The sequence below is a fragment of the Xenopus laevis genome, chromosome 5L (assembly GCF_017654675.1).
Source record: "Xenopus laevis strain J_2021 chromosome 5L, Xenopus_laevis_v10.1, whole genome shotgun sequence".
NCBI classification, from domain to species: Eukaryota; Metazoa; Chordata; class Amphibia; order Anura; family Pipidae; genus Xenopus; species Xenopus laevis.
In genome coordinates this window covers 90,291,477-90,363,565 of record NC_054379.1, presented here as the reverse complement: position 1 = coordinate 90,363,565, position 72,089 = coordinate 90,291,477, and the positions used below count along the sequence as shown (strand labels likewise).

Sequence of the window (72,089 nt, the reverse complement as noted above, 5' to 3'; positions counted from 1 at the left end):
CGGAGTGACTTTTTTCAAGCAGCCATAATATATTTTACGTAATCCGTATCCACCGCTGTAGTAGTGTATACGTTGACCTTGTAGGCATTATTTGCACACTGTTTTCTTCAACCCGCCATCTAGCTGTGTGACCTTGTTCACATTCTGTCTAAATATCCATAATATTACCGTCTCCAGAAAAAACACCGGAGTGACTTTTTTCAAGCAGCCATAATATATTTTACGTAATCCGTATCCACCGCTGTAGTAGTGATACGTTGACCTTGTAGGCATTATTTGCACACTGTTTTCTTCAACCCGCCATCTAGCTGTGTGACCTTGTTCACATTCTGTCTAAATATCCATAATATTACCGTCTCCAGAAAAAACACCGGAGTGACTTTTTCAAGCAGCCATAATATATTTTACGTAATCCGTATCCACCGCTGTAGTAGTGTATACGTTGACCTTGTAGGCATTATTTGCACACTGTTTCTTCAACCCGCCATCTAGCTGTGTGACCTTGTTCACATTCTGTCTAAATATCCATAATATTACCGTCTCCAGAAAAAAACACCGGAGTGACTTTTTTCAAGCAGCCATAATATATTTTACGTAATCCGTATCCACCGCTGTAGTAGTGTATACGTTGACCTTGTAGGCATTATTTGCACACTGTTTTCTTCAACCCGCCATCTAGCTGTGTGACCTTGTTCACATTCTGTCTAAATATCCATAATATTACCGTCTCCAGAAAAAACACCGGAGTGACTTTTTCAAGCAGCCATAATATATTTTACGTAATCCGTATCCACCGCTGTAGTAGTGTATACGTTGACCTTGTAGGCATTATTTGCACAGTGTTTTCTTCAACCCGCCATCTAGCTGTGTGACCTTGTTCACATTTTGTCTAAATATTGATAATATTATCGTCTCTAGAAAAAACCACTTGAGTTACTTTTTTTCAAGCAGCATTCATATATTTTACGTAATCCGTATCCACCGCTGTAGTAGTGTATACGTTGACCTTGTAGGCATTATTTGCACAGTGTTTTCTTCAACCCGCCATCTAGCTGTGTGACCTTGTTCACATTTTGTCTAAATATTGATAATATTATCGTCTCTAGAAAAACCACTTGAGTTACTTTTTTCAAGCAGCATTCATATATTTTACGTAATCCGTATCCACCGCTGTAGTAGTGTATACGTTGACCTTGTAGGCATTATTTGCACACTGTTTTCTTCAACCCGCCATCTAGCTGTGTGTATTATCGTTTCCAGAAAAACCAACTGAGTTTTTGTTGTTGTTGTTGTTTTTTTAAAAATAATGCCAGGCAAAGGCAGGCCGCCACGCAGAGGCCGTGCTAGGGGCCGTGCTGCTATGCAATCCTGTGGCCCTAGCAAATTGCCCAGTTTTAAAAAGCCAATGACCCTGAACTCCCAAAATGCTGAAGAGGTAGTTGACTGGCTTACACAGCACACCCCATCCTCTACCGTTTCTAACTTTACCACAACATCCTCCTCATCCTCCACTGCTATGGCCACCCCACGTAACACTTCCTCCACCACCGGTGCCCCTTCTTCACTGGGTCAGAGGAGTTATTTTCCCATGAGTTTCTTGAACTGAGTAATGCGCAACCATTATTGCCAGAAGAAGATGAAGGAGATGAGGACCTTACACCAGATTTAATTCTGGCAGAGAACACGATAGAGATGGACATAATGAGTGATGAGGAGGAGGTCCCCGCTGCTGCTTCCTTCTGTGATGTGTCAGAAGAAATTGATGCATCTGAGGAGAATGATGATGAGGAGATTGATGTTTTGTGGGTGCCTAGTAGAAGAGAGCAAGAGGAGGGTAGTTCAGATGGAGAGACGGAGAGTCAGAGAGGCAGTAGGAGAATAAGACTTAGAAGAAGCAGGGAGGACAGCCCGCAGGATCAGTAGGGCAACAACATGTATCGGCACCTGTGTTCAGCCGGCCAACGCACCCGCCATTGCCGCCAATGCCGCCAACTTCTACTGTTACCGCCAGATCGCACACTTCCAAAAAGTCAGCAGTGTGGGATTTTTTTAATGTGTGTGCCTCTGACAAAAGCATTGTAATTTGCAATGAGTGCAGTCAGAAACTGAGCCTTGGTAAGCCCAACAGCCACATAGGTACAACTTCTATGCGAAGGCACATGAGCGGCAAGCACAAAGCACTTTGGGAGCAACACCTCAAAGGCAAACAGGCAAACTAAAAGCCACACTCCTTCTGGTCCAGCATCTTACTGCTCTACCTCTGCTCTCCTTGACCCGTCTGAACCACCCTCCACTCCGCCTTCCACCTTGACCACCTGTTCCCATTCCCAGTCATCTGCCACCAGCCAAGTTTCTGTGAAGGCCATGTTTGAGCGTAAGAAGCCAATGTCTGACTGTCACCCCCTTGCCCGGCGTCTGACAGCTGGCTTGTCTGCACTCTTAGCCCGCCAGCTTTTACCATACCAGCTGGTGGACTCTGAGGCCTTCCGCAAATTTGTAGCAATTGGGACACCGCAGTGGAAGGTACCCAGCCGCAATTTTTTTTCTAAAAAGGGAATACCACACCTGTACCAACATGTGCAGAGCCAAGTTACCGCATCTCTGTCACTTAGTGTTGGGCCAAAGGTCCATATGACTACTGACGCATGGTCCTCCAAGCATGGTCAGGGCAGGTATGTCACCTACACTGCCCACTGGGTGAACTTGGTAATGGCTGGGAAGCAGGGAATGGGTAGCTCAACAACAACAGTGGAGTTGGTGTCACCGCCACGGATTGCACGCGGTTCTGCCACACCTCTACTCCTCCATCGCTCTCTACCTCGTCTTCTTCTTCTTCTTACTCTGCTGCTGGGTCCTCCTTCTCCTCCTCCACACCTGTGCACCCCCAGCTCCCCCTAGGCTATTCGACGTGCCAGGTACGCCGTTGTCACGCTGTCTTGGGGATGACGTGCCTGGAAAGCAAAAACCATACCGGATCTGTACTCCTGTCATCTCTGCAGTCACAGGCCGATCGGTGGCTGACCCCACACCAACTGCAGATCGGAAAAGTGGTGTGTGACAATGGAAGCAATCTGTTGGCAGCGTTGAGACTAGGCAATTTAACACATGTGCCCTGCATGGCACATGTGTTAAATTTAATAGTCCAACGTTTTGTCTCCAAGTACCAGGATTCCAGGACGTTCTCACCCAGTCCAGAAAGGTGTCGGCCCATTTCAGACGTTCCTACACAGCCATGGCACGCCTTGCTGACATTCAGCAGCGCTACAACATGCCAGTCAGGCGTTTGATTTCTGACAGCCAGACTCGCTGGAATTCAACGCTCCTTATGTTGGAACGTCTGCTGCAACAACAAAGGGCCGTCAACGAGTACCTTTTTGAACTGGGTGGTAGGACTGGATCTGCACAGCTGGGGATTTTTTTCCCCCGATACTGGGTGCTTATGCGCGATGCCTGCAGGCTCATGCGACCTTTTGAAGAGGTGACAAATATGGTCAGTCGCACCGAAGGCACCATCAGCGACCTAATACCCTTCGCTTTCTTCCTGGAGCGTGCCGTGCGACGAGTGACAGATGAGGCTGTAGACCAGCGTGACGAGGAGCTGGAAGCGCACGATTTCTGGTCGGAATCACCAGAACGAACCCAGGCACCTGCTGCAACGCAGGGAGAGGTGCCAGAAGTGGAGTCAGAGGAGGAAGGTGGCTTTGTGGAGGAGGAGGAGGAGGACCAACAGGAGCAGGCTTCCCAGGGGGCTAGTGGTGACCTTTTGGGACCCCTGGTCTTGTACGTGGCTGGGGGGAGGAGACCGTGGATGATGCAGTCCTTGATAATGAGGAAGCGGAGATGGATAGCTCTGCATCCAACCTTGTGAGAATGGGGTCTTTCATGCTGTCATGCCTGTTGAAGGACCCCCGTATCAAGAGGCTTAAGGAGAAGGACCTGTACTGGGTCGCAACGCTACTAGACCCTCGGTACAAGCATAAAGTGTCAGAAATGTTACCAACATACCACAAGTCCGAAAAGATGCGGCATTTACAAACCAGCCTGCAAAACATGTTGTACAATGCTTTTAAGGGTGATGTCACTTCAGGAACTCATCAACATTCCAGGGGCAGAGGTGCCAGTAATCCTGCCACGAGCACACCTGCAAGGACAAAGCCCTTTGGCCAGTCTGTAACGTCAGACATGCAAATGTTTTTCTGTCCAAGGCAGCGCCACAACCCTTCTGGATCCACCCTCAAAGAACGCCTCGACCGGCAGGTAGCGGACTACCTGGCATTAACTGCAGATATCGACACTCTGAGGAGCGATGAACCCCTGGACTACTGGGTGTGCAGGCTTGATCTGTGGCCAGAGCTGTCACAATTTGCCATGAACCTCTTGTCTTGCCCAGCCTCAAGTGTGCTCTCAGAAAGGACCTTCAGTGCAGCAGGAGGGATTGTAACTGAGAAGAGAACTCGCCTAGGTCACAAAAGTGTCGATTACCTGACCTTTATTAAAATGAATGAGGGGTGGATCTCGGAGGGTTACTGCACGCCGGAAGACTTGTTCTGACTTCTATGCAGCTGTCCTTCTCTTCAAGCCTCATGACTCCACACACAGCTGTCCTTTAGCGTCCTCCTCCTCCCTCCGCCACCGTTACAAACTAGGGTGCAAACCCTACTGGTTTAATTTTTCTGGCCTCTGTGCTTCAGTGGCTGCAACCAAAAAAACTGGGCAAACAATGTCTACAAGGTCAACGTATGGCAAAAAATGACTATTTTCAGCATTTATATGGCATATTTTTTCTGGCAACTGTGCTTCAGTGGCTGCGTCCAAAAAAATGCATATTTTCTGCATTTATATGGCATAATTTTTCTGGCCTCTGTGCTTCAGTGGCTGCAACCAAAAAATGCATATTTTCAGCATTTATATGGCATAATTTTTTCTGGCCTCTGTGCTTCAGTGGCTGCAACCAAAAAAATTTATATTTTCAGCATTTATATGGCATAATTTTTCTGGCAACTGTGCTTCAGTGGCTGCGACCAAAAAAATGCATATTTTCAGCATTTATATGGCATAATTTTTCTGGCCTCTGTGCTTCAGTGGCTGCAACCAAAAAAATTTATATTTTCAGCATTTATATGGCATAATTTTTCTGGCCTCTGTGCTTCAGTGGCTGCAACCAAAAAAATGCATATTTTCAGCATTTATATGGCATAATTTTCTGGCAACTGTGCTTCAGTGGCTGCGACCAAAAAATGACTATTTTCAGCATTTATATGGCATATTTTTTCTGGCCTCTGTGCTTCAGTGGCTGCGGCCAAAAAAACTGGGCAAACAATGCCTACAAGGTCAACGACGTTGACCTTGTAGGCATTGTTTGCCCAGTTTTTTTGGCCGCAGCCACTGAAGCACAGAGGCCAGAAAAAATATGCCATATAAATGCTGAAAATAGTAATTTTTTGCCATACGTTGACTCAACGTATATGGCAAAAAATGACTATTTTCAGCATTTATATGGCATATTTTTTCTGGCAACTGTGCTTCAGTGGCTGCGACCAAAAAAACTGGGCAAACAATGCCTACAAGGTCAACGTATGGCAAAAAATGACTATTTTCAGCATTTATATGGCATATTTTTTCTGGCAACTGTGCTTCAGTGGCTGCAACCAAAAAAACTGGGCAAACAATGTCTACAAGGTCAACGTATGGCGAAAAATGACTATTTTCAGCATTTATATGGCATATTTTTTCTGGCAACTGTGCTTCAGTGGCTGCAACCAAAAAAACTGGGCAAACAATGTCTACAAGGTCAACGTTATGGCGAAAAATGACTATTTTCAGCATTTATATGGCATATTTTTTATGGCAACTGTGCTTCAGTGGCTGCGTCCAAAAAAACTGGGCAAACAATGCCTACAAGGTCAACGTATGGCAGTTGTTTAAAGAGAACAGTAGATTACTAGCCAGCAAAGCTACCTAAGCTAAAATGTCCCTCAAATCCCTGCAGACTTCTGTCCCTCCAATACAGAGCAGTATCAAGCAGATTACTAGCCAGCAAACTTACTATCATCTGTCCCTGAAATCACTAACAGCTCTCCCCCTACACTATCTCTTCCAAGCACACACAGGCAGATTTTTCAGATACATTTTTGCCCTTGATCCCCCTCTGGCATGCCACTGTCCAGGTCGTTGCACCCTTTAAACAACTTTAAAATCATTTTTCTGGCCAGAAATGTCTTTTCTAGATGTTAAAGTTCGCCTTCCCATTGAAGTCTATGGGGTTCGCGAACCGTTCGCGAACCGCTCGCATTTTTGCGCAAGTTCGCGAATATGTTCGCGAACTTTTTTTCCGACGTTCGCTACATCCCTAGTTCCTACACAGCCATGGCACGCCTTGCTGACATTCAGCAGCGCTACAACATGCCAGTCAGGCGTTTGATTTCTGACAGCCAGACTCGCTGGAATTCAACGCTCCTTATGTTGGAACGTCTGCTGCAACAACAAAGGGCCGTCAACGAGTACCTTTTTGAACTGGGTGGTAGGACTGGATCTGCAGAGCTGGGGATTTTTTTCCCCCGTTACTGGGTGCTTATGCGCGATGCCTGCAGGCTCATGCGACCTTTTGAAGAGGTGACAAATATGGTCAGTCGCACCGAAGGCACCATCAGCGACCTAATACCCTTCGCTTTCTTCCTGGAGCGTGCCGTGCGACGAGTGACAGATGAGGCTGTAGACCAGCGTGACGAGGAGCTGGAAGCGCGCGATTTCTGGTCGGAATCACCAGAACGAACCCAGGCACCTGCTGCAACGCAGGGAGAGGTGCCAGAAGTGGAGTCAGAGGAGGAAGGTGGCTTTGTGGAGGAGGAGGAGGAGGACCAACAGGAGCAGGCTTCCCAGGGGGCTAGTGGTGACCTTTTGGGGACCCCTGGTCTTGTACGTGGCTGGGGGAGGAGACCGTGGATGATGCAGTCCTTGATAATGAGGAAGCGGAGATGGATAGCTCTGCATCCAACCTTGTGAGAATGGGGTCTTTCATGCTGTCATGCCTGTTGAAGGACCCCCGTATCAAGAGGCTTAAGGAGAAGGACCTGTACTGGGTCGCAACGCTACTAGACCCTCGGTACAAGCATAAAGTGTCAGAAATGTTACCAACATACCACAAGTCCGAAAAGATGCGGCATTTACAAACCAGCCTGCAAAACATGTTGTACAATGCTTTTAAGGGTGATGTCACTTCAGGAACTCATCAACATTCCAGGGGCAGAGGTGCCAGTAATCCTGCCACGAGCGCACCTGCAAGGACAAAGCCTTTGGCCAGTCTGTAACGTCAGACATGCAAATGTTTTTCTGTCCAAGGCAGCGCCACAACCCTTCTGGATCCACCCTCAAAGAACGCCTCGACCGGCAGGTAGCGGACTACCTGGCATTAACTGCAGATATCGACACTCTGAGGAGCGATGAACCCCTGGACTACTGGGTGTGCAGGCTTGATCTGTGGCCAGAGCTGTCACAATTTGCCATGAACCTCTTGTCTTGCCCAGCCTCAAGTGTGCTCTCAGAAAGGACCTTCAGTGCAGCAGGAGGGATTGTAACTGAGAAGAGAACTCGCCTAGGTCACAAAAGTGTCGATTACCTGACCTTTATTAAAATGAATGAGGGTGGATCTCGGAGGGTTACTGCACGCCGGAAGACTTGTTCTGACTTCTATGCAGCTGTCCTTCTCTTCAAGCCTCATGACTCCACACACAGCTGTCCTTTAGCGTCCTCCTCCCTCCGCCACCGTTACAAACTAGGGTGCAAACCCTACTGGTTTAATTTTTTCTGGCCTCTGTGCTTCAGTGGCTGCAACCAAAAAAACTGGGCAAACAATGTCTACAAGGTCAACGTATGGCAAAAAATGACTATTTTCAGCATTTATATGGCATATTTTTTCTGGCAACTGTGCTTCAGTGGCTGCGACCAAAAAAATGCATATTTTCAGCATTTATATGGCATAATTTTTCTGGCCTCTGTGCTTCAGTGGCTGCAACCAAAAAAATTTATATTTTCAGCATTTATATGGCATAATTTTTCTGGCCTCTGTGCTTCAGTGGCTGCAACCAAAAAAATTTATATTTTCAGCATTTATATGGCATAATTTTTCTGGCAACTGTGCTTCAGTGGCTGCGACCAAAAAAATGACTATTTTCAGCATTTATATGGCATATTTTTTCTGGCCTCTGTGCTTCAGTGGCTGCGGCCAAAAAAACTGGGCAAACAATGCCTACAAGGTCAACGACGTTGACCTTGTAGGCATTGTTTGCCCAGTTTTTTTGGCCGCAGCCACTGAAGCACAGAGGCCAGAAAAAATATGCCATATAAATGCTGAAAATAGTCATTTTTTGCCATACGTTGACTCAACGTATATGGCAAAAAATGACTATTTTCAGCATTTATATGGCATATTTTTTCTGGCAACTGTGCTTCAGTGGCTGCGACCAAAAAAACTGGGCAAACAATGCCTACAAGGTCAACGTATGGCAAAAAAATGACTATTTTCAGCATTTATATGGCATATTTTTTCTGGCAACTGTGCTTCAGTGGCTGCAACCAAAAAAACTGGGCAAACAATGTCTACAAGGTCAACGTATGGCGAAAAATTACTATTTTCAGCATTTATATGGCATATTTTTTCTGGCAACTGTGCTTCAGTGGCTGCGTCCAAAAAAACTGGGCAAACAATGCCTACAAGGTCAACGTATGGCAGTTGTTTAAAGAGAACAGTAGATTACTAGCCAGCAAAGCTACCTAAGCTAAAATGTCCCTCAAATCCCTGCAGACTTCTGTCCCTCCAATACAGAGCAGTATCAAGCAGATTACTAGCCAGCAAACTTACTATTATCTGTCCCTGAAATCACTAACAGCTCTCCCCCTACACTATCTCTTCCAAGCACACACAGGCAGATTTTTCAGATACATTTTTGCCCTTGATCCCCCTCTGGCATGCCACTGTCCAGGTCGTTGCACCCTTTAAACAACTTTAAAATCATTTTTCTGGCCAGAAATTTTTTTTTTAGATGTTAAAGTTCGCCTTCCCATTGAAGTCTATGGGGTTCGCGAACCGTTCGCGAACCGCTCGCATTTTTGCGCAAGTTCGCGAATATGTTCGCGAACTTTTTTTCCGACGTTCGCTACATCCCTAGTCCTCTGTTGAAAAAGTGTACTCCCCTGTAGTATCAACTTCAGTTTGCGTCAAAGCTGCATCCATTTCCAGTCAGCAAATTAATCCAAATGTATGGTGTATTGTTGTGGAGTAATCCTCATGCTCAAATCAATATATTGGTAAATAAGAGTTCAAAAATTATAGAAAGGCTCCGGGTGCTACCAGTAAGAGCCGACCCCTAGCCAGGGGGACTCACTTATTTCCAAAATCGCAATCTGGAGCACTCCCAAGTGATCGTCACTGCCTAGGTGCTGGTTAAATTATAAATAGTCAAATTGGTAAATAAACCGCACAACCAGGACTTCAGTAAAGTGTGAAAAAACAAAGATTATTTTATTTTCAACGTTTCGGCTCCCAATTTAAGCCGTCTTCAGGAGGTGAAAAACTACACACACAACACACATATTTAAATGCTAAAATGGCGCCAACCATGAGGTGATGACGTCATCACACCACAGTGTTTTCATTGGTGATCGTGAATACAACGTGTATGGCCCCATAATGGCTGGGATAAAGGAAAACAATGCTATAAAATACATAGTGAAGTCCAATCCAGGGCTTTGTATGGAACATTATTAAAATATATACAAAGTAACACAAGTGAACTATCGTGCTCATATCCGGTGTACCTGTGTAAATTAAAAAACTTATCATAGCGCATATTTAATGTGCTATTAGTCTCATACCCCCAAGGAAATTAATAACAGCGCTCCAGTTTACCTTATCGCCGTATCTGTGGTGCACACACCTCCGATAATTGCAATCGTAAGCCCTGTGCTGCCGCAGCATGTAGATAGAATCCAAAGACAATCAGTCTGTGTCTAGAGCAAGTTACTCCCAGTTCCCCGAGAATCACAGCGTGTGCGCGCGCCCATCCGTCAACATTATGGCTCACTGTGTACTCGTCTTTCTGCAGCGGTTCTGAAGCGCCGGCCTCTCTCAATTGCGCCGATCCGCGCGTGACACAGGCTGCCAATAGGCGCCAGTGTTCACGCAAATCTGCGCATCCTGCCGACATCCATCTGGCTGACATCTGGCTTTCCAATTGCCCTATGGCACACTGTGTATTCATCATTCTGTGACGATGTGTAGCGCCGACCTGTCCCACTAGCACCGATCCGCGTGTGTCAAGAGCTGTCCGAAAGTATCAATGGACCTGCATCTCTGTGCGTCGCTCAAGCACTCATCCGAGTTCATTTATGTCGAGGGCCTTCTCCTTATGACTGAAGCGATCAGCGTGGGGCACAGGTTGTCCAAAGGACGCCAGTGTTCACGCCGATCAGTCAGTCAGAGGGGAGCCTAGTAAAAAACGTCCAATCCCATTGGAACATTATGTTTTAATATTGCTGGATTTGGGCCCTGGAGAGTCACTTTGCTATGAATCTTCCACAATATCACATCCTTGGGCTCGTACTTCTAGTGGGTAGGGCAGTCAGGGTTTGCTTACTTATGCACAGAGGCCACAAATGCCACAAATGCTAGCAGCTGGGGAGGCTTTGGCCTTTTTATTACCAACGCCTGTGAGACACCCATTATATTTGCTGCACTTATCACTAGGCAACACTTGCACAGATCCACACACATTACACTTATTACACTCCACATTTAGCTTTTCCTTTTTCATCTCCCTCTAAATCTATACTTACACCTGTACTTATACTCACACACATACACAGACAAGTGTGCACTTATATATACAACTTTACTTTTCCTTCATTATAGTCTCTTTACAATCACATTTTTTTTTTTTTTAATGGGCGTTGGTCTGGGCAGTGTCCCCTACAAAAGCCGCATATGCAGGTGGTGGGGGAGGATCTAGTCCAGATTGAAACCAAGGTTTTAAATTTTGATCACAGGTAAACAGGTTAGGCACCGCCGTATGGGGTTTACCTTCACGTGGTATGGCGGCTTACCAATTTTATGATCATAATTTTGTAACAAAAAACCCTGTTTTTCTTTTTTTAGACAGGGGATCATTGTATTTATATATATTTTTATATGGCCTTAGGAGTGCACCCACAACCCCCCTCTTGTACCTGAAATGTAGCCAGAAGCTGTGGCTAAGCTTCATGTGGTTACTGCACCCTCATACCCACCCCTTTAAATTAACGGTGGCCCTATGTCCTTGTTGTTTTTTATTAATCCTTGGTTTGGGCAATTTCTCTCCCTCAAAAGCCACAAATGCTAGCGGCTGGGGAGGCTTTGGCCTTTTTATTACCAACGCCTGTGAGACACCCATTATATTTGCTGCACTTATCACTAGGCAACACTTGCACAGACCCACACACATTACACTTATTACACTCCACATTTAGCTTTTCCTTTTTCATCTCCCTCTAAATCTATACTTACACCTTATACTTATACTCACACACATACACAGACAAGTGTGCACTTATATATACAACTTTACTTTTCCTTCATTATAGTCTCTTTACAATCACATTTTTTTTTTTTTTAATGGGCGTTGGTCTGGGCAGTGTCCCCTACAAAAGCCGCATATGCAGGTGGTGGGGGAGGATCTAGTCCAGATTGAAACCAAGGTTTTAAATTTTGATCACACGTAAACAGGTTAGGGACCGCCGTATGGGGTTTACCTTGACGTGGTATGGCGGCTTACCAATTTTATGATCATAATTTTGTCACAAAAAACCCTGTTTTTCTTTTTTTAGACAGGGGATCATTGTATTTATATATATTTTTATATGGCCTTAGGAGTGCACCCACAACCCCCCTCTTGTACCTGGAGTGAGTGGATGTCTAACATAATAGCCAGAACAATACTTCCTGCTTTTCAGCTCTCTTGGTTTACGCTGACTGGTTACCCTGGTTACCAGGCAGTAACCAATCAGTGACTTGAGGGGGAGCCACATGGGTCATATCTGTTGCTTTTGAATCTGAGCTGAATGCTGAGTATCAATTGCAAACTCATTGAAACCGATATGTACCATGTGGCTCCCCTTCAAGTCGCTGACTTAAAGTGGCCATACACGGGCTGATAAAAGCTGCCGACAGACAGAGTCGGCAGCTTATTGGCCCATGTATGGGGCCCCCAGACGGGCTTCCCCGATCGAGATCTGGCCGAAAGTTGGCCAGATCTCGATCGGATGGGACTAAAAATCCGACCGCCTGTTACCATTTGTTAGGGTCCGATCGCTGGGCCCTAGGGCCCACGATCGGATCAACCCGATATTGCCCACCTCAAGGTTGGCGACATCGCCAAACGAGCGGATCTCGTGTATGGCCACCTTAACTCAGAGTTATAGAGCTGAAAAGCAGGAAGAAGTCTTCTGGCTATTATGTTAGACATCCAGTCACTCCAGCCTTTATACATTACATTTTTGGCTAACTAACAATATTAGAAATATTTTTTTATTTTGCACAGCCTGTCTATTTACCCAGTTTGTTTTGTCACACTGAACTGTTCCTTTAAGCCGTCCTCAGGAAGTACATAAAACACAAACACATAAAACAATATCCCTTAATAAAGCCCCTAGTGGTGCCAAATTCAAATTGTGATGTCATGAAGGGGTGTTACATATAATTAGTGACAGTGTATCCTAATCTCAGGGCAAACGTGTTACATGTGTGTGTGTAAATTAGGGATGCACCAAATCCAATATTTTGGATTCAGCTGAACCCCCGAATCCTTTGAGAAGGATTCGGCCGAATACCGAACCGAATCCTAATTTGCATATGCAAATTAGGAGTGGGAAGGGAAAAACATTTTTTACTTCCTTGTTTGTGACAAAAAGTCAAAGTCATGTGATTTCCCTCTCTGCCCTCATTTGCATATGCAAATTAGGGTTCGGATTCGGTTCGGCCTGGCAGAAGGATTCGTCCAAATCCGAATCCTGCTGAAAAATCCGAATCCTGGCCAAATCCCGAACTGAATCCTGGATTCGGTGCATCCCTAGTGTAAATAGTGTCAACAGGCGACCGCCCTGGTTTAGAGCGGCCCACAGTAATGTTTAGCATATCTATGTGATTGGAAAGCCCCGATCCATGTACCGTGCCTGTGATGTTAATGTAAAGCAAGTGTGCAATCATAAAAATTTAATTTTGGTTATCACTACCCAGGGCCGCCATTAGAAATCACGAGGTCCCACCCACTCCACATCACAGTTAAAAGATCACACAGACATCAGCACTAAAAAAGTAACCCCCCACACACACAAGTTATGAAAATGATGGTCAGGGCCCCCTTATAAATTAAAAAAGAAAAACATTGGCGCCAGGGCCCCCGTAAAAGTTTTTTTTAAAGCATTGGTGCTAGGGCCCCCCTTACAAGTAGAAAAAAAATTGGGGCCCCAAAGATTTTTTTTTAAAAAAAAAAACATTGGTGCCAGGGGCCTATAGAATATCAAAATAATAAATTGGTGGCCAGGGGATTAAAAAAAACACACACAATTTGATGTTCAGTAGAATTGAACTCATGGCTTCAGGACATCAACTTCGCCTCCTTTCGTGACTTTGGGTCTTTTCGCTGCTTCAGAACTTCAATTTCAGCTGTTTTCGTGACTTCAAGTCTTTTCGTGGCTTCGGGTCCTTCCACCACTTCATGTCGCAACAGTAACTGACCACGCCTCCCGTTGTCATAGTGAGCCGGATCCCTGCTCTGCTAAGGTAGTAACACCTCACTGCTCACCACATTACATCTCATCCGATTGGGTCCCCCGCTGCTCTCCTCATATATTCCATAGGGTATGTAGTACAAGATACCGAATGGCACTTGCCCTCATCCCACAGTCAAAGGCATACAGCAGCTCATTTAGGGAACTAAGTGGGCTACTCCTGGCCATTTTGTGGTCGATGAGGAGAGGTGTGATTCCAGTCCAGACCAACGTAAAAATCCTTGGTTGGGTATTTGCCCAATCCTTTAGTATTTTACCTCCCAATGGATGTCCTGCCCATTGGTACGTATACCTGTTCCAGGCCTGCCTCCATCTGCCACAGTTAACACTCCGTTCCAGTGTAAATAAATTCTGAGAAAAGAAAAAATCAGAAGATACAAAAGTACCGCTTATAATCATCAAAATTGTATAGAAAAAATACAAAGATTCCACCAGTTGCTGTAATGTAACAGATAACAAATAACCAAGAATTACATTCTAATTGTCACATTCAATAATATGTATCCATTGCCACAATGTGAATCATTCAGTCTTTGGAAACAATAAAATCCCTTCGCAAAATTTGTGTGGCTTGTCGAATCTATTGCTGATCACCCATAAATCAATTCAGAGTTCATTAATAAAAAGGTGACTTAGGTAATGTTTCATTTAACCCTCTAGGGGCTAGGGCATCCAGTTTAAAGATCCACATTGATTCTCTACATAGAAGAAATAGGTCCCTATTGCCTCCTTTCTGTAGGACCGGGATATGGTCAATAATCATGTGCCAAAACTGGGGTAGCGTGTGTTCCCAGTAAGTTGTAGAGGCTTTGTCCACATAGTAAAGTCCGCATGGGCACCAGGCCATATAAACCACATGATCAGTAGTGCATGTGACTCTATGTTCAATTCTGTATTTAATTCCCGTTCTCAGGTGAGTGAAGTGGGAACCCCCACAACATTCCACTGCATGTGAGACAGTTTACACATTTATAGCATACTTTTTTAAGGGGTTTATCTAACCTGGTCTTCAGAACCTCAGACACATCTTTAGTCTCTAGGAGAACACTTACATTGGGCCCTATCCTATATGCTACCAGTGGATTCTTTTTCCCAAAGAAAGGAAGACTAGTGTACGAGTTCAGAATTTCCCATCTGTTTTTAACCTGTAAACTGGTGTCTGTCCAGTCTGTGACAAAAGTCAGCTCCAGGGTAATCCGTGGGCTATGTCCATGTGTTTGCAAGAGTTCCTTCTGAGTCCTTGTTTTGGCTTGTTATAATTGTTCATTGATCAATTTGTTGGAATAACCTCTAGAAGTGAATTGTATTGCAAGGGAAGAGAGTTGTAGTTCAGCCATAGCCGGACCGAATTGTTTCTGATGACTCTCAGAAATTGGAAATAAAGGACCTCTCAGGACATGTGTGGAGGGCGATGGGACTGTGCATGTATGAGACTATTGCGATCTGTAGTTTTTTTTTATAAAGAGTGGTTCTTACCTTATCCCCCTACTTGTAATCATGACATCTAAAAAATGTATCTGTTGTTGATCACATTCCAAGGTTAATTTAATAGGTGAGTTCAAATTGTTCAAAGTTTGATGGAACTCTCTGAGCTCATCCTCTGTCCCTTTCCCTATTAATAATAGATCATCTATTTAGCGTTTAAAGAAGTGGATGTTATCTTTGCCCATTGGTAGCAACCAATTTACCTCAAATTGTTCCATGAACAGATTTGCAAAAGAGGGGGCAACTTTCGAACCCATGGCAGTCCCTACTACTTGCAGAAAAAAGGCATCTTTAAAGGTAAAGTAATTGTGTGACAAAATCAAATCCAATAATGAAATCATAAATTCTGTAGGTGGTGTTTCCTTTACATGCCAAAATCCTACTCCGCCGCCGGTGAATAAATTCACGAAACTGCCACGAAAATTCGCCAGCGTCAAAAAAAATGCGTCAATAACGGACGCCGGCATCAAAAACGAGACGCCGGTGCCGTTTTGCACATTTTTCCCCATTTCACAAATTTCACACATTTTTCAGTGAAGCAAAATGCCCCAAATTTGCCCATCACTAAATGGTATATAAGTATCTGTACATTTTAACAATCAGTTTTTCTCACAAATGTATAACCTGTATCAGACACACTTACGTATGTGTAAAGTTACTTACAGTATGAATTATGTAAAAAAAAAAACGAAATGTATTATAAAAATCAAATTTTTTAAAATCAGGTGAATAGGATCAACCTGAAAACTCGAAAACTCAAATCGAATTATACCAAAAAAAACTCGAATGTCAGGAAGGCAGCAAACAATTCCAAATTGATCCCTGGATGGCGCCCATTAACTTAAAGGGATACTGTCATGGGGAAAAAAATGTTTTCAAAATGAATCAGTTGATAGTGCTGCTCCAGCAGAATTCTGCACTGAAATCCATTTCTCAAAAGAGCAAACAGATCTTTTTATATTCAATTTTGAAATTTGACATGGAGCTAGACATATTGTCAATTTCCCAGCTGCCCCAAGTCATGTGACTTGTGCTCTGATAAACTTCAATCACTCTTTACTGCTGTACTGCAAATTGGAATGATATCAACATAAAATAGGAAGGGGAAAAACAAAAGGCAAAAAGGTTAGTCTAGGGGACTGGGGAATCTTTTTACTCTTCATAGCGAAAAAATAAACATATATAGATACATACATAGGTATGACAATTTTCATAGGTTCTTTTATTACAACATTTAACGTTATGTAGCACAACATGATTATAATTCCGTACCTTAGTACCAGTACTAATATTGTATATGAAGAAGGTTTTAAACCATATCACATAAATAACTGCTGCCAAACCTACTATTTGTTAAGCATACCCTTTCATTGTGGGTAGACTATTTTAGGTAGGATATCCAGGGTCCCCAGATTTCCCAGTAGTGGTCACTGCGTTTTATGAGTGATCTCATATAACTTCCTATTCTCCTCTACCAAGGTCCGCCAATCATTATGTGTTGGAGGCAGTGTTTTTTTCCAATTCCTTGGAATCAAAGTTTTTGCTGCATTAATCAATTGTGTAGTAAGTATGTTTGTCAATAGGCTGTCCTTCTCTAGTATTATATTCAGCAGAATTAACGGTGAATCAGATTCTTTAACCGTTATCTCTGTAACTAGCATAGCAGTTAAAACCCTTTGCCAAAATGTTTTTAACTTTGGACAAGTGAGCCAGATGTGGGTATGTGTGCCTCTGTCCTGATCGCATCTCCAACACATATTTGAACTGTTTGGATACATTTTCTTTAATTTTACAGATGTGTAATGCCATCTAGTGATTCATTTGTAGTTAATTTCTCTCATCACGCAAGAAGTTTTGTGAATTGAGTTCAAAGCTGTCTCCCAAAGTGGAATTGGAATTATGCAATTGAGTTCTCTTTCCCATTCCCTATGTGCTCATTGCTTTGGAGATACGCTGTTATTTGAGAATAATTTATAAAACCTCAAGATCGGTTTAATAATAGCATCTGCTTGTTCAAAAATTTTTTCCACTCTGTTAACGGTCTACTCCAGTCCACATCTTTGATCTTTTGAGGATAACAGGTTATTTGAGTGTAGTTCCACCTATCTAAAGGGTGAGCTCCCCACCTTAATTGTAGATCGGCAAGCGGGATCACTTTATTACAACTTATAAAATCAGATATTTTTGTAGGTCTGCCCATATTAAATGGCCATCTCTTAAATAACCCAATTTCTAGACTGGGCTTAAATAGTAGGTAATTAACCAGCAGCTGGAGTATATAGGGAAATTTGATAAGAAAGCTTTTATTTAGACCATAAATAATTGATTAATGGTATATCCACTGTAGTACTTTCTAGATCTATCCAATCCCTTCTTTTCGTTTGATATGCCTATGCATTTATATGTGTTAGATGTATTGACAAATAGTACCTATGGGCAACTGGAGGAGCTAGTCCGCCTCTATCACTTGGTAAAACCAACACCTTGTGCTGTAATCTGGGGGGTTTATCTGCCCAGACAAATTTATTTAGCATAGTTTTATATTGCAAAAGAAAGATGGTGGAAGTAATATTGGTATTATCTGCATGTAATATACCAGTTTCGGTATCAGTACCATTTTTATAGCCTGGATTCTACCCATCCAAGATAAATTTATTTTACTTCACGTCTCTATTGTTTGTTGCATAGAATTGAGTAAGGGAGCATAATTGGTTTGATACATTTCACTGAATTGGGGCGTAATCTTTATACCCAAGTAGTTGATATATTCTATTGACCATCTAAAGGGAAATCTCTGTTCCAGTGCTTTCTTAATAGTGTTGTTAATGTTAATATTTAAAATTTCTGATTTAGTGTAATTCACCTTGAAATTTGACATTCCACGGAAAGTCTCATTCAGTCGGAGAATAAACATTAACAAGTCATCTGCAAAAGCAGCAATTTTATATTCCTTATTTTTCACCTTTATCCCTGAGATATTAGAATCCAGCCTTAAATGGGATAACAAAATTTCCATCACCATAACAAACAATAGAGGGGACAGAGGACATCCTTGTCTAATTCCATTGTGTATGTTAATTGGGGAAGAAAGAGATCTATTTACTCTAACTTTTGCATAAGGATCTTAGTATAATGCTAGTGTACGTTCTATTATTCTATCTCCGAGGCCAAACCCTTTCAATACCCCTTCCAGGAAGGCCCAAGAAACCCTGTCAAATGCCTTTTCCACATCTATGGTGAGTATTAATGCCGGAAGCTTGTCTTTCTTAGCTAGATGGATTAATGAGATTATTTTATATACATTATCTTTTCCTTCTCTTTCAGGTATGAAACCTGTTTGGTCTTCGTGGATTAGTTCTGGTAAATATTTTTTCAATCTATTTGCCAGTATCTTAGCATATATTAAGTCTATATTTATTAATGATATTGGTCTATAGCTGGAGCATCATTGTGGATCTTTCTCTGATAATATTTGTGAAAGGTAGATACTATACTTTGAGTATCGCGATGTACCTGTTGGTCCTTATCTATTATTGCAGTTACGTGTGTTAATGGATTTAACTTTTTTAGGTTTTGGGAGAAGTGCTTATCGCACTTGTCTCCAAATTCATAAAACCTCTGTTTGCTATACATGTGGGCCTTATACATTCTAAGGTCTAGCAAAGCCTTTAATTTCAATCTTTTGTTATCTAACTGTTGTTGGGTATCTATGTCTAAATTACCTTTGTGTAATCTTTCTAATATGTGTATTTAATTTAGTATAGCACTCATTTCTTTTTCTTTCTCTTTCTTTAGGTTGCTACATAAAGATATCAGATGACCTCTCAATACACATTTTATTGTTTCCCATAGTGTTGATGGTGAGATATCAGGAGAACTATTATCTGTTATTATTTGTAACTTTTATTTAATCTTGTTCTTTGTGTCATTATTATGTAATATAAAATCATTTATTCTCCAAGTGTGTTCTATTTTAATTGTCTGAGGTATAGTGAATGAGAAGGTTATTGGGGAGTGGTCCGAATGTAACCTGTATTCTATTGTAGCTTTATTTACCAAGTGCAACCAATTTTGAGTTATAAATAGGGATGCACCGAATCCACTATTTTGGATTCGGCCAAACCCCCGAATCCTTTGTGAAAGATTCGGCCGACTACCGAACCGAACCGTAATTTCCATATGCAAATTAGGGATAGGAAGGGAAAAAAATTTACTTCCTTGTTTTGTGACAAAAATTCACGCAATTTCGGATTCGGTTCGACCGGGCAGAAGTTTTCGGCGGAATCCGAATCCTGCTGCAAAAGGCCGAATCCTGGCCAAATCCCGAACCGAATCCTGGATTCGGTGCATCCCTAGTTATAAATATATAATCTATGCGTGAGTACATATAGTGTTTTTGAGAAATGAATGTAATCTCTATCTTTAGGGTATAATGTTCTCCAACTGTCAACCAAATGCAGCTCATGTAATCCCTGTTTGACCTTTTTTAACCCCTTAAAGGATATATGACTCGTGCCATTCGAGGCATCTAAACGGGGATTACGTGTTAGATTTAAATCACCACCCAAGATAAGCATCCCCTCTCTGAAAGAATCCAATTCACTTAAAAATTTACTTATAAAACTTGGTTGACCCGGATTAGGTATATACACATTAGCGAGTCACTTTCAGATTCACTATCATCCCTTTCAATAGAACAGTGATCCCCAACCAGTAGCTCGCGAGCAACATGTTGCTCACCAACCCCTTGGATGTTGCTCCCAGTGGCCTCAAAGCAGGTGATTATTTTTGAATTCCTGGCTTGGAGGCAGGTTTTGGTTGTTTAAAAACCAGGTGTTCTGCCAAATAGAGCTTCCTGTATGATACCAGTCCATATAGGGGCTACCAAACAGCCAATAACAGCCCTTATTTGACATCCCCATGGAGTTTTTTATGCTTGTGTTGCTCCCCAACTCTTTTTTACATTAAAATGTTGCTCACAAGTAAAAAAGGTTGGGGACCCCTGCAATAGAATATACGTTCCCTCTGCATCAACTTTCTTTTCCTGTTGTTGGAATGGTAGGTCTTTATGAATCAATATCATTACTCCCGTTGCTTTTTTCAATGGGTTGTTGCCGTAGTATAATTGAGTATACTGTTTTAGTGCTATCACTGGGGTTCGCCCACTTTTAAAATGTGTTTCCTGTATTAAAATGATGCTAGCATGGAGTTTCTTACAGAACTGAAATATTTGGTTTCTTTTTAATGGTTTGTTTAGTCCGTTTACATTATAGCTAACTACCTTAAATTGCATTGGAGTTTTTTCGATTAGCTCTTACTGGTAACCACTTTACAAATGTCATACAGGGATGGGGAGGGGAATATGAATGGGACAGCAAAGTTGACAAACTAAATTTAATTGCCACCACAAAGTTAGAGGGAAATTTACCTCTGCCTGTGCAACCTTGGTGGCGAGATGTGCCATTGCAGTTACTATAGGGGTAATATTATTACTTGGCCAGTGTTGTCCTATACTTGCAACTATTATGTGCCCACCCGTGGATGCCCCCTATCTCCGGAGCAGAGTTAATTACATGGGGCATTCATGGGTAACTACAAGCTAACCAACACTAGGCAATTCCTAAGTATAAAGGCCTATAATCAGCATTCATATTAATAGCTAATACCTAAAGCTAGCTACTGTAATTATGTGAAACCCAACTCTTTATTAACACATTCATGAGTCATATATAGGGTATCGGAAAAAAAAAAAGAAGGAAAAAAAAAAACCTCCCCTCCTGGGAGTTGCATTAAGGAGACCAACCCTTTGTAGGCGTTGGTGTCTGTGTCCTCATGATCTTGGCGTGCTTGTTATTTTGCTTGGTGTAACAACTCGTTTCCATTCTTCTTGTTGTGTAAAGTCCATATCCGTATCCGTCGGGCAAGGATCCGTAGTGAGCCATGCTGGGACATCCAGATGTGGGATTTGCATCCTCATCATGAAGTTCTTTGTATCCTTTGGGAATCTAATTGTGGCTTGTTGACCTTCTCTTGTGGCCGTAAGAGAAAAAGGGAACCCCCATCTATATTGAATGTTTTTCTCCCTCAGAGCATCAGTTAACGGTTTAAGAAGTTTTCTTTAAGTGGTGCTTGAAATGTCCTGAAATAATTTTATTGGAGATTCTTCAAAGGTTAAATAACTTGCCTCTCTTGTCTTGAGAATGATTTCTTCTTTCAGCGCATAGCTATTCAAGCAGCAGATTGTATCTCGTGGGGTGTCCTGAGGTGCCGTTTTGGGCTTAAATACTCTATGTGCCCTTTCAACTTCAATCAATGTATTCAAGTCTCTGCCCAAAATGTGGTTAAATATCTGCATTAGAGTATTCTTTATCTCTTCGTTTTAAATGGTCTTGGGTACCCCTCTAAACCTAATATTATTCCGCCTTCCTCTATTCTACAGGTCTTCCTGTTGTCTCTGAATCTCATTAATTTGTGTATTAAGAGCCAGTAGGGCGATATGAATCTGTCTTTGATTTGCAAACAGCTTACTTTGATTCATTTCTAGGTCCACCGTTCTGCCAGCCACAGATGCAATATCTCTCCTTATCTCTCTGAGCTCTTCCTTCAGTGTCGAGGTTACTTCCTTTAACATGTCCTTTATATCGGATTTAGTTGGTAGGTTTGCAATGTATGTTGAGATGTTAGCTACTTCATCTTGCTCGATCCCCTGCTGGTTCCACACCACTTCCCTGTGCTGGCACCATCTTGTAACTCCCACACTCTGTTTTCTTTCTTAGGAATAAAGGGCCCAGCTCAGCTTCTGAAAGCGGTTGTCTTTTCTCCTGTGCCTTCTCCTTCTCTGATTTTAATTTCTGCGGTTTTCCCATCTTTGGTGTACCGGAGTATCAGGTTTGACCACCCTATGTATAAGCGGCACAAAGTTCTCTTTTCTTTATCAGACAGACCTTCAGTGCACAGTTAAGCAGGCAAGCTTTGCCCCTCTCTCACCACATATATTGTGAATATTATAAATGTTGCTTTTTTTCTATCCCTGCTCCATACTCAGGAATTAAGAGATGGTTCAGGAATTAATCCTCTATTAGTCTTTGATGCTGGTAGAGTATTCTTTTATTTCGGCCTGGGTTTACAGCGGGCTATGCCGCCACAGGGCCTTTATTTGGCAGATTAATTACCCCCCTTCACGGAGCGCTCCAGCTAAGCGTCCATGATCGATGACATAATTTATTAATTTAATTCACACTTGAGACACCCTTTGTGACTATACCACAGAGGCCTTTGTAAATGTGATGTTTTACTCCAATTTGATTCCAATCATATTTCTTAATGCAATTTCAGTTTATTTCACTTTTGTGAATGACCTCCCTGCTGAACAAAAAAGTAAATGACTCAAAAGTCACAAATAAAAAAACAGGAGACCAAGTTGCATTTGGTCTTAGGGGCAAATTCACTAAAGGGCGAATTTTTGCCAGCGAAGCATTAGCCACACTTCGTTCCACTTTGCCAGCCGTTAATTCGCTACCACAATGTTAATGCACTAAAATGCAAAGTTGCGTCTTGGCAGCTGAACACTGGCGAAGTTTCACAATCATAAATTTGTCAGCACAAGCATTTCATAGTGAACTTTTGCTAGCACTCGTTTCTGTCTAGCGAAAATTCGTTAGTACACTTAAGCTTATGTCAATTTGAATAGGGCGGGTACATATAGGGCATATATATGTCTTTATTAGAGATGCTGAGGAAATTTAAAGTGGCCACTTCAAAATGTTCATGGAAGCAAAATAAAGAAAAGAGATCCTCTTTGTCCTAAAAGTGAGCCCTCCCTAAAACAAACGTGGCATGCCCCTCAAATGGTTAAATTGTAACAAACATTTTTAACAGTTACAACTTTTAACTACAATCTCACTTTAAAACATGAAAAAACGCCAGCGTTGCTTAATCATTTTTATAGCTTTCCGGCATACAGGATATGATGTCACTGACTAAGATTGAGGAGGATGTAGATTCATCTTATCAGTTCGCCTGGTCTAAGCTGGCGAAGGAAACTCTGTTGAAAGGGGTAACGTAATGGTACGTTTGCATTTTTGTGAATTTGCAGAGTAACGATCATTCGCCTGAGCAAAAATTCGCCTGGCGAAAGGGCGAGAAACTTCGTAAATGCTGTAATCTTACTAACACCTGTTAGTAAATTGGCAATCTCCCTGTGGATTGGATTTCTGGAGAATTTTCACTGACAAAGGCCTTTAGTAAATCTGCCCCCTAGAGAGAGAGAGGGCATGCCAAATGTTTTGGTTGATGAATACAGTTTGTTTGCTTAACCAACTATGACTACATTATGAAACCAAATATGGCTGTGCACTAATATTTTGAAAGAAGGCCAGTTTTATTGTCAACAGATTAGTCATTCTTTTGCAATGTTTAAAGCAATTTTGGGTGTGGTAACCTGCTATGAATCTAAATCAATGTAAATGTTGGACAAATTTGAGGGAGTATATTTTTTTAAGAAAAGAAAATGCAGATGTAAGTCACCAACAAAATAAAATAGAGATAGGACTTCACTTCAGAATGGCTAAGTTACTTTAAAATTACTGCATCATTGTGTTCATTTACAAGGGGTGTTATAATGAGCATAATAGATACGTAAAGCACATGTTTTTACACACTTTAGGTAAACTACCTAAAACCTGACAGGAATTTTTGCCATCATTTATGAGAATCACAGCAAAACACAATCCTAAAAATTAGTAAATCAGCCCCCGTGTAAAACCCTTTTTCCTGCAGTTTTTCAAAATACCAGCAGGTTTTTGGTATTGAAATTTAGATTTTTTATAATTTGCTTCGGATTAAAAACTTCAAATGACAAAAAATCCACAAGCAGGGTAAAAAAAAACCAAGATATACACAAATAGTGGCAAAACGTAATCCCAAAAATGTTTGTCACCCAAATTGTTTTTAAAGCAGAATGTGATGTGACTGGTGTACCCAGAGCCCACCAGTTACCCCAGTCTAGAGCCCACCACCTGGTCAGCACTGCATAGAAATCCCCCACCACTGCCATCCCTATCTGTACTGTTATGCACCCTTTCAATCTCTTTGCATCAGACCCCTGACCTCTGTTACTTACTCCCCGATCTGGCTGAATCTCCTTTAAAAAATGTAAAGATGACTCTATGTTCAAAGTGGAACAAGCTGCCATCTTTTGGACGTTTTGTGTTGCAGGCTGGCTTGTGGCCAGGTAGAGGTAGCAGGGCCAACAGGATTGGGGCCCACCAGGATTTCTCCCAGTATCACAGTGGGCCTGTGGAAGTTTATGTGCTATGGGAGGTGATGAATTGAACTGAGCTGTTATAGAGTATTCGGTATATAATCTTCATGAAAGAGTTGCATTTTAAGGAATTATTTAAAACTCTGTAACGTCTAGTGGTGCAGCATTCTGCATTCCATAGGATTTCCATGCAGATTGTAAGTGTAGTCTCAGTTGAATGTAGTGGGCAAGTCGGTCAAGAAGAGAATTACTAGAAAGGAAGCCTTTATAAACAGCACATTCTAAAGGTTTAGAAGGATAGTGAAAAAAAGATGTTGGCTGGAGGGTGACAGAGGATCAAGTGAGATACTTTTAGAGTAGGTGTGACAAGTGCATGTTTAAAGGAATTGTTCAGTGTAAAAATAAAAACTGAGTAAATAGATAGGCTGCGCAAAATAAAAAATATTTTCAATATAGTTAGTTAGGCAAAAATGTAATGTATAAAGGCTGGAGTGACTGGATGTCTAACATAATAGCCAGAACACTACTTCCTGCTTTGTAGCTCTCTTGGTTTACACTGACTTTTTACACTGGTTATCAGGCAATAACCAATCAGAGACTTGAGGGGGGGCCACATGGGTCATATCTGTTGCTTTTGAATCTGAGCTGAATGCTGAGGATCAATTGCAAACTCACTGAACAGATATGTACCATGTGGCCCCCCTTCAAGTCGCCGACTAACTAAGAGTTATAGAGCTGAAAAGCAGGAAGTAGTGTTCTGGCTCTTATGTTAGACATCCAGTCACTCCAGCCTTTATAGATTACATTTTTGACTAACTAACTACTGTATATTAGAAACATTTTTTTATTTTGCACAGCCTATCTATTTACACAGTTTTTATTTTTACACTGAACTGTTCCTTTAAGTCAGAAAGCAATGTCGCCATGAAGAGAGAGGGAAAGAGATTGTAAATATGAGTTGAATAAACGGAGAGGTTGTGTATGTATTGGATCAAGAGCAGGTGGTTGAGTGTGAGGTGAAGAGAAGTCAATCTACCTCTTCCGCACTGAGGAATATTGTGACAGTTTGGCATTATTGGAGCAATGTTAAGTGCTGGACTATGAGTGACATTGGTAGGAGGAGGACGAACTAGGGTCAGACAGAGGTGGGCAGAAAAAGTAATCAAAAATTTGAAACAGATGTTTTGGATCAGATGATTGTGAGGATACTACTGTTGTAAAATATATTTGCTTAGCAAGATTGAGGACAATATTGTAAGACAAAAGTATGAATTTGTAGTGTAGGAAGTATGCTCTTGTGTGTGATTTTCTCCAGCGACTGTCTGCAGTTCTAGAATACCTCTGGAGATATGGAGTCAGGTGTATGTGTCCAGGCTGAGGTTTGGGTTGTCTGTGGTGAGTAGTGAGAGGTGCTATTTTGTGAAGTGTGTTAGACAGTACAGTGTTATAAGGGATCGTTTGCAGTACAATGCCCTATGCAGTGTGCAAAGTGCAAAAAAAGAATGCAATCAGCCATTTTTTGCATTTTGCCCACTGAGTGGAGTATTGTCCAAATAGCTGAATCAAGGGCAGCACTAGATTCGTGCTGCAGGGAAGCAGAATATGAGATACTTCTGGACTGTTGTGATTGCCAAAAGGAGAATACAGACATGTTGTGTGGACCTCAAAGCTCACATAGGAAGAGGACAGCAGGTAGTACCTGAAAAGTATAGTTTGGGGACAGTGGTGTGTGTAAATGAGAGGCCACCATATGTGAGCACTGAAAGAGATGCATTATCTGGGTATATAAGCCATATAACAGTAAGAGCTAGAAGGTTCAGAGTGTGGTAAAGAAATAGGTTATGAATGTATGTTTATTGCAAATAAAGCAAGCACTTCAGAAAGCTCTCCTGAATAAAGAGTAAAGAAGAGAGGAATTTGGATTAAATTGCCCAGGTGAGCACCAGCCATCATTAGGGGGCATGCAGATTCTGCAGTTATAAGCCCTAATGCCAGAGAGTGCCTCAAATTCTTGGGTTGTGATGGGCTTGCAGGAGATCAGGTGGGGGTTGGCTGAATTGTGGGTGAGATTACAGCAATATGGGGCATGACAGGGTGGATGAGGGTTGTGGTTGTGTGTCTGAGGAACTTTTTTCATATGGACACCATGCTACTCGTTGGCAAAGCCCTCTGGAGCTCAGGTGAGCAATACACTAATTGAGGCTTCCTCTGGCCTAGTGCTTCCTGATGGCAGCCCTGGGTAAACATGTCGGGGAGAAGGCAATGCTGAGAGTGTAGGTTTGTGTCCACCGAGGGGAGCAGGAAGAGATACAGAAAGTGTTAGCTGGAATGGTAGTGCTTTCTGTATTGACAACCTTGTGGGAAGGTGCTGCATACAGGGTCGGACTGGTCCATCTCCCCAGGCAGTGGTGAGGTAGTAATGTGCCATCAGGGAGAATAGTTCACTGGTGATGGAATGGGGGAGGGATGTGGGACATGACTTGGTCTTCCATGTGGGCTCTAGGTTACATTCTATTGTAACAGAAAAGAAAGAAAATAATGTAACCAACAACATTATGTGATCATCTTACCCCCTCAGAAACAAGATAAGGCATGTCATGTTATTGGTTTCTTCGGCCATGTGGTCCTTTTTGACCTGCTGCCAGGCAGTTCTATAGTTACAACTAAATGCTGGCCCCAATATTTAAAACTGTTTTACAGTATATAACTTTTTTATATTTAGTAGACAAGTTATCACTTTTGGCAGTGCTTTTAAAACTAGATTTAGCATTGTTCAAGCAACAGCATTATAGTAACACCTGAAATGAAAGGGGATCTGTCTACCCAAGAACTAATTCCAAATCAAATTTTATGACGTCAGTCAAGCAAAATAAACTTCATTATATTACAGTATACATTATTTAAATCTTGTTTCCTTTAGTCTTGGACTTCACAATCAAATCAAGCAGGCAGCAGTCATTTTGTGGACTCTGTTATTGAGGCAAGCCTTTCATCACATCAAAATATTGTTTATGCGTCAGAATGGGGCACCTGATCTCCATGCCCATGCACTGGCTACACAATTATACAGTGTGGAGGGAGGGGGAATGTGGGATGTGCATTGACATTTAGGAAGTGGAAAGATAAAGTAATTGCCAGCTCTGCCTCAAGGCATAGAGGAGGGACAAGCAATATATGATTTACAACTGAGATCTTTAAACAAGTTTATAAGAGTTATGATTGTTTTAATAAAGCAGAGAATTTGGGTTTAATGTTTCATTTGAAAAGGACTTTGTTATACAGCGTTTTATGTCTGTGTGACAGGTCCCCTTTAAACCTTTTTTTACATCTATCAGAACATTGTCTTTGCGTGCTATTTATAATTTTGTCATAAAATTATTTACTGATGATTTTACTTTACCTATCTGATCCCCATGTTTCTCTATGAGTGGGCTGCCATATTTGTGCAACAGAAGTCTGTTAGCATTAGAAGTGAAGATTAGAATTCGAATTTGTGAATTTTTTTTTGTCAAAACTCTCAAATTCAAATTGTGAATTATCCAAACTCGATTTGAGTTTTAATTCGAATTTGAATTCAAATTTTGAGATTTATCATACTCAAATCATGGCCATTTAAGAACTCGAATTTGACTATTTGCCACCTTAAACCTGCCAAATTACCATATAAGTCAATTGGAGAGGTCCAGGGATCAATTTCCAGCAAAAGATTAAAACATGAGTAGCTTATTGGCCAAATGGAACATTTCTATGATACCCACACCCCAATAGAATTGGAACACCGTGTGGCTAAAACAGAGACTAGGAAAAAAATCTAAATATGGTAGGTACATATTGGTAATAAACTGTATATGTCTTTGTTAGTGAGTGTTGGTGAAATTGCTGGAAGTGGCCACTTATTCTTAAAAATGTCCAAGGAATCAGAATAAATACAAAAAAGATTCTCTATTGTCCTAGACATGACCCCAACCTACAACAAATGTGGAATGAGCTTCAAATGTTTAAAAAAAATGTATAAATTTATTTACAAAAAAATATATTTAACAGTTACAACTTTTAAACATAATCCCACATTAAAATATGAAAAAACTCCAGCATTTGTCTTTTTTTATGACACTGATATAAGATTGTCGAGGATGTAGCTTCACCTTATCAATTTGCCAGGTATAACCTGGCAAAACAGACTCTGGTGAAAAGGGTAACTTATTGTAAAGTTCGCACTTTGATTAATTTGCAGAGTAACAATCGTTTGCCTGAGCAAAAATTTGCCTGGTGAAAGGGCACGAAACTTTGTTAGTGCTGAGTTATTTCGCTAGCAAATTGTCCTCTACGCTTTGCAATAAACTGCCGATGTCCCGGTAAATTGTCTTTTTGGCGAATTTTCGCTAGAGACGGAAACTTTCGCCTTTAGTAAATCTGTCCCCCTTGGAGTGGGATTGGATTACTTAGGCTAATGCCACATGGGGCTAATCTTGGCATGCTTAAAAGTGCAAGCTGAGAATCAGGCCCAATACTGACATTAGCTTTTTTCTTCTCCTGAACAAAAATAGAGAGATTTGATACACTCACGAATTAGATGAAAACACTTCCTGAAGTTTTTCGGCAGGTCACGTGACTCAACATGAACGAAATCCAGAACAAATGTAGAAAAAAGATGCACAGTTACAACTTGATGCGGAGTTCAAGCAAGTACCTCCAAGTATTTATTTGTGCAGAGTCAAAATGAAACGTTTGTACTCTGCACAAATAAATACTTGGAGGTACTTGCTTGTACACCACATGAAGATGTAAGTGTGCATCTTTTTTCTACATTCTTCTCCTGAACCTGGAACCATTGCATTGGCCTGGTTGCAGGCACATGCGGCAGATTTTAGTGCTGGAATACAGGAGTATTTTCTGTCTACAGTATTTAGCCTAAATTTAGACAAAATTGTTGAGTCTGACTAGATTTATAATGTATGAGATATACCAAGCAGATAACAGGAAGACAAACATGATCCAGAAACATAAAACAGATTAAAACTTCCATTATGTACACAAGCAGATGGGTGATCAGAGGTAAACACGGTATTTAACTTATCAACTTATGAATTGAATGTAAGGATGAATTGTCCATACTCAACAAGGACCTCAACTTTGTCCCTACCAACACTTCTGCACCTTTCTCTTTTGACACTGATATGTAAGTTTGTGCGATCACTTAAACTTAAAGCCTATTTTTCTGATGAAGGCAATGGGCTTCAGCAGGATCAGCTCATGGCTCATGGCCATACATATTTCTAAAACCGATAAAGGGGGAGGTACAGTGGTTCTTAACAGAACAAACTATGAGACTGAAGCTGAACAGTAGCTCAGTAATCCTACACAATATAAGAAACTGAGCACTAACCCTACTTCTAAATTAATTAATTTTGTTTTTGAATGCAGCTGTTATGGAGGGCATGATAAACGAGGAGATTAATCAACTATTGTATTTGCAAGTACCCAAAGGTACCCCATATATACTTTTTGCCAAAGATCCATTAAAATCTTACCACCCCCCAGGAGACCGTGTCCAATGTTGGGTCTCTGTGGAAACCTTTGGCTATTTACATTAATATGTATTTACAGGAGGTCCTTCCCAGGCTGAAGCCCTGCTTATCTGATACTTCCGAGTTACTGAATAGATTAAACAAGGTTACTGTGCCACCTTTGTTTCCTTTGTTGTTTGGATTTGAAAAAATCTCTTTACATCCATAACACATGACAAAGGGATTCAAAGCACTCGCATGCATCTGTCTAAATGTAACATTCGCAATCATAAGGTTACCTTTATTTGTGAATTATTAAAAATTATCTTGGTGAAAATTTATTTTACATTCAAAGAGAAGCTTTACCTACAACTACAGGGCTGTGCCAAAAGTGCCAACATGACACCCACATATGCTAACATTTATATGGACCATTTTTAACAAACTTTTATCCTTAATAATTACAAATATAGGCAATTTATCCATATGTACATGTCTTATGTTGATGATAGGCTTTTTAATTGGTCGGGGTCTGAGGATAAGCTATATGGTTTCTTGACTTATCTAAACTTGGTCCATCCAACAATTATTATTCACTCTGGAGGTTAACCCCAATGAGATACATTTTTAGATGTTAATATTTAATACATTAACTCAGGTTTCATTACATCCCTTTACAAGAAACCCAGGAACAGAAATAAACTGTTAAAGTACAAACATTTTCTGAAAAAGGTTATAACATCACTGAGTTAATGGCGCTAAGAGAGAAGGTGAGATCGATCCCTAGGTGTTATACCCTTAAGAAAAATATTAAAGCCGGCATTAAGGCCCAAAGAATTCCCTTCATAACTTATTTTGACTCCAGGAATGCAAAAACATATTTTGAAACACTGGGGAATTCTAGAAACAGATCCCAAATAAGGTCATCTTTTTAAGATACTACCCATTTTTTCTTAGAGAAGGGGGCAGAGTGTGGGTGAACTTATCAAGCCCAGAGGATCTCCAGTTTGTAGGTCCTGTATAATGAGCTCCACTGTTCCCAATGGTACCTTACCTTGCAGAAATTGTGGTCACTGTAATGGCATAATCCCTGATGACTATTTAACACACACCCGAAACATATGCTAAAAGGTTTTTTGCTAAGACAATTACATGTGTTTTTAGTAGAGGAAATTCTCAGTATTGTCTATGGCAGGTTATTTTATTGGCATTTGTGTAGCCACAACAAGTAGCTGCTACTAGCAGCTCTGTGATAGCGATGTGCAGCCTGGGCTAATGCCCACAGGTACGTGGAGAATAGTCACTCGCAGAAGAGGAGATTTGTCTCCCAATCTGCCACTAGCTTTAGGGCTAGTCCACACGGGGAGATCGGCAGGCGTTTGCGGTCGCGGCGACAAAGCGCCGCGCCAGTCGCCGCGACCGGCGCAGGCGACAGTTTTGTATGGGCGCCTATGTAAAAACGCCTGTGCTAACCACACCAGGCGATGCGCTTTTCAAAAGTCGCCTGAAAAAGCCTGGCGAGGCATTTTCAGGCGACTTTTGAAAAGCGCATCGCCTGGTGTGGTTAGCACAGGCGTTTTTACATAGGCGCCCATACAAAACTGTCGCCTGCGCCGGTCGCGGCGACTGGCGCTGCGCTTTGTCGCCGCGACCGCAAACGCCTGCCGATCTCCCCGTGTGGAATAGCCCTTAGGGAGAAGACACACAGAGCTACTAGTAGCTACTACTTGTCACGGCTAAAAAATAGAGTATCGTGATAGTTGGCTTTGCTAAGACAATTACATGTGTTTTAGTAGAGGCAATTCTCTGTATTGTCTATGGCAAGGTATTTTATTGTCATTTTGTAGCCACAACAAGTAGCTGCTACTAGCAGCTCTGTGATAGTGATGTGCAGGCCGGGCCGATACCCACAGGTCAGGCAGGTTTGGGCTGACCTCAGCACACCCTTTGCGGGGCTTCCTGCTCTCCCCGTGTCAGGAGCGCCATCTGGCGGCGCCAAGTCCAACATAGTGGCGCCTATAGCCCACATGAGTAGTGACGCCATGAAGATTTAAAATCACATGGCTTGGATCCAGTCCTTCTGAACACTTTGTATTCAGTCAAATCGAAATCCTTCAAATGCCATTTTAAAAAGGAAAAACACGAATTCATAAAATCTTGCAAAGTTCATCATCTTAAAATTTCTGGCCGGCCCGATGGATGAGCTGACTGATATCCAAGGCTTTTGCAGATATCCGTTGGCTCGTCTCCCTCCCACCATACACGCACTGAATATTGTACGAAAATTTGTTTCAAGTGATATTATGGAAAGTTTAAGTGGTCTATTTATTAAAACGTGGGAAAAGCATGAGGTAGATTACCCAATGCTCTTTGGTTGTAAGAGTGACGATGGAGTGCAGCCATTTTTGAAACAGTGTGACAACTGACAGGAAAAAGTTCAACCCAAGGTCGCCCAACCCACTGCAATATGTAATGTTTATCAACAAAATTGTTTTGGCGTGTGGTATCGTGCAACCAACGTGAGGTGGAGTTTCACCACAGACAGGTCTCAGCTCCAGAGCAGTGAGGAGTGAGAAGTTATATGTCCATCTGGAGATTTCCATTTGGCAGCTGCTCTGCACATTAGACGTATTTCACTTATTTCTAAAGGTTTTGGGTATATAAATATATATTTTTGTTTTACTTCTCCCACCCACAAATGACTAATAAGCGCTATGGACAGCGGCTTGACAGGTATTTGAGTGTGACGCCGCAATAACCTTCACGTGTTTTATAGACCGTCTCTACGGTCACGCTTGCAGATCTAAAGTACTCGCTGGAGTAGATTTCCGTAGCAAGTTCGAGCTATGGAAGTTCAGCAACTACACACACACACTACGCAAGTTATCGCCTTCATTTTATACAGCACGGCGATATAAAGCAGCTCTCTGGTGGCTATTTGTCAAACTGGTAGTTGCCCCACTAATTTAGCTAACAGCGGCAGATACTCATTCCAGCTGCACGAAGCCTCAGTACTAAATTGTGCAACAGCCGCGCTCCGCCGGAGAGTGTTGCTCTGTGTACGTAACCCTCCCCAATATGACGTGTGCGACTCAACGTCCCGACGTGGCATTGTGGTAGTCTGACGCTCGGCGGCGGTGTGCTGGTGATTTTGGGTGTACGAGACACAGCGGGCTCTGAATATGGCGGACGGGGAGGCCGAGCGGGAGAATGGCCCCCCTGGCCCGGACATAAACACCGAAATGCCTCGCTTGGAGGAAAGTTTGCGGGAGCTGGAGCGGCTGCTGCAGGAGGAGAGCGCCAAAGGGGAGGCCGCGCAGGCTTCGAGCGAATTCTGCCAACGATTCTGTCAGGTCAGTGGCCGGAGATGGGCGCGGAGAGGCTGTAGTGCAAGGACTGCTTTGGGCCGGTGGACTAAAGGGAAGATTCGTGGCCTTATGTTGTGTGTAAAGGCATTGGGCGGGAGCAGAAATCCTTTGTGTGTTTTCACTTCCATGTGCGGGCCCAATTGTTATTGCATGGAATGTGCAGGTCCGCCCATATACACACACACTCACTCACTCACTGGCATAAGGGCAGCGATAGTCTCAATAGCAGACATGTGCGGCGGCACGCGAGTTCGTTCCATGAACCGAGTGGCCTCGTATTTGTGGTTATTGTGTCAGCCCTACATGCTATCTCCCCACGCCCCTAATGTTTTCATCGCGAGCCGCCCGCCTCCTGCCTGGAAGGCGACCCTGCCGTGTTGCTTTTCCCTTCTTTCATTTTGCGCCTTGAGTGGACGCGAGCCTGTTTGTAGCCCCTTCCTATTGGATGGCTTAACAGCAGGATCGGCGCGGAGACCCCGCCCACTAGTCGGAATGTAGCTTGTAGGTCAGGAGTAGGCAAGCCTCAGCGCTCCCACTACCACCAGTCATATTCCTCCTTGGTCGTGTGAGCAACAAAAGCACTCCTTGCATTGGTCGCTAACTGTAGTTATACAACGATACCATAGGCCTCCTGCAGCTTCCAAAATGCTTTGCATTGTGAGGGAGACCCAGGATTGTTCATACCCCAAACATTCTTCTCCATGCAAATCTGATCCAGTGGCTGCTGCATCATAGCCTCTAAGGGGATTATTATTATTATTATTATTAATAACCCCTATACTGCATGCATCCTGCAACTCATTGGTATTCTGCAGGTTATTGTTGTCATCCCATTGTTTATAGCTTCCATACATCCTGCTTTGTTTGCTGAAATGTGCCTTCCAATCATTACACATTGACAGGTCTTGACCTAAACCTGTGCCTTTGGTTGACACAAGTTTGACAGTTACATATCCTGAGATGAGGTTCCAATCCAATTTATAAGCTCTACAAACTTTCCTGCCTGTCCATTTAAATCTTTACTTGCTTTACAAAGCCTCCAGTGTTGATAACGTAATAGAGGAGAGGAAAGTTATCACCTTTGTTGAGGGACAGCTCTGTTAAACTTGCAAAAAATATTTGTTCTTAACTAAATTGCAGACTCCAGTTTGTCAGTCTTGGAGGTTTTCATTTGAGGCATATAATGCATAAATGTTACCTTGTTTTGTAATAAAAGGCACTAAGTTTATTTTACATAGGAGCAGTAACCTATAGCAACCAAGGTCTTTCAACAGGTGGTCTACCTACTGCTTGATTTCTAAGTGTTACTGCACTTGTACAAACTTAGGGTTCTTACAGACAAGCGTTTGAAGCTGCGCTCCCCTGCGTTCCGTTTTTATGTGTTCAGCTGCAGGGGAGCGCAGGAGTAGACGCATTCAGTTTTTTTCAATGGGGTTGTACTCACACAGGCGCATGTAGGCGCCCCTGTGTGAGTACAGCCCCATTGAAAAAAACTGAATGCAGGCAAAAAATAAAGGACAACTAATTTCCATTGAAAATATCCTTTCTAGAAATCTTGGTTGATTTCTGGCACATACACTATGTACATTATGCAACCATGTATTGCATTTCATTGCTTCTTTATAACCAAATCTTTGACAAGTTACTTTGGTTAGTCCATTGGCAGTTATTTCTGGGCAGTTTGTCAATCTTTACTAGATTTTACTTAAGAATATGCAAAAACAGTGTGCTGGAGGTGCAGTGCAGCTTACCCCAGGATACCATCAGTGATGTCAGATATAATTACACATTGAAAATCTGTCCGGGTGCAGGTTCACTGGTCAATTAGTCATGTGTGCCTTTATGATCTCACCATAGGCTTTTTTGTGCCACAAAGTATCGCTATCATTTTAATATATGTATCATCTGTGTTTTTTTTACTTTTTTTTTTACTTTTATTTTTGCACAAAATAGCAACATCTCATCGCTAATAGAAAATGAAACAATGCACTTGCCACCTGCATTTGAGGTGGTAGAATAAAGTTCACAAGTGGGTACTGCATGCATATTTTAATTCTATGTTATATCATTCTTATCGGTGCCACACAAAAGTTAAGCCTTTTTTTCTAAAATAAGGGTAAGGGCAAACCTGGAGATTCGGGGAGATTTAATCGCCTCTTCTTTGGGGCGACTAATCGCCCTGAACTGCTTCCCCGTTTCTTCCGCCTGCTTTAATGAAAAAACGCCTGTGGCAATGCACTTGCGGTGTAAGAGTCTACACTAGATTTTAGTGGCTTCCATTCAGATTCTATACTGGCGTTTAGATTTTTATTCCATCCTTAATTTAATGCAATTTAGTCTTCGAATCACAAAGTTAGAACTCATAATTGTATACACTTAGGATGAACAATTTCCTGCAATTGTGGCACCTTGGAATATATTAAGCTGGCAGTAAATGCCCAGTGGGTTTTTTAACAGAACGCTGGGACAAAGCAGGTGGTGCCTTGCACTATGGGGCATCATTTGATCTTTAATTGACTATCACAGTGGGAAATTATGTCTGCAGAAGAATACATTAACAATCCCAATGAAAAGTGCAAAAATAACATATTTTTTTCCTGGCTTTACACACACACACACCTCCCAGACCAACAGGAAACAATTTTGTCTTGTTTCCTGTTGATCCAGGGCACTATAGAGAGCCGAAGCAATTTTCTCTTTACTTGCAAAAATATAGTTTGGTGTGTTATGCACATTTTTGTATTATTCTCACCAAGACTCTCTTAATGTTTAGGAGAATAAAATACCAGCATTTTGCAAACACCAGGTTACAAGTATTTGAAGTAATAGATCCAATGCTCCCATTGTAAATGTGGCAACAAATTTTTCAGTGCTGTTTAATAGAATTGCGTGATCATCAAACAGTCATATGAAAAAGTTTGGGAACCCATCTCAGCCTGCATAATAATTTACTCAACTTTCAACAAAAAAGAGAACAGTGGTATGTCTTTTATTTCTCAGGAACATCTGAGTATTGGGGTGTTTTCTGAAGAGTTTTAGTGAAGCAGTATTTAGTTGTATGAAATTAAATCAAATGTGAAAAAACTGGTTGTGCAAAAATTTGGATACCTTTGCAATTTTGCTAATTTGAATGCATGTAACTGCTCAATACTGATTACTGGCAACACCAATTTGGTTGGATTAGCTAGTTAAACCTTGAACTTCATAGGCAGGTGTCCAATCATGAGAAAAATTATTTAAGGTGGCCAATGCAAGTTGTGCTTCTGTTTGACTCTCCTCTGAAGAGTGACAGCATAGGATCCTCAAAGCAACTCTTAAAAGTTCTGAAAACAAAAATTGTTCAGTATCATGGTTTAGGGGAAAGCTACAAAAAGCTATCTCAGAGGTTTCAACTGTAAGGAATGTAATCAGGAAACAGAAGGTCACAGGCACAGTTGGTTTAAAACACAGGTCTGGCAGGCCAATACAGAAGCGGCATATGCAGAGGATTGTGAGAATGGTTACAGACAACCCAAAGATCACCTCCAAAGACCAGCAAGAACATCTTGCTGCAGATGGTGTATCTGTACATCGTTCTACAATTCAGCACAATTTGCACAAAGAACATCTGTATGGCAGGGTGATGAGAAAGAAGCTCTTTCTGCACTCACGCCACAAACAGAGCCGCTTGTTGTATGCAAAAGCTCATTTAGACAAGCCACAGTCATTTTGAAACAGTGCTTTGGACTGATGAGACAAAAATTGAGTTATTTGGTCATAACAAAAAGCGCTTTGCATGGCGGAAGAAGAACACCGCATTCCAAGAAAAACACCTGCTACCTACTGTCAAACTTAGTGGATGTTCCATCATGCTGTGGGGCTGTGTGGCTAGTTCAGGTACTGGGCCCTTGTTAAAGTCAAGGGTCGAATGAATTAAACCCAATATCAACTAATTATTCAGTCACAAAGTTGAAGTTACGCAGGGGTTGGATATTCCAACAAGACAATGACCCTTAACACACTTAGAAATCTACAAAGGCATTTATGCAGAGGGAGAAATACAATATTCTGGAATGGCCGTCACAGTCCCCCAACTTGAATATCATCGAAAATCTATGGGATGATTTGAAGCAAGCTGTCCATGCTCGGCAGCCATCAAATTTAATTGAACTAAAGAGATTTGTATGGACGAATGGTCAAAAATACAGCCATCCAGACACTCCTCAAAGGCTATAGGAGGTGTCTAGCTGTCACATTTGCAAAAAGAGTCTCAACTAAGTATTGATGTAATATCTCTGTTTGGGTGCCTACATTTACCGTATATACTCGCGTATAAGCCGAGTTTTTCAGCACCCAAAATGTGCTGAAAAACTCGACCTCGGCTTATACGCGGGTCATACCGTAGCAACAGTAGCCAATCCCTCACCGGCCGCAGATACGCTCCTTCCGCGGCCCCAACACACCTCCCTCTCCCATAGCGCAGGACTGTCTGTGTGATCGCCGCCCAGAGCAGGTCTACCCACGTGGCGGCCATGGGCGGCGCCATTTTGAGAGCGAACGCCGGCAGGGAAGGACGCGCCGCCCGGAGCTCCTGGACCTGCTCCGGGCGGCGATCACACAGACAGTCCTGCGCTATGGGAGAGGGAGGTGTGTTGGGGCCGCGGAAGGAGCGTATCTGCTCCTGGACCTGCACAGACAGTCCTGCGCTATGGGAGAGGCACAGACAGTCCTGCGCTATGGGAGAGGGAGGTGTGTTGGGGCCGCGGAAGGAGCGTATCTGCTCCTGGACCTGCACAGACAGTCCTGCGCTATGGGAGAGGCACAGACAGTCCTGCGCTATGGGAGAGGGAGGTGTGTTGGGGCCGCGGAAGGAGCGTACGGTACCTTTTTTCTGCTTTCCTAGGTGCAGCACCTCATTGATCTTCTGAGCAGCCATGACAGGTGGGAGGTCACAGGGAAAACAAGTGGCAATTGTCCAGCTAATAGTTCTGACTCTTTTAAATCGTTTTAGATAGATTTCTATGCCATAAAACATGATTACACATTTACACATTCACATTTTGAAATCTGACATGGGGCCCCTAGGCTTATACACGAGTCAATACATTTTTCCAGTTTTCTTAGGTAAATTAGGTACCTCGGCTTATACACGGGTCGGCTTATACACGAGTATATACGGTATGCATTTTGTTATGATGCATATTGCATATTTTTTGTTAATCCAATAAACTTTGTCACTGCTGAAATACTACTGTTTTCATAAGGCATGTTATATATTAAAAGGAAGTTGCTACTTTGAAAGCTCAGCCAATGTTAAACAAAAATCTGAAGAATTAAAAGGGATTCACAAACTTTTTCATGACTGTAAATGTCTGGTCAGACAGCTAGATCTTATGGATAGTACCTTGTACTTGATTTCACCTAAGATCTCACAAATCCTCATTGGTTCCAAAGCAATCCTGTAGGGTTTATTAATACATTTTTGGTAGACTTCGAATTTATCTGGCCGGGCTTTTTGGGACAAAAACTAAAATTTCAGTATCCGAAAATTCACCGTCACAGACCTGTCGAGATCTTGTATAAATCAATGGGAATTGAAGATATCGTGGTTTGGGTTGAGTTTAGCCCAATAATCTGAAAAATTCGAGGTTAGAGGCAAAACTCAGATAAAAAATCGAGAGATTGGGGAAAAACTGATTCAAGTTTATACTTGATTTTATCGAGTTTTTTCCCAATCTGATATAATTTTTTATTCAATCAATAAGGTCAAATCGGGCATGGGAGTTTGGTTGTTTTTTTTTGTTTTTTTTATAAATAAAATTAGATTAATTTTAGTGAATAACCCCCTTAAAGCCCCCTTATCGGGAGAACCCCAGGTCCCAAACATTCTGCATGATTTGACAAATCCCTCTAATTTGCTTAAACTACATTGTTTGTTGAGTATATTTAAATTTCCGTCAAAAAATCCCAGAGAGAAATACTGAATGACTGGACATTATGGGACTCAAATGTTGGACCTCAAGGGGATGATTAAACTAAAAAGTCCAAATCCTCTTCTCTAGATTGATACATGATTCAGAGATACTATTAGTAGCAGTATCACATTGTGTTGGTGTATGTTTTATCTTGACAACCGTATATACATTTTGTCGTTTTTGTTCTGCCCGTTTTGGATAGACCTAAAATTTCAAAGTGATGTGCTCGTTATTTAAAAGGATCGAGGACATGGAGATTTTCCTTTTTAATTGGTATTGGGTTTATGAATTTTCTGAAGAAATAGTGCTCAGATTATAGTTCCCATAGCAACATCTATTTGTGTTTCTCTGCATTTTAAGAAACTTAAGCTCTATAGATTAGTGGACCAGCAGGAAATTTAGATCACGGCATCTATTTACTCTAAAATTTCCTATATTTAGTATGGCTATCTCTTCCATTATCTCCCATAGATACACCCAAAATAATGAGGATAATTTATATGTATAAATTGCTAGATTCAGCCGAGGCATTCTACTTGAAAAATAATTGCAAAAATGGAAGGTATCTTTAATTATTTTTCAACATGCTTTGTCTCCTTTGTTTTTGTTTATGTTGAGCAGACGCATATAAGGATTGTAGTTCAGCAAGAGTTTAGTCCGCACTCATACCTTCCAAATCGTCTCAATCTGATGCACGTCCCACAGTTTCCACCTTAATCTTTACTTTTCGTCATGGACAGCACCATTCACAGGAAAGTTTTCTTTAAAACGCCTTTATTTAGACATGGGCACCGACCCAGAAAAACACAACGTTTCCGACCGACATTGGTCTTTTATCAAGCCATATTCGTCGGCGTCCAAGAATGGTCGCCGGCATCCAAAAACAAGACGCCGGCACCTCCAATGGGAGCAGAAACCCTCAATTTTTTGATTGAAACTTACCAGAAGCTGCTGCATTTCTCACCCTCGGCTTATACTCGAGTCAATAAGCTTTCCCAGTTTTTGGAGGTAAAATTAGGTACCTCGGCTTATACTCTGGACGGCTTATACTCGAGTATATACGGTATGTCTAGCTACGAAATCACCCAAGCCACACTTAAAGCCACTCTTCAGTCACACTTTACTGCTGTGCTGCAAGTTGGAAGGATGTATCTCAAGGTAACCAGTTAACAGCTTCCTGGTAAATCTAAGAACAGCACTCGATAGTAAAATCCAGGTCCCACTGCGACACATCCAGTTACATTGAGTAGGAGATACAGCAGTATGCCAGAAAGCAGTTCCATCATGTGCTTTCTGAAAGCACATGACCAGGCAAAATGACCTGAGATGGCTGCCTACATACCAATATTACAACTAAAAAAAATACACTTGCTGGTTCAGGAATGGTATTTTATGGTAGAGTGAATTATGTGCAGAATAAACATAATTTAGAAATTAAAAATGGCACCATACAAATCTTGACAGAATCCCTTTAATTACAAAATATTATCAAAGGTTAACTCTTCCAGAAACCAACCCAATTTCTTGCTTACGCTCTACAGTCTGAGCCACTAATCTTTAGCTCTTATTAGTTGTCGGCTCCGACATGCAAAATATTTCTAATATAAATAGTTAATACACATGGTAATCAACTCTTTAAATTGTTAAAGAATGTGGCAAATCCTGTTTTGAGTTTGACATTCACTGAAAACAATATTGTTCTAATAGTTGCAAGTTTTGTTTGCTTCTTTCCAGTAAAAAAATAATTTTTCACCTTTTGGTAATGGAGGTAACAGTATGTTAGGTATGCAGTCTACAAGTAAAGGTATGGGATCCGTTCTCATCCAGAAACCCGTTATCCAGAAAGCTCAGAATTACGGAATTTCAAAATTATTACATTTTTCGCTTTAATAATAAAACAGTACCTTGTACAAGGTCCAAACTAAGATATACTTAATCCTAATGGGAAACAGGACCAGTCTATTGGGTTTATTTAATGTTAACATGATTTTCTTGTAGATTTATGGAATGAAGATCCCAATTACGGAAATATCCATTATCCGGAAAACCCAGACCCGCGCTTTTTGGATAACAGGTCCCCATACCTGTACCTTGTAAAGCAAAATATTTTGGGCCATATTTGTATAGCTGTGTAGTAATGGCAATCCGTTCAATACATTGCACTTACATCACGTGCCACTGTTATTCTCCTTTTTTTTAAACATTTATCACTGTCCATGAACACTTCTGAAACCAGCAGACTAAAGTTATTTTTGTCCAACAAGACCATAAATTAAATATATTATAAATAAATGACAAAAAATATTCTAGGCAATATACATACATGAAAACTTTTTGATATTGAAGTTATTTGTAAAGGCAATTGCTACTGAAAGCAGTATTTGACTGTTAATATTATTTATAAATATTGCCTTCAATTGCTAATTGACAGATAACTTTTAAAATGTTAAAAAGGGGGTTTACCTTCAGGTTTCAGGTTAACTTTTAGTATGTTATAGAATGGGCAGTTTTTTCAGTTGGTCTTAATTTTTTTTTATAGTTCTTTCATTATTTGCTGCCTTCTGACTCTTTCCAGCGTTTAAATGGGGCTCACTTGACCCCAATCAAAACACAGATGCTCTGTGAGGCTGCTAATGTATTGCTACTTTTTATCACTTATCATTCTATTCAGGCCCTCTCCTATTCATATTCCAGTCTCTTATTCAAATCAGTGCATGGTTGTTAAGGTAATGTGTACACTAGCAACCAGATTGCTGAAGTCACAAACTGGAGAGCTGATGAATAAAAAGCTAAATAAATAAAAAAAACAGATAGTGGAAAATAAAAACCAATTGCAAATTGTCTCAGAATATCACTCTCTAAGACATCAGGGGTGTCCAAAAGGTAGATCGGGATCTACCAGTAGACCTTTAGCTGGTGATCAGTAGATCTCAGGACACTGTCAACAGTTTGTCTAAATCACCCTCCTGTTTCATGCAGATATTTATTAGGTTAAGGTTACATAAGAAATAGTTTGTTAAATATAGCAATACACATTTTCCCATTAATCAGTATCAAAGTAATATTTCCCATGGAACAGAATGCTAACAATACTTTTATGGATGTAGATCATAATGGGACATCACTAAAAGTAGACCTCGCATTAGTAAGGTATAGGCACTCCTGCTCTACATCATCACAAAATTTAATTTACAGGTGAACAACCCCTTTAAAGTTTTTTTTGTGTATCTAAAGGTTGTATAAATGTCGCTAGCAATAGCAGGACAATGATAGCTGTTTTTTTGCATAGCTTGTACAGACACACCATATGGCTGTATGCATGTGTATTATATACATTTTTTTCATACTTTAGATCAAAGTGTTCAGTTTCACGTAACTTCTTTGCCTTGGCTTATGTTTATTCCCAAATTAACATGAAGCTGGCTGGGCAACTTATAAATAAGTGCTCCCTATTTGTATCGGTGTTTGGGGTTTAGGTGATTGGAGCTGCAATCAAAGAGCTTAGTCCCCTAGGGTTACTTTTCTTGCATGTGAAATGCAAGAGGCAGATTAATCGCTGCTCAAGTAGTGGTGATCAGAGCACTGTGGTTGCAATAACCTTTATAAGGCTGCAGTTAGTGGCATGACAAAGTAATCCTATCCATCATTGCATGCCAGATTAAATTAAAGTATTTTATTTTTTTTTCAGTCACATTTTCTGTTTGCATAGCTAAATGCATTTCATGAAATTTGATTCTTTTGACTTCCTGGTTCAGAGCAGCACTGGGTCTCCAGCTGCCAGTATATAAGAGATGTTTGGATTGGGATCCTCTATTAAATTTGCTAGTCAAGTGCAATATAAAAAATGGACACTGTAGTTGAGAAAAGCTTTCTATCTATTAGAGAGGAGACACATGATCTCTGCTGTTGTCACATTGACATTTTTGTTTCTCTTCTGTTTTCCCCATAATTAAAATTTCCATCCAACTTTGAATAATTTGGTTTCCATTTCCTGCTAGTAACTGAATACGTTTGACTGTGTTGCTGTCCCCAGCACGGAATATAGAATAAATCAATTTTCTATTCAGTGCTGCTGGATGATGGTCTTCAATAATAGGTAGCGGGTCATTCAGAGGGAAAGTTCTTTCATTGCAAACTTTTGTAGTTTTATTTCTGAATCTACATGGATGGTATTGATGCATTTTTATTATTGTTTATTATTATTGGACACTGTGTCTGGTAGGCTACCATACACATAATTGTATAAAATGTTTTCATATGATGTCATTTTGTACATGTATGACCAGGCTTATTTAGAATGTTCTGTTGGTAATTGTTTGAAAGTACTAGATCTCATCTCATAATACCTGTATGAATGATTGCATAGAGCGTGTTCTCTGGTGTTTTGACTTAACATTTCAGAGATGTATTGGGGCAATTTTGACAATCTTTCTGCAAATGGTGGGTACAGGTTACAAGCTTGCAATAACATAAGTTGTCACTGCTATTAGTAGAACACAACCAAGGTACCATACACACTGCAAACCCCTGGACCCTCGGGTGGTATACACTAAATTAGTAGCAATCCAATTAATAAGTGTTGATACAATTGCTTGACATAAAATGAGCACGAGTATGCATTTATTACATCAGGATTCGAAAAGAAGCAATCACCCTTTTAAAACAGATCATTTCCTTTAGAATACACCATTAATCAGACAGACCAATAATATAAAACAATAAATAAAGCAATTGCTACTACATAAATTGGACATATTATCTGGAACCTGGGGACTTCCAGACAAAGGATTTTCTATAAGTTGAATCTGTTGTGTTGTTTTATTGTAACAGAGAAAATGGGATACTGCTTAAAAGAACAGTAACACCAACACAAATCTTGTTAAATGCAAAAAAGGCAATTCAGTGTGATATCTAGCTGCTATTTAGACTATGAGTTGCTCTGAGACCTTAGTGAGGAATTTGAATTATCCAAGGCCATTAATATCTATTACTAATTTGCTTTACAGGTTTTGTTGATTGTAGAATGCTAGAAATGTATATCATGCTCATTTGCTCTGTCCTTTTACATGAAGCATGAACAAGTTTAACCTCATTAAGAAACCTGTACCTGTAAACTTCTGATTTGTATGTAAAAGTCTTTTTTTTTGGCTCACCGCTACACTGAGTAAACTGCATTTTTTCCCCCCACAGACCCTCTTTGAGTATGCAGAAAAATGGAAGGCACCTGAAGACTCGCTTTCTCTTTTGGAAGTCTATACTGTTGCAATCCAAAGCTATGCTAAAGCACGATCATATCTTTCCTCAGACTGTGAGAACGTCGCTTTGGTTGTGGAGAGACTAGCTTTGTAAGTATTTGCATTTTTGTTTGATTTAAGTAAGAAGAATTGACTGTCAAGAGTCATTGACTTTATATATACATTGGTCTGCACATATCACAAGCAGTGACACTAGCAGCTATTTCTGGATTGTGTGCAAAATAACTGTAAATTATAATATAGAATCCAGTGTTCTCCACAGAAAAAAAATAAATAAGTAAAAAACGCTGGGCTGCAAAATGGGCGGGATGGGGGAGAAAAATATATTTGTGGCTTTCCATCCCCCTGCACTAAAATAACTTTTTTTTAAACAAATGTAACTCAACCTGTGTTGCGCCCTGTGGCCTTAAACAGGTGCTTATTTTTGAATTCCTGGCTTAGGTTTCATAAAAAGTGTACTGCCCAACAGAGCCTCCTATAGGCTGCCAGCCCACAAATGGCTACCAAATGTCTAATGACAGCACTTATCTTGCACCACCCAGGAACATTTTTTATGCTTGTGTTTCTCCCCAATCCTTTTTACATCTGATTGTTGCTTAATAGCGATGGGTGAATTTGCCCCTTTTCGCTTCGGCAAAAATTTGCCGCCATACAAACCTATGGGCGTCATTTCTGCGGCAAAACAAGGTTAAAAAATTCGCCCATCTCTATTGCTTATAAAATAAAAAAAGGTTGGAGACCCTCACCTTAATGCATTGGATTATACCAAGTGCATATGGGATCATCAGGTTAAACGGGAGGGCACTGCTTGTAGCAACCTAGAAGTTGATTTTACATAACCGGGCCATACCCAAGACGATGCGTCCTAGACACCATGTGCCCTAAAGTTTACATGTCTTTGAATGTGTGTGCATTGGGCAGTACTTTCTAACGTAAGCAATTTAATGCAAGTAATGTTCTTACCTTTCGGTACCTGAAAGAATAATTTGGAATAATGCTTATGTAGCTTTTAGAGTGATACAGATACATCCATGTAAAATACCAGTAGAACCCTGCTTTTAACTTTACCGTGGTACTGAACTAAACAAATGTAAAATTAAGGAGAATGTAAAACCCTGGCAAAAAAAACTAACTTAGCGTGCAATCATGGGACAAATAATCAGTGAATTATCCCAGTGATATTCATTTTCAGGGGGGGAGGGGTAGGAGTAAAATTGCTGTTCAACTGTACTGCTGTGGGTCTCATCACATTTTTGTTGCCGATTTACAACATTCTGACATTTCTTGACATTACGTGTTAAAATGAAGCCATAGGATGGGAATCATAGCTGTAGATATTGCTTTGTCTGACCCCAAGCTGTTCTTTGTTGCCATCCATACAGATAACTGACTTAGACCAGCTTTCTTTATGGTATTCCTGCAAATATATCAATTCATGAAAATATATACATTCATCTTTACTAATTTGTTCATATATAACAAGGTTTCTAGATTTGCTGCACATTTATGTACATTTATGTCATTGCATATAACAATTCCCTGCACCATCCTGATTTCATGAACCCGTTTCACTTGAGTATTAGATGTAACTTTTAAATCATCAATATCGCCTACAGGAGCTGTGTTCAACTTTTGTTGTGCTTGCCACATGAATTACCTGATGACCATTGGGAGAAATTTCAGTACTCCATAAAGGTACAAGATCTTTTGTTTCCTAATATATGTAGTAGGTCTAGTTCATATTTGATTTAACTTTTGTTTTCTATTAGAGATGCACCAGATTCATGATTCTGACATATCCCGGCACTTTTTGCACTGTTCAGTCGAACCCAATCTAAACCAGCAATGTCATTTTAAAACCTGTACAATGAAACTCAATACATTTTTGTTCATAGATTATGCTTTTTTAAAAATGTTCTCCAATGTGAGTATACTTATTTGGGTTTAGATGCGGTTTGAATAGGACTGAAGCCTTTGTGGAAATTATTAATTTGGTGAATCCCTAGCTATTTTAATAGGATACATAGCTTTGTTTGAGTAGGACAGGTATTGCAGAATTATTGTCACTATTGATACTCTTAGTTCTGGCTTTAATAGCTAAATATATTTTTCCTAATAGTTAATCTATCTGTGCCCCAGCATCTTAAAGATTCTCCACTATCATCATCTCATCATTTTCCTACTGTTCACAAAGATCTCTCAACAGTGACATGTGAACCGCATACAAACCAAGCATCACTAGTCAAACTTGTAGCTTAGTTTTCAATTAGTAAGGTGAGGCTGTTGGGGTAATCAGTGGCCTATTGGCTGATCATGTGACCCGCACCTAGTCATTTTCTGGGCCAAGTGTGTTGAGAAAAAAAGAAACTCTGGTCAAGAGAAATCACAGCTAGCATTACAGAAAGCAGTGCTGTGCAAAGGCCTAACTTGCACCCCCTAGTTAATATGGTAGGGATTCATTTTACTTTTCCATCTCTTTTAAAGGACACGTCAACTGATGTGTAAAGGTTTCCATACACAGGCTGATTTAAGATGCTCACAGGCTAAGTCGGCAGCTTATTAGGCAGCGTATCTCGTCTGTTTGAAGACTGCATCAGTTTGTTTATGCGTCCCTTGGTTCGACCTCGCCAACGATCTGATCAGCCTGATATCGCCCACCTCAAGGTAGGCATATCAGGGAGAGATCCACTTGTTTGCGAAGCTTGCCAAACGAGCGGATCTCTGCTTGTATGGCCACTTTAGTAAATATAGCTTACTTTAGACTCCAGGCCATCTCTGCCGAGGTCCCAGCGATCCTCTGTGCTCCTCTGAATAGCACATAGCAGTAAAGATCAGAATCTTAACTTTAAGGTTCAGATTTTTATTCTATATGCATGAGAGATGTCCTGCATGGAAGAACATTGAAGGGACTTTAGTGGAAATGGCCTGCATAGTACTCAAAGGTTAGTACCCTGGGCCAGTGCACTTTTTTTCAATCAGGGTCACCAACCCAAAGTATGAGATTTTATGCATTGGGGGTATTTAATACATTGGCACCCCAGTGAATTTTAGTTAACTTGTCCTTTTATCATTAGCTTATTGTACCCTATTTTAAATCTTTTTCTTCCAGGCAGTGCAGACAAAACTTCTTGCATCAGATTCAGTGTTGTGGATTAACTGCACAAAACACATTGTTTCAGTGACAAACAAGGCTATAGATTGTCTGCTGATTGATATTTCCATGGCTACCATCAGAAGGGACAGGCAGGATTGTCGTCAGGGATCCTGTTGATGCGGGAGTCCCAGATTGATGGAAAGGAAATCATGGGAACCTGTACGTCAACGCCCACCCCCAAGCACCACCCTATATCTCACCCACCCCACATTAAAAAGGCAACAAAGATATCAGAGAGTAAACCCCCCCCCAACTTATAAAAAGCCATTGGTGATCAGGCCCCCCTGCAAAAAAAATAATATATCGATAGCCTGCCCCCCCCCCCCCCCAATATGTTATATAAAGCCACTGGTGGCCAGTACCTGCTTCAAGTTAAAATAAATATATAAATAAAACATTGGTGATCAGCCCCCCCCCCCTGCAAGTAATAATCCCATTGGTGCCTGGGCCCCTACAAGTTATTAAAAGCCACTGGTGGCCAGGACCCTCCTTCAAGTTAAAAAAAAAAACATTGGTGGCCAGGCACCCTAAAATTAAAAAAAAAATGTTTGCGAGGGTCCCCTATAAATGTTTTGCTCTTAAAGGGGGCCCAGCCATGTTTGTCTTACTTAATTAGCTGCCCCCCCCCCTTGCTGTCAGCGTGCTGCAAACTTCAGAAGAGAGGACGGGAGGTCCGGTGCCTGCATGCTTTTTCTCCTATTCAGTTCTCTGTACCCTCATTGGTCACTTAAGTATAAGTCCTGGTAAAGTTGTAGAGGTATTGGATGGCTGAAGTAGGAACTTCCCCTCCAGCCTATCAAATCTCAACGCTGCTTTACCTGTACTCAAACTTCAGTGACCAATAAGGCTATGGACACACAGGCCTCAGTCAGCCGCTGTTTTCAACCTGCGTAATTGGGCTGATCTCAGGCTGTGTGTGACCGGATTCAGATTCAAATCAATGGAGCAGTGGCAGTGAGCAGATCTGCTTCTCTCAGCCTGCAAAATTACACAGGCTGACAACAGCCTGTCTGTCCATAGCCTAAGGTTACAGAGAATTGAATAGGAGAAAAATCACGTTGGCATTAAAGCTCCAGTCCTCTCTTCTGAATCTTGCAGCCCGATTACAGCAGGGGTGCCCCGCTAATCAAGTAAAAGAAACATGGTTGTCCCCCCCCCAAGGCATAAAAACCTGTGGGTCCAGGACAACTGTGCCCCCCTGGTGGCGGCCCTGGGGTTATCTGTGAAAGATTTGGGTTTAAGCGGAACAGGGCATAGTTTTATGGATTAGGAGGTGTGGCCAAGCAGGTGTTGTTCCTGTGGGATTCAGGCACACAAAGCAGTCTCAGTGAGAGTAAAATACAACAGAAAACAATAATGCAGAGAACATTTGAATCTATTCATTTTTAAAGGGGGGGGGGCTTCACTTGAAGGAGTGCACATGGGTTTTCGAGGTTGTGGAATACTCTGCCAGGTGATCATGTGACAGATAATTCTAATAATGCCTTGGAGTGGCTTGGATCATTTCTTGGACAAGGATAATTTCCAACTATCATTCTATGATTGCACAACCTGTAGCAAAGTTATATAATAATACAGAAAGCCTTGTAAAATATAACCCTCTTTGCCTTTGTAGGTTTGGGCCTCTATCTTCAGCATAAAATGAGCATAAGATTAGATGGCGATACATCTCTAGCAATTAATGCAATTAAGCCTTCAGTCTCTGTTCCTCCAGTCTTATGAACTGATAAATTCTGGAGCCATTTATGGTGTAATTAATTAATGTGAAGATGCAACAGCAGTATTATGTGGGTGTATTCAGTCGGCTTACATCCTTGAATTTGTGGCCAGAGATTAAATATGTAAACCTTTAAAGTAAGTGAATGTAAATTTGATGAGTGCTATTCTAAGCACTCTTACATATTTTTTTTTAATTCCAAGATATTAAGGGATACATGTACTGTTAATATATCAGATTCTTTCTGATATCCAATATTTTTCTCTCCTGACAACCTCCTTGACTACGCCATGGGTGGAAACTGACCAGCAGATGGCAGTGTGCTAACATTCATTCATATCATCAGTGCATACCCTTAATATTTTGGAATTAATAAAAAATTAAATGACAGTAAATTGCAAAAGTGCTTAGTATAGCACATCCGTTTTACATTCACTTATTTTAAAGGTTTGCTTATTGCTTAAGGAGTGATGGCAGAGCACTAATAGAAAGGACTTTCGTACCCCATAAGTACATAATCTTCATTAAAGATGAAAAACATTTTGCATGTATATATTGCTTTACACTGGTTACCATTAATTCTAAGCATGCTTCCTTTTTGGCCTTGATTTGCCTTGCATCTATATAGACGCCCGTGTTGGCCTCACACTAACAAAGAAAGTTTTAACATTTATTTTGTTGCCAGGTGCAGAATCAAAAGGTTGTTATTGTGGGTCATTTTTACCTATAATATAAAAATGTGTCAAAATAGCAGAATATGCTATTCACTGCTTCAGAAAGAGAATAGAGTAGAAGGATGCTCTTCAAGCACCTTTTTCCCAAAAAGTCTCATTTAAAGAGAATTGCAAAAGTGCTCCAGGGAGCATATTTACTTTTAACTTTATAGCAACATTCAGCTATGCTTTTATAAATATCTTTAGTACACATTTGTTTTTATACGCTACAAACAAAACCTAAACACAGCTAATTAATTTCAGTGTTCACAACTGGTCAGTGTAGTGTCAGACAGTAGAGAGACGAACATGCCGGAATTTGAAAGTCAACGAACATTCTATTCATTTAAAAAGCAAAATACAGGGCAGAGTGTAAAATAGTGTGTGTGTTTTTATTTGAATCAAGTCAGTACGGGTCCTGTTATCCAGAAAGATAGGGACCTGGGGTTTTCCAGATAACGGATCTTTCTGTAACTTGGATCTTCATACCTTAAGTCTACTAGAAAATCATTTAAATATTTAATAAACCCAATAGGCTGGTTTTACTTCCTATAAGGATTAATTATATCTTAGTTTGTATCAAGTACAAAGTACTGTTTTATTATTACAGAGAAAAAGGAAATCATTTTCAAAAATTTGAATACAATGAAGTCTACGGCAGAGCTTTCTGGATAACGCATTTCCCATGTTGTCTATTTAATATGTTGTCACAGGTATGGGACATAGTATCCAGAATGCTCGGGATCTGGGGTTTTCTTGATCACGGATCTTTCAGTAATTTTGATCTTCATATCTTAAGGCTATTAGAAAATTATGTATACATTAGATAAACCCAAAAAAGTTGGTTTTGCTTCCAATAAAGATTAATTATATCTTATTTTGGATCAAGTACAAGCTGCTGTTTTATTATTACAGAGAAAAAGGGAATCCCTTTTTTAAAACTTGGATTATTTCATTATAGTGGAGTCTATGGGAGATTGCACTCTTGTTCAGGCAATTAATGCATACTTTCTCAGCATTTTATATGTAAATGCAAAGTAGAATAAGACAGGAAAAACTATCCACAACACTAAGGTCAAGTGCCCTGGGCAAGTAAGTGCCTTATGTAGAAGCACTAAGAGTAACCTCAGACTTGGGTTTAATTGGACTGAGACAAAAGCTTGTTTATCAATATTAGTTATATTATAATTTGGGAGCTCTGCTCCTCCAAACGGCCCACTGGTTTATGATTTAATTTTTACTTCCAGGCTGCTCATATGCTGTTGACTGAAAATGGTAGCCACGAGCTCTCCATTCTCTACAATCTTTCTCAAGAAACTGGAGTGTGGAAGAATCCAGTACTTGAAAGGCTAATTAACCTGGAGCCACTGGATCAAGCTCAAGGTAATCAGGGAAATGAAGCAAATTGAAAGAATAAAGGTTTTCCATGCATGAAACTATTTAGCCTGTTGGTTTTCATCTGACTAAATTAGAATTGCATATAAACTGTAGTACTGTTCTTCCTGAATATAATCCGTGTCTTTGTGCTGAAAAGCACCAGTATTGACAGTGTAAGGCGCTTCCAATTGAAACCAGTAGAAGCTGTAGGAGAGGATGATATTGTGTGTCTATTTTGGCTAACTGAAAAGCACCATTTGTCATTGGTCTAAGTAGAGATTTTATTGACGCAAGCACTGCTGCACAGTGAAGTGCTGACAAACTGTTTGTGGGTACAGCATTAAATGTTATAAACATCCAATTACCATAAGTACGGTTAATCTTTTTAGTTTTTAATTTCTCCATAGCAAAGTTTAATTTGGAATTTAGTCATTGAAAATGTTACATATACAAATATTAGAATAGTCGTATTATTTTCATAAAATAGTTTACTACCCAAAACCCTCAGAGGACATGTACGTTCGAGAAGGAAACCTTTCAATTAGAATAATAGGCCTGACGTTAAAATGTAGAATGCCAAGGTTTTCATCCAGCTAAGATTTTCAAGTATTGTGTTTCATGTCAAGGCTAGGGCAGAAGTCTGTTTTGATGCGGAAATATGTTACTTTTAGATAAAATGTTCTAGCGCTTTTACAAAATGCATAAGGTCAGCCCTGAGCATGAAAGGACTATTTTTCAGAACATCTCAAAAGTGTGATTTTATAAAATATATATTAATAAATATTAAAAAAATATATATATTAGCAACTAAGTGAATTTTAAATTCACCGTTTTCTCAGACCTTTTTTTATGATTTGTCTCTGAAGGTTTGGTCTAAATGAAGTTTTTCCTTTGGTTAATTTGAATTGGACTTGGGTTGAAGTAGAGAGACTGACTCTAAATCGAATACTGCTACTATTCTAGCCCCACAGATTAAATATTGTAAGGTAGAGAAAACAATACTCCTAATTGTGGACAATCTACAGTCAGTTGAGGCTTTTTCTTGGCCTGCAGTTAAACACAATCAAAGAATGTACACGCACTCCTGCAGCCAGCCGGTGAGGTAAAAAATGAAGCTTTATTCCATGTTGCTAAAAGTTACACGTCCTAACTCATTTCGTATCAAAAGATACATACAGGTACAGCATCCGCTAGGATGCCGACCCGTGGAGCGGATTTGGCATGAAAATGCATTTTTTTATACCGAAATTCTCTACGTATGTCTGCACCATGGCCGATCTACGTTACTGTATCCAAACAGTAATGTAATTGTGGCTTATCACTCTTAGAACCCCCATATGTAATATAAGGCACTAAGTTTGCACAGAAGCGGTAACCCATAGCAAACAACATTTAAACAGGTGACCAGTAAATTTTACCTGCTGATTGGTTGCTGTGGGTTACTGCCCCGGGAAACGTAATGCCTTTTATTACATAACCCTATAATCCCCATCAAAAAGTTGCTTATTTAGCATAGGTTGGAACCATTGCTCTTGACTGAGCATACATTTTTCTGTTAGCACATTATATTAAAAAACGTAATAGTTGCAGAATTAACTATTCATTTTTCTGTCAGGAGGAAATGGCCATGTATTTCAACCCTTCAAGTCTTTACAGGTAATGCTTTACACTGATCAAATACCCTTTCCATCTGGCTCAGTCTAAGATGCATTTTATCTACTGACTTACAACCCCAATGGCAGGGGAGAAAATACAAAGCCATTTACTCATTAATAACAGTTTGCTTTACACAGAAAACACTGTATATGGAATGCTGTATCACAGGGTACTTTCTGAACCAGTAAGATTTTACAAAAATATTTACCCCCTATCAGTACAGATCCATTTGGCAGGAGCAATGCTGAATAGACTCCTAATTATGAATGAATTCTTAAGCCACTAACAATTCTCACTGTGATTCCTCTTTTGTAGTAATTGACCAGTTCCTGGTATCAGAAGCTCCAATCCTGTTGGAAATGCGAATTAAGCAACTCCTTAAACTCACTAAAGTGGCATCAGCAACTACTTTGGCAAAACTGTGTTCAGACCACCTTGAAATGAGTAAAAAAGGCAACTTTACACAACTCTACCTGACTTGCCTTTGTGCGGCTTCACCAAATATTAAGCTTATAGAGGAAGTAAGTTGAATTTTGCATGAAATCTCCAAAACAATATATTGTGCATAACTTACTATGTGTAAAAGAGAGGACAGACAACATTTCAATACCATATTCTCCAAGAGAAAATGTTCTATCTGAATTATGTTTATGACAGTTCTTGCATTGTGCTAGTGCTCAGTGTGGGACAGTTGGTGCCCCCAAATACCAGCTTTGGAGTGACTACTGCCACTGCGAACCTTGTTTGCTGAAGACAAATACTTTGTTCATTATGGCATGTTTCTTATTTCTTGTTGACGGTTTTTTTTTTCTATTTTATCCCACTATTTCCTCATACCCATTATTTTAGACATTCAATTCAGTTTGCTAAATTAGGAATGATGAAATTGATTCAAGCTTATACAGAGAATAACAAAAGACCTAGCATACTATAAAGGTTTTCTTTAATAACTTTTGGCAAATCAAAAGATAATTATTAAGGCTTTGTGTACTCCCATCCCTGTTGTTTGATGGAGTTTTGTTTCTTAGAATTTGCAGACAGTTTCCAGAAAAATGGCTTTCTGCACCCGGAAAAGAGAGATTGTGAAAACATGTTTTTTTTCTCTCAAAATGAATTAGTTAATAGTGCAGCTTCAGCAGACTTCTGCACTGAAATCTGTTTTTCAAAAGCGCAAACTGATTATTTTTAAGTTTGAAATCTGGCATGGGGCTAGACGTATTGTCAGTTTCCCAGGTGCCCCCAGACATGTAACTTGTGCTCTGATAAACTTCAGTCACTCTTTACTGCTGCACTGCAAGTTGGAGTGATATCTTCCCATTCCCTCCCCCCCTCCAGCAGCCTATCGGTAGAACAGTGGGAAGGTAACCAGATAATAGCTTCCTGGTAGTTATAGCACTCGGTAGTAAAAATCCTTGTCCCACTGAGACACCTTCAGTTACATTGAATAGGAGAAACAATAGCCTGTCTGAAAGCAATTCCATCTGGAAGTGCTGGCTCTTTTGAAAGCACATGCCCAGGAAAAATTAGGTAAGATGGCTGCCTACACACCTATTTAGAAAAAAATTACACCATACAAATCATGACAGAATCTGAAAATTGTTGTGCTTCATCAAATAGCATGGCACTTTGTAGCCCATTGGTGTTTCTCTTTTACTGCTACTGGGAATGTGTTCTACCTACAGCAGCTGTTTAAATGCTGCTTTCACAGCAGTGAGAAATTCACTGTGACAAGAGAGCCTCACACACTGGATGGATTTGTGCTGTTCAGTGAATGAAAGCTGTGCAATGTTGAATGGAACAAGGCTGATCAATATTGCAGGAATTGTCCCTTGTGACGTATAGAAAGACCCTTGTAATAATTGTAACCCAAGGTTTTTTTTTTTTTTTTAAAATCTTTTTGTTTAAAGGGGTATTTCACATTTATGATGTGTACAGTTATTTTATAATACAGTGTGTATTTGTATTTTTTGTGAGCTTTTTTTTTTTAATATTATTATATAGTTTTTTGTTCACATTCAACAACTCTTCAGTTTTCCACCTTGAAATTTCAGCAGATACTTGGGGGCAAATTCACTAAGCCGCGAAGCGCCGAACGCTAGCGTTAATTCGCTAGCGTTTGGCATTTTCGCTACTGCGCAAATTCACTAACGAACGCTGGCGTAGTTTCGTTAGTGTTACTTCGCAACCTTACGCCAGGCAAATTTTCGCTAACGACGAAACTACGCAAATTCACTAACTTGCGCAGTGTACTGAACGCTACCTTTTACGCTAGATTTCCTTCGCCACCTCAGACCTGGCGAAGCGCAATAGAGTAGATAGGGATTGTTTAAAAAAAAGTTAATTTTTTTTCTAAGTCCCAAAAAACGCTGGCGTGTTTTCTACATGATGGCTGATAGGCTGAAAAAGATCGAAAATATTTTGGGGCTCCCCCCTACATTTCCTGACTCATGGCAACTTACCTAGACAGTGGGCACATGTGTAGGGCAAAATAAAATTTTTATTTGCTGATTTGAAGGTTTTCTAGGCATTTGTAGTGCAGATACGTGTTCCTCCATTGAAATTTGAATTTTGCGCCGTATGCAAATTAGCCTTCGCTAGCGTAACTTCGCTTTATATAGCGAATGAACGCTAGCGCAACTCCGCAACCTTACGCTACCCCTGTGCGCAAATTCGGATTTTAGTGAATTTGCGGAGGCCTGGCGAAACTACGCCTGGCGAAGTGCGGCGAAGTTGCGCCTGGCGCAACTTCGCATCTAAGTGAATTTGCCCCCAGGTCTTTGTCTAATTTACCCTAGTGGCCAGGCAGAGGTTTGAATAAAATAAGAGACTAGAATATGGATAGAATAGAAAAATAAATAATGAAAAGGTAAAATAATATTGTTGTCTTTTACTAAATAGGGACAACCCGGTTAATTTTAAGTTTGTAAAAGAATATTCATTAATTGCCATTTTGTGAGTGCGCCAAAGGATGTTCAGAGTGCAAAAATAAACATAATAAAATACCAGCTTATCTAGCGTTTTAATATTTATCTTTTTTTATAGATTGCTAAAGTAGATTGCAAGGATGCACTTGACATGATTTGCAATCTAGAGTCTGAAGGTGATGAGAAAACCTCACTGATTCTATGTGCAGCTTTTCTCTCTCGACAGCTGCAGTTTGGGGAAATGTACTGTGCATGGTGAGTTTTTATGTTGTTGCTTCTATCCTATCAGCTACACCTTAATTCCAACAGTAGCTTCCTCTTCAGTTAAGCAAAGTAATATAATGTAACAATCACCTTGGGCTGTTACATTATACTTCAGGCTTGGTTTTTGTTATGCAGTAAAAAGAAAAGTGTAAGTGTGCAGCGACAGGTATTTATAGGGGAAGTAGAACCAGTTTTTCTTTTTTCATGTATGGATTTTGTTACTTCTTGCACTAAATAGAGCAAAATCTGGTATTGAAAGTAGTCACATTCTTCATACGGTTTATGCAAGCACAATCAAAACAATTTAATGAGGAGGCTTTTGTATAATGTATGTAAAAAGGCAGCAGCTGGCTGAAGGAAGGACTTTGTTTATACAGAGGGCTTCTCAGTGGACTGATGATTTGTTTTGTTCTTATAAGAACAAAGTAGATTGTGTACAATAGGCAAAAAATATTTTCAGCACGTCCTAGTCCTTGAGTTAAAGGTGATGTACTATGCCTTTAAATTAGTATATAGCATGATAAAGGACCACAGGGTTCAAACTGTTCATTTTTAAAGGACAACTGTACCTTTCTTTTTTTATTTTACCCTTAGCTTCACAAATGGAAATAATAATTTTTGCCAATTTAGATGGCAAAGCAACTATTGTCTGGCCACAGCCTTTCATAGCCCTTCTGTTGTGTTTCAACAGAAAACCCCAAAAGAGGGCATTTCCTAGTTGCTGCAGGAGAGTTAGTATGTAATTAGGACATAGTCAGAGATAGCTGAAGATTTCACATTTAGAAATAACAAGAAGAAACTTAAATGTTTGATTATAGCCAAAACACATCCTAGCATGCCTTTTCCCAAGTTAGAATATTATACAGTAATGTTTTGGATTTCAAAACTGATGTAGGTCAAAAAAAATTGTGGTGTACTATTTAAAGAAGGTTTTGTGATGGTGATTACTCTTTTAAAGGAGAACTAAACTCTAAAAATGAATATGGCTAGAAATGCCATGTTTTATAAACTTAACTTTTTGTACCAGCCTAAAGTTTCCGCTTCTCAGTAGCAGCAATGATCCAGGACTTCAAACTTGTCACAGGGGGTCACCATCTTGGAAAGTGTCTGTGACACTCACATTCTCAGTGGGTTCTGAGCAGTTATTGAGAAGCAAAGCTTAGGGGATGTCTCAAATTATCAAGCAGAAAATGAGGTTGATGCTACAGGGCAGATTATTAAATTCTGATGCTATAGTTGCACTGGTTTCTGTGCTGCCATGTAGTAATTATCTGTATTCATTACTAATCAGCCTCATATTGTGACTTTTTATATTCTATGTGTACTGTATATTTTGATTGGGTCCCTAAGCTCAGTAAGTGACTGCAGCACACAGCATGTGCAGTGAATCAGCAGAAAAGAAGATGGGGAGCTACTGGGGCATCTTTGGAGGCACAGATCTTTATTGTTATTTGGGAAGCTTGTTAGTGTCCTATTTTGCTTGCCTTATTACTCTGGCATGCATTTTGGGATTGGAAAGCTTTGCTACCATTGCTGGGGGGGTTTTGTATACATTTGACATACACTTAACTAAAAATCCAGATGATGTTTTGAATTCTAATTAAGATAACTGCTCAGCCACATTATTTACAAAAAAACTGCAGTTTAGAGAAATTCTGTCTCATAAGTATTAATTTTTGTATTTGCCTCCTAATTCTTAGTAAACAATACTTTTTTCCACAGGGAACTAACCCTTTTTTGGAGCAAGTTACAAAGAAGAGTGGATCCATCAATACAGATATATCTTGAGAGATGTCGCCAGCTATCTTTGTTGACGAAAACTGTATATCACATTTTCTTTCTGATCAAAGTTATTCAGTCAGAGGTAAACCTTGATCATCCACTAAAATTGTTTGCGTATGAACTCTAGATAAGTGTATCTAATTTAAGCCCCTAACCCTCAGCAACCAGTCTTTACATGATATACATTATATACATTTTTAGAATGACATGCACATCTTGTTGGAGATTCAAGCTAGGGAACAGGCACGGTTTACAGTCACTGTTTTATGTATAAATTATTAGTATTTGTGCTGTATTTTAAGAAGTACTTTTTTGAAGCAGACTAGCTGGTGAACATGGTGCCGGAACAGGTCAGGATACCCATTAAGCCTCGCATGTACACATTAAAAATATTACCTATGGTGTTTCTTACTCCAACAGAAATAGAGTATAGTTATTTGAAAAAATAGCATAGTTTTAGTAAATACCTCCATACTTTGTGGACAGAATATTATTGTATGGCTTGTTTTTTATACATACTATATAGTTATGCTTCTTTTATTTTTCCTCAACAGACTGAAGGTGCAGGACTTCCAACTTGTATTGAGCTGTGTGTTCGAGCTCTGCGTTTGGAGTCAAGTGAAAACTCAAAAGTAAAAATCTCTATCTGCAAGACTATCTCCTGTTTATTGCCTGATGACTTGGAAGTTAAGAGAGCTTGTCAGCTCACTGAATTTCTCCTTGAGCCTACTGTTGATGCATATTATGCTGTTGAAATGCTTTACAATCAGCCTGACCAAAAGTATGATGAGGAGTCTCTTCCAGTACCAAATTCACTACGCTGTGAGCTGTTGCTTGTATTAAAAACTCGATGGCCATTTGATCCAGAGTTCTGGGACTGGAAAACACTAAAGCGCCAGTGTCTTGCATTAATGGGAGCAGAGGCATCTATTGTGTCTTCAATTGATGAGCTTAATGACAATGAAGCATACGATCAGACAGATGACTACCAAGAAGTTACCCAAATCTCCTGTCTAAATGGGCTTGATTGCTTTGATAATGTTAATGCTAACAATGTGAAAGAAGAAGAAAAGCAGAAAAAGAAAAACATTAAGAAAATGAGAGAACGTGGATACATATCTGAAAGATTTAGGAACTGGCAAGCATATATGCAGTACTGTGTACTATGTGACAAAGAGTTCCTTGGCCACAGAATAGTCCGTCATGCACAAAAACATTTCAAAGATGGCATTTACAGCTGTCCAATATGTGCACAACAGTACAGCAGTAAAGAGTACTTTGTTCCACATGTCACCTTCCATGTCAAACAATCTTGCAAAGAAAGGCTGGAAACAATGAAACCCTTGAGAAGAATTGGAAAACTGCCTAAAAAAGCACCAGCTAGTAAGAGTAAAAAACCTGTAACAGTTTCTAAACAGGAGCGGCCAATTAAGAAGAACAGTCTCTATTTAGATGATTTTATTGTATTCAATGATAATGACAAATCAGATGATGATGAGAAAAACAACCAATCTGATATTGCCCCAAAGGAAGAGCCGACACTGATTAATGAATTTGCCTGCCCTGTGCAGTTATGTAAAAAAGGATTCAAGTACTTTAAAAACTTAATTGCACATGTAAGGGGACACAAAGGTGATGAGGAAGCAACACGTTTTCTTGAGATTCAGAGCAAAAAAGTTGTTTGCCAGTATTGCCGACGCCAGTTTGTAAGTCTCGCTCACTTAAATGATCATTTACAAATGCACTGTGGAGACCAACCATATATATGCATACAAATGAAGTGCAAAGCAAGTTTTGAAACCTATGCTGATCTGTTATCTCACAGGAAGGAACACAGAGTTTTCAGAGCAAGGTGCATGTTTCCGAAGTGTGGGAGAATTTTCTCTGCTGCTTACATGCTCTTCGATCATGAAGCACAACACTATAACACATTTACTTGCAAATATGTTGGCTGTGGAAAAATCTATCATTCTCAGCTTCAGTTAGAAAAGCACTTAAGTGAGCATGTACCAGAAGAGAGACTACTAGAGAGCAAATCTAACATGGCTCCTCAACAAATTGAAATGCCAGGAACAGTTGTTATGGCTAACAAGCAACCAACACAAGACTGTCCTGTTGAAACTAATTTTGAACCTGGACATGAAAATCATTCCAATCATTCTTCAGCAGTCCTCCCCCAAAAAGAAGAATCGATTGTTTCAAACGGAATACAGCAGACACCACATTTGCTTGACCATCATCTTCCTCCTATCACTGAAGTTCTTCCTTTTGCATCTTTGCTAAACCAGATGTTGCCATCATCTTCAGCTATACTACACCAGACCCTTCCACCAGAGGCTGATATGTTAAATCCTTCTGATTTGCCTGTACACCCAAGTAGCAATGTCAAATTGCAATCAGCTCCTGATGGGTGCCCTGAAATTGTACTCAATCAGAGTAAATTGGTAGCAAATAATTTAAATGAAAATAAACAATTAACACGTTTGCATTTTGAGGAGCCATGTCTTCCAGTTTTTGAAGGTTGCAAAACATCCTGCCCTGTTAAATTAAACAAAGAGAATGTCAACTCTTCTGATGCTGTTGAAAATAAAATGGAAGTATTATCTGCAAATTCTGTTGAAAGTCAGGTTAGTAGTTTAATGCCTTTTGAAGCAAACAACCAAGCCTCTCAGTTGTGTGAAAATAATTTAGATATGTCTGGATTTAATGACAATTCTAAACCAGAAAATGCTTTATCATTGTCACTTGAAACCAGCAGTATGCTTACAAATGTTTTGCCTTCTGTTGGTAAAACAGTTCCTGTGCAAACATCACCACCACAGAAATTTAAATGCAGTGTGGAGGCATGTACAAGGATTTACAACTCGGTCCAAAGTATGGGCAAACACATGAAGACAGCCCACCCTGATCACTACGATGACTTTAAAATGGAACGCAAGAACAGAAAAAAATTGAAACGTGCAAATTCAGGAATACCTTCTGTAGAAGACAAACCTACATATTGTATATTACCAGAAGAAGGTTGCAGTAATCCAGTTTTTCAGCCACAGGTACAGAGTGGGTCAAATCCTAATTTTTGCAGTCAATTACAACACATTCCAAACCCCATTATTCCATCACATCTTGAGAATCTGAACCCAATTCTTAGTTCTGTTGAAAGTATTATTTCTCAAAGTTTGTCAAAAAATGTGGCAGATTCTCTTCTGGGAACTGATGTAGGAAATTTAACTAGTACAACCTTGACATCACAACTTGAGGATCTGGCAAAAGTTGTTTTACCTTTAAAATTTGAAAATGGTTCTGACCCATTTCTTCCGATGCCAACTGAAAATGATCCTTTACCAGTCATGTCTTCTCTCAGTGGGGTTACAGTCTTTACACAGCTAGGTAGCAACACAAATCATGATCATGTATTATCTGGTGGAGAAGCTGCCAATTCCTTATTTCTCAAAGAGGAAAGAGATGCAGAATCATCATTTTCCAAGCAGGCTGACAATGCAGATATTGATGCAAGCTTTAACTTGGATAAATCATCCACAATGCTTACTAATACTATTGAAACTAAAAACGGTAATGAACGAACATCAAGAAACAGAGAAAGAAAACCAAGGCACAGTTCTCGACCAAAATGCCCTGCAATAATCAGAGATGGGAAATTTATATGCAGCAGGTGTTTTAGAGCCTTTACTAACCCAAGGTCACTTGGTGGCCATTTGTCTAAACGAGCTGTGTGCAAACCTCATAATGAGTATGACGGTTCCCAAGTGGTCCCACAGGTCGATGGCCAAGCCAGTGTGTTGGCCAGTATGATACTTTCCTCCAGTCCAAAACACACATTACAATCACCTACTCAGACATATAGCCCGGAGGTTTCCATCAAAGAAGAGCCATTTCTTCCAACAATTTCTTCTAACAACCAAACTACTCAGTTTTTCTCCTCCTGTGTAACCCGTGATTTAGATGAAACCAAGAAGGTAATGCAAACTCCAGAAATTGTAAAGAACAGACTATTGAATGTGACTTCAGGTGGATCTCTAAATATGAGTAGTGATACAACCCCATTGACTGCATTTATGTCACCAACTAGTATCAAAATGGAAGAAAGCCACAGGATTCTACATTCTGATTTAAATAACTTTAATAAAGTAGCTACAGTGGCTGAAGGGAGTATGTTCAATAATGTTGAAAATGGGTTGTGCTCAAATGCCTCTTTGAATGCGGGTAATGAAAACAATTGTTTGTCAACCCCTGTAAGCAGCACTAGAGTATCTGTTATCAGTGGCCCACAAAATTCTTCCTCAACAGCAAAAAAGAAAAAGTGTGGGGGTACTAAGAAGAAGAAGAAAAATCCAGATGTTACACCAGAATTCAATGCTTCAAATGAACTAGCAAAAAATCTTTTAGCAGCAGTAGGAGGCCTTCCACAAAATGTCGGGGGGAGTCTGCAGATGCCAAATGAAATGCAACCAAATTTCTTGTCTTATAGCTCAGAACTGATTGAAAATATTGCAAAGCATTTAAACAACACAGACAAACAGTTGTTCTTATCCTGTATAAATGATAGCATTAAAGCACACGCTGATGCTAATACAATTTGTCAAACACCCGATAAGCCAGAAAAATGTGATTCTTTGGACATGCCTACCTTTGCCTCTAACAGCAAAGATCATTCTGAAGTACAACTACAGACTGAAGGACTGAATTGTCAAGCAGCTGAAGTATTTTCAGTTAATGGTAATGCAGAAAACGCTTGCTTTTCGTTACGACAAAGTCAAAATACTATAAACCAAGACATAGACACCATATCAAGAGATATGCAAAATATTATTTCTGCCACAGTTAATGATAGTCCAAATGGCACACTCAACATCCCCATATGTTCTGCTTCCCCAACACAAGAAGCTGATCCTTCACCTGATGCACACATATTAGAAATCATGGATTTGGTACAAAAGCTTCAGTTAGTGGATAATGTAAGGTTTGAGAACATAGGAATTGATTCAGTCCCTGCATGTCCTGACTATTTGCCTATGACTTCTAGCGTCATTGTCCCTAATCCAAGATTAAATGTTGTAGAAGAGCCGGATGTTTCTAAATCTTTACCTGACAAAGGTAATGCAAAACCTTTTATTTGCCAGGAGGTAGACTGTACATATTGTGCAATGACGAAGGACGCTTTGTTTAAGCACTACGCAAAAGTACATTACTATACACAAGAAAAGATTATGGAAATAAAGAAACACCAGCTAAAATTTGCTCCTTTCAAATGTGTTGTACCCTCATGTACAAAAACGTTTACCAGAAATTCAAATCTTCGAGCACATTGCCAGTCAATGCATAATTTTACACCTGAACAAATGGTAAAATTGAAAATCAAGAGAGCATATGGAAGAAAATCTGGTGAGATTGCATGTGCCAATATCCAGGAATTGCCTCACACAATTCCAGAAATGGAACAGAGTGTAGACGAACCACAAGAGCTTACGGGACAGCATCAAGAGACCCCGACAGTTGAGCGAGTAGAAGCTCCTAAAGAGCAGGAACCCATATCGCCTCAAATTCCCAGTAAACCAGCTTCTCACATCCTTCAAGCTTTAAGCCAGAAATGTAAAAGAGGCTCCAAAGTACGAAGAAAAACAAAAGAATTAATAGACAAAGTAGATGTCCAAAAAGATATCAAACCTGCTGACCAGGGATTTAGTACATATAAACCGTACCAATGTGTTCATCAAGGCTGCACAGCAGCTTTTACTATACAACAAAACTTAATGCTTCATTATCAAGCAGTTCACAAGTCTGTTTCAAAGTTCTCACTAGAAGAAGGTGAAGAATCTGAAAATGGCTTTTCTCGGAAGGAGTTCAGGTGTATGGAAACAGACTGCTCCAGAATATTTCAAGAAGTTGGCAGTCTTATACAGCACTACATGAAACTTCATGAGATGATAGCAGAAGAAATTGAAAATGTACTTTCTGTAATAAATATTGGAGAATTTAAATGTGATCAGCTTAACTGTGCTTCATTGTTTTCTAGTTGTACCAGTTACATTGAGCATCTTGAAGAAGTCCATGAAATAAAAAGGCATATTAAAATGGATGGAGAGGAAATGTACAAATGTGATTGTGAAGGTTGTGATCGTGTTTATGCTACAAGATCCAATTTGTTAAGGCATATTTTTAACAAGCACAATGACAAACATAAGGAGCATCTAATTAGGCCAAGAAAATTTAGTCTCAGTGATCAAGACACTACCGATGAAAAACCCATGAAAGAAAAACCTAGAGTGCCTAAGCAGAAATGTGAAACGGAAGGTAATAATGACCTCAAAGTGAAAGGCTCCAAAGGATGTTTGGTTGACAGAGATCTAAAAATTGAACAAGGACAGACAAAACAAGAAACATTACCTTTAAAATATGGCAGACATACATATTCTTTGAAACCGAAAGATGCTGCATTTGTAGAATGTTCCGATAATCTTGCAAAGCAATATCCTTGCATGATACGTGGATGTACATCTGTGGTTACTAGTGAACGCAGTATCATCAGGCATTATAAATGTCATAAACTATCAAGGGCTTTTATTTTAAAACACAGAAATTCTCTAATAGTATGCAAAAGACGTGCACGCCCTAAAAGCAAAACGGAGTCTACAATTCTTAAGGATGGAGAAGATCCTAACAACGAGATCTCCTCAAAGAAAGAATCTGTACCTAGCCTGCTTGAGTTTGACGAATCTAGCTTATCTACATCTCAGCCAAGTGAAAATGAAAAAGATGAGATGGATGAACTTGCAGAACTTTTCATCTCAAAGCTGAGCAATGAAGATAGCACAGGTTCTGACAGCCAAGCAATGACTTCATCCTTTGTAAGCAGTGATTTTCAGGAGACAAGCTCCTGCCAGTCTGAACCACAGAAGGAAACAAGTAACCTAAAAAGAACCAATAAGCAAAAGCATGTCCTAAATCGAAAAAGAAAAGTTGTTGAGTCTGATATACAATCAACTGAAACAAGTAGCACAGTCAGTGGTGAGGAGGTTGTTGCTACCTTGCCTACTGCAGAGGAGCCACCTGCATTTGATTTAAGCTCATTTAAACCTTTGGGATTTGAAGTATCATTCCTTAAATTCCTGGAGGCATCTGCTACCCAGGAAGAGGAAAGTGTGGACTTAGATGATTTTAAAGCAGAAAGCAATGCTGAATTGCACCTAATCAAGAAAAAAATTCGGTTATCAGTAGAAGTGGACGAGTTTTCTTTGGAGAGTTCAGAGAGTGACCCTTACTTATTATTTGCTAATCCTTTACACCTTTCAGACATGGACAATATAAAAATAGTTTTAGATCAGAAATTCAATGACTATATTGACCTTGTTGTAAAGCAGCTTAATGAACTGAAACCTGTTGTTGTTCTTAGAAGATGTGAAATGTTGAGGAATGAACCGACTAGCACATCCAAGGAAAACATTTTAGCAGTAGCTGAGGAAGCTACAGCATAAAAAGTTTCAGAAAAGCATGCAATTTAAAGTATTTTTTTATTTTTAATTAAACTTTTTTTTTATTTTCTAGGGGTTATCTTGGCCAAAAAAATCATGGCACAAGTCATGCAATGTTTTTACTCCATTTTATCCCTATGGGACTTAAGTAATGGGATTGTTTTAAGTTGTGTAAATATTGTTTTAAAACCTCAATATTTCTATTGATAAATTGTCCTTTCACAAATCTAACAATTTGTGTATTGTCTATGATTTGTTAGGATCACAGGTTCACTGCTTTTGTGCAAGTGATACTTGTGTATGGCATTTTTTATGTAAATATCACTGTAACACATTTGCTGCCTAAGTATAAACTATTAAATGACACATTTATATACTGTTTTTTTCCATTTAAAATGATCATATTTGACATTAATCTAGTTCTGATCTGCAAGTTTTGACAGGCTAACTTAATCGCCCATTATGACAGAATTTGGTAAAAAATATATTTTTCATCAAGTATTTGTAATGGTTTTCATTGCCATGTATTTTTACTACTGTTGGCCCCTAATTTATACAAAAGGCCTGCTCCAATAAATGAAAAATGATCATGTTAATTATGATTATCTTTGGGGGGCGAAGACAGTTGGTCTCACACAGAAAGATGAGGTCCCCATACAAGCTAATCTTTATCTGATTTGGTTACTCATATGGAAGGCGACTGACTGGCTCAAATCACATGAATTTCCTATGCAGCCTCATCAGGAGAAGATCATCATCATGGTACAAACCTTTCCTATTGGCATTTTTTGACCTAACTGCCAATGTTGGTTGAGCAGACAGGAATTTGGCTCATACACTAGCCAATACATGTCCAACTCTCCAACCATTGCTAATCCTAAAATTGCAAAAGCCAAAATGGAACATTCATGATAACCTTCCTCAAAAAGAAAATATACAAAAAAAAACACACTTTAGATATAGATATATTGTTAGGTACAATAATGTTGCTCTTTTGCAGATAATTCCTAAACTATCCTATGAAAAACTGGTCATGGGGAATGTCACAGCTTCTGAAAAATATATTCTAAAAATGTATTCTTTTTCAAGTGGCTCCCAAGGCCTCTTGCTAATTTACATGGTTTCAAGGTGTTTAAACTAGCATTTAAGAAATCAGAAATACTAGTAATGTATATGTTAAGTGTGTTACAAAAATAGTCTTTGTATATAGGTTTATTGGGTACTAACCTTACCAGACTTGTAGTATATTTATACTTTTGTCCTGTTGCTCTGTCCTACCCTATGAAGGTGTTGCTGACTCATAAAGATTTCACAAAAATACAACTGTTCTACATGATCAGAACAAGTTTTCTTCCGTTTCTGTGAGATGCATCAATTTGTTATTGAGGTGAAAAAACTGTTTGGTCACTTTCGGTACTGCCACTGTTATGCTACGTGCCGTATTTTGTGTTAACCGGAGACAATAGTAGATGAGTAGTACCAGTTACCTGGGCTGCAGATTACATGTGGTTGCTTAACTATTTAGTGAACTATCCTAGTAGAATAGCTGTACCTTACCAGGTTTTGAGCTTTTTGCACCATATTTGAGATTTTTTTTTTTACATCGTATTTTGTAGTATTTATCCTTATAAACCTTTTGTATAAATTAGGACCTTTAAGGACACATCACAGAATCTTTTACAGCAGATTCAATAACTAAGTATATTTGGTGGTATAGAGATGCCTGTCACTCCCTGTGGGCCATATTCTGCAGTCCACAATATAAGCCTGTCTACATGACTGCCGACACCTGTAAAAAAATGTTAATGAATTTAGCAATCCTTTTCTGCCAAGCATCTGTTCAAATCTGTACTGTTAGTATACAATCAGTAACCCATTTTGACATGTGCCTGCACTGACCCTAAACCTGCAACTAGCATTTAGCACTGCACTATATTCTGACAAAGAGCGTAACTGCCAAGGTGCTTGTCAGAGCGGGGGTTGGTGAGTTCAGATTAGAAGAAACATGGTGATAGTTTTGGCCATAGTGTAAAAGCAAGATTGCTAAACGCATATTACAAACTCAAGTGACTGGTTTGGGCTGGTTAATAGAGTGCAGGTCTCAGAAACAGTACAAATCATGACATCCTTTTTAACAGTTCAGTATTCCATGCTGTCTCACAAAGGGGAAAATGCTTCTGAAGGATACAGAGTAAATGGTTTATTGGCTTAAAGACATCTCAATGGCAATGTTTTGGCCCTTTAGGGAGCCTAGTCTAAAGCTGAATTGCATCATACTGGGAAATGCTCATGTAAAATACTATATACTAGTAATATAAAGATTTTCACACTGCACTCAGGAGACCCATCATCAGTAAATCTAACTTTAGCCGTTCTGTTAGAGCAACCGGGTGATTATTAGCACTGTAATCTATTTTAAAGGAGAACTAAAGCTTAACTAAAGAGCTAGAAAAGTTGTACATTATGCTTGGGGCTTCTGTACCAGCCTGAGGCAACCACAGCCCATTAGCAGGAAAGATATGTGCCTCCAAAGATGCCCCAGTAGCTCACCGTCTTCTTTTCTGCTGATTCACTGCATATGATTTGTGCTGCTGTCACTTACTGAGCTTAGGGACCGACTCACAATATACAGTACACATAGAATATAAATGTCCAAAGATATATTCTTATGGATGATGAGATCCTTTTCGTTATTGTGTAGGGTTCAACTTCAGTGTTTAGGCACCGCAAGACCTGCAGACTTTCACAATTCAGAAATAGGACTCTGGAGAAGCGAACTTGCTGATTCAGTGATTCATTTATTCAAAAAGTGCACTTTTTGAATAAATGAATCGCTGAATCAGCAAGTTCGCTTCTCCAGAGTCCTATTTCTGAATTGGAATATAAATGTCCCACTATAAGGCTGATTTGTAATTAGTACAGATAATTACTACATGGTAGTACAGAAACCAGTGCAACTAGCATCAGAATTTAATCAGCCCTGTAGCATCAGCTTATATTACAGGCCAACCTTATTTTCTGCTTGATAATTTGCGATGACTCCTAAGCGTAGCTTCTAATCAGCTGCTCAGAGCCCACTGAGCATGTGAGTGTTTCCAAGATGGTGGCCCCCTGTGACACGTTTGAAGTCATTGAGAAGCTGAACCTTTAGGCATGTGCAGGGTTGGACTGGGGGGCCCATGACCCCCTGGGGCTGCTGTTGCAGGGCACCAATCTAGGTCTCCTTCTGGGTTCTGCACCTAGCCGTGTCCCCCAGCTAGACGCTCATTTTTAGCCATATTAATTTTTAGAGATTACGTCTGATTTAATTCGTTATACTTTTGTGTGCTAAAAACAGGAGTAAAACTTGAATGTACTATTCCTAAATGCACTTTTGTTTACATTATCTTTGTTCCCACTCAGTTTGTCAGTAAAGTTCTAAATTGCCTGCTTATGGTCAAAAAGACAGTAGGAAATTGAGATTAATTAGTCCACAATAAAGCATAAAATTAAAATGTTCTACTGAAGAAGAAAATAGCTCTGGGACACCATTTGGAAGAGCCAGCACTGTCTCCAAATGAAATTTAGATGTAGTGAAGGAGAGCTACTGCAACTGCAGTTTGCATGATTTTGCAGTCTTGGGGGCTTTTACATTTTCAATGCAACACATTGGAGGTATCTAGGAAATACTGGATTTGCAAACAGCAAAGATTGTGCCTTAAATTTCTTTAGCAAGTTATTATTGGGCATTTCGAGAACAATGCTTTATTTTTCTAAAAGGACCACTTATTTTCTAAAAATATGTTGGCCCTTTTCTATGCACAATTCAGTAAGAACATTTAATCATGGAAACAACCGTACCGATATAAAATGTCTCGTTACCTTTTTGCGTTCATCTTTAGTTTCTATCCTTCTTATATTGCACACAGCCATTCAGTGTTATAGCACATAAAAGTCAGCAATAAAAGTGTAAAGCAGAATTGCTCTATTTCAGTTTATACATGTACAATCTTTGTGATAGACTAATAAAATCATAAGTGACAGTGTATTTATCTGAGATTGTTTGTGAGGTAGTCCATAAAATCCTCAGTTATCTACTTTCTATAAATGAATGCAACTTTATTTATTCATGTGGCTACATAGAGCTGAGCAAAGATCGGCCTGAAAACGATATCTTTCGAATTTTTCAGGCATATCGTCGCTTTGCAAAGGTGGAAACTTTACTTTTAATGGAAGTCTCTGTTTTCAGTGCATCCCCTTTTCTCTGCCTCATTAATATTCAACAGGTGCAGAGAAGTGTTCAAAATGCTACTCTGCCCTTAGGACATGACAGATAATACATTGTGTTGCACAAGGGAAATCTCTACTCCCACAGGCCACAAAGTGATCAAAAATACCTACCCACCAATATTCCATTGGAATCACTGCATACTGTATATATAACACTTTACATGCAGCAATCCCATGAATAGTCGGGAAGTAGGCATTTTTACAAAATTACCTGGGGTCATGCTTTTAAAGTGTTTTTGCATGCAGTGAATCCAAAGGATCAGGTATTGGACCTGTTATCCAGAATGCTTGGGACCTGGGACTTTCCAGATAATGGATCTTTCCATAATTTGGATCTTTATAGCTTCAAGTCTACTAGAAAATCATTTAAACATCAAGCCCAACAGGCTGGTTTTGCTTCCAATAAGGATGAATTATATCTTAGTTCGGATCAAGTACAAGGTACATTTTATTACAGAGAAAAGGGAAAGGAGAAGTTAAACTAAAGAAGGAGCTAAATGTTGTACATTATCTTTTGGGCTTCTGTACCAGCCCCAGGCAACCAAAGCAGGGAAGGTCTGTGTCTCCAAAGATGCCCCAGTAGCTCCCCATCTTCTTTGCTGCACATGCTCTGTGCTGCTGTCACTTACTAAGCTTAGGGACCGACTCACAATATACACTACTCATAGAATATAAATATGGATAATTACTACTTGGCAGCATAGAAACCAGTGCAACTAACATCAGAATTTAATAATCAGCCTTGTAGCATCAGCTTATATTACAGGCCAACCTCATATTCTGCTTGATAATTTGCGACGACCCCTAAGCTTAGCTTTTCAACAGCTGCTCAGAGCCCACTGAGCATGTAAGTGTCACACACACTTTCCAAGATGGTGACTCCCTGAGACAAGTTTGAAGTCCTGGATCATTGCTGCTATTGAGAAACTTTAGGCTGGTGCAATAAATTCAGTATATAAAACATGGCATTTTTAGTTCTATTCATATCTTTCCAGGAAAAATGGTTTGTTTTAACACGTGTAGAGCTGAATCGTCCAATATACAGGTAGAAACAATAGAATTCTACCTGTATCTGACGATTCAGCACTAACAATGACTGGCTGGCTTGTGGGTTAAACTTGCCTATACGGGTATTGAACCAGTTATTCAGAATGCTTAGGATCATCTTGTAATTTGGATTGTCATACCTTAAAGGGGTTGTTCACCTTCCAAACACTTTTTTCAATTTAGTTGTTTTTAGATTATTCCCTAGAAATAATGACTTTTTCCAATTACTTTCCATTATTTATTTTTTACGTTTTTTCCAAAATCTAAGTTTAAAGTTGAATGTTCCTGTCTCTGGTGTTTGAGTCTGACAGCTCAGTAATCCAGGTGCAGATTCTGAACTGTTACAATTTTGCAACATTTAGTTGATTTCTTAGCAGCATCTCTGGAATATTAGCAACAATTGTATCAATTCTAACAGCTGCCTGTAATGAAACCCTGAGATTCTGCTCAGCAGGGACAAAGATAAGAAATGTATCAACTAAATGTATCCATTTAGAACAGTTTACAGGATCGGCGACCCCCCCTCCCAGAGCTGCTTCAGAAGGAGAGAAATGACACTTTATACTTCAATATTAGAAAAACCGTGACACATAGAGAATAGAAAGTCATTGGAAAAAGTCGTTATTTCTGGTGATCTATCTGATAACAACTAGTTGTTTGAAGGTGAACAACCCCTTTAAAGGAATTGTTCAGTATAAAAATAAAAACTGGGTAAATGGATAGGCTGTGCAAAATAAAAAAATGTTTCTGATATAGTTAGTTAGCCAAAAATGTAATTTATAAAGGCTGGAGTGACTGGATGTCTAACATAACAGAACGCTACTTCCTGCTTTTCAGCTCTTGGTTTACAATGACTGGTTACCCTGGTGACCAAGCAATAACCAATCAGTGACTTTATGAGGAGCCACATAGGCCATAACTGTTGCTTTTGAATCTGAGCTGAATGCTGAGGATCAATTGAAAACTCACTGAACAGATATGTCCCATGTGGTCCCCCTTGAAGTCGCTGACTAACTCAGAGTTAGAGAGCTGAAAAGCAGGAAGTTGGAT

At 40.0% G+C, this 72,089-nt stretch overlaps 1 protein-coding gene across 3 annotated transcripts; it reads left to right on the top strand.

Moving 5' to 3' along the window:
• The first annotated feature begins 33,085 nt into the window (after positions 1–33,085).
• znf292.L (zinc finger protein 292 L homeolog) lies at positions 33,086–69,748 on the top strand. Of its 3 annotated transcripts, XM_018263408.2 has the most exons (8): positions 33,086–33,425; positions 44,585–44,739; positions 46,266–46,344; positions 51,481–51,616; positions 53,582–53,787; positions 56,309–56,445; positions 58,177–58,318; positions 58,791–69,748. In XM_018263408.2, the coding sequence occupies exons 1-8, from the start codon at positions 33,255–33,257 to the stop codon at positions 65,724–65,726; spliced, it is 7,962 nt and encodes a 2,653-aa protein (XP_018118897.1). In that variant the 5' UTR covers positions 33,086–33,254; the 3' UTR covers positions 65,727–69,748. The 3 variants fall into 3 exon arrangements, with proteins under 3 accessions (XP_018118897.1, XP_041418963.1, XP_041418964.1); XM_041563029.1 differs by lacking the exons at positions 33,086–33,425; positions 44,585–44,739 and adding an exon at positions 47,134–47,313; XM_041563030.1 differs by lacking the exons at positions 33,086–33,425; positions 44,585–44,739; positions 46,266–46,344 and adding an exon at positions 53,226–53,266 and having other exon boundaries at positions 51,515–51,616.
• Positions 69,749–72,089: the final 2,341 nt, after the last annotated feature.

Bases quoted from the DNA above. Each gene is read 5' to 3' on its own strand.
- znf292.L (XM_018263408.2), top strand. From the start codon at position 33,255: ATGGCGGACGGGGAGGCCGAGCGGGAGAATGGCCCCCCTGGCCCGGAC. The intron at 53,788-56,308 runs GTAAGTTGAATT...CTTTTTTTATAG, and splicing joins ATATTAAGCTTATAGAGGAA to ATTGCTAAAGTAGATTGCAA. The intron at 56,446-58,176 runs GTGAGTTTTTAT...TTTTTTCCACAG, and splicing joins GGGGAAATGTACTGTGCATG to GGAACTAACCCTTTTTTGGA.